We start from the raw sequence: 72,089 nt of genomic DNA, 5'->3' as shown, positions 1-72,089 counted from the left end.
AATTTTGCTATTATATATGATTATTCAGAGAGTGTTAAATACTATCTGTGGCGGAGGATGTGAAAACCGCCACAGAAGAAACGATATGTAATGACACAGACTGTACAAGAATTAGTTAAGATATAAATAGGCAATATATTGTAATAAGATCGCATGTCTTCTGCACGGACTTAATGGGAGAGGAACCCGTGACGTTGCATTAGGCTCTTACGTAATCTTCATTTGTCGTAAGTCGATGATCGACGCCATTTGTAGCTGGGATTGTAAAAGGTGTTTAAAGATTTTAATTGTTTCTGTTCAAGTATATTTATCTAGTAAAATCTTTTGTCACCATTACTGCAGAGTTCGCACCGGACATTACCCATTTTATTTAAGGAATTTCTGCATTTTATTGGATCTCGCTGGCGGTGCGGAGTTGCGCGGCGAGCGAGCAGTCTGCAGCAGCGGCAGATTTAAAAATACGATCGCAATAACGACCACATTCTAAAAAAGGATACAGGTAGAGGTGAACGAAAATAATAAAGTGTTTCTTTTCCAGCACTCCAGACGCAGAATCAAAAGAGATAGTAGATTTTATCTTGTGCATTCACATGTGGATACAAGCTGCAGCTTTCGTAAATTGTAAATTTCCATTCAAAAAAGTGATAAATTCTGAACATATCGTAAAGTGTATTTAAAAATGGATAATTGTCATGAGAGCTCAGCAATATATAAAAAAGAAAACATTTGCATATAGTAAAGATAGTCCTATGCTTCAAAGCTAGTCGGGGTATATTCAGTAAAACAAAAATCCACAGCAACGTGAAAATGTTTGCTAAATCCGATGGACAATAATATTTTCATTCTTGCACAAACAGCTTTAGTACTTGGATAAAAGAAAAACTTGAATAATTATTTTGGAATACTCAAAGAAATTCATTTTTATTAATCTGCAACAGAATATTTCATACGTAAAGTAATAATCACAGATGAAAAATTTATTGCAACCTTTCACTTCTCATGTCCATCCATGTATATGTTAAGTTCAATCTCAACGGTTTCCCAATCAGATGAAACATAAAAAGCAAAGAAACTTTAAAACCAAACGGTCAACTCCCGAATAATCAAAACAGACAGAATCGCATTAAAACGTGAATCCTATAATACGGCTGGTCTGACGCTTATGTACTCCTAACTATTATAATATATACGGAAAGAGAAAATAGGAGAGCGGAAGATGTACTGAACGAAGGTCAGTTCGAGGTCATGAGTGGAAAATTTAACATTTATGCCGGGGGTGGAGGGGGAACCCAGCATAATTTCTCAGAGGGTATGGAATAAGAAAACTTTTAAGAGCTTGGTGCTTAAGTACAGAGACAGGCGGATAATCTACAATATATCCAAAAATCAAGTGGGAGTAATGTAAAGTCGTGTGGCATGAATGGTTGGAAAACACCGAAAGGCTACTTCAGCCGCCTAATTAGATAGGTTTTCCCTATCCTCCGCGGCCGTTGGCACCTTTCCTTCGCAACCAATGTGAGCCGGGTGCGTAAGTGTGTTAAGTGTAGGTGACTGTAACGGGTGTCTTTGTGTTGACGGGTGAGGGGAAAGGGTAAAACCCCGTGCCGGCACATAACCTACCCCTTTCGAGGTGCACCAAAGACCACACGCGATCTTAACGTCTCCATCCACGGACGGATCACCGTCAGCAGGGTCGCATGCTCTAATTTCATGGGGCACTGTGGAGGACACTTGCGCAAAGATGGTGATCAAAGACTTTACGTCACCACCTGTACTGCCTCTCTGCCGTAAAGGCAAAGAGGAAATTGTCAACAGCGCGCGCCGTGCCCAGACGGACACCAATTCAAGTACTGACCACGTCCGGCGATGCTTAACTTTATCTCGGCATGGCTGTTGACTAGTTCAGAACAATGAGTGGCAAGTCAAGAAATACACGTTCGTGTTAAAAAGGGTGTGAACCAGGACTGCAGCTTATGACCACTGATGTTCAAATTTTACATCGAAGAAACGAGTGAAAGAAAATTCGGGAGCGGAACTGTGGCGTTCTTGGAGAAGGAAAAATCTCCTCTATAAAAATCAACACGGATTCCGCAAACAAAGTTCATGTGTAGCTCAGATCGATCTTTTCCTCCATGAGATCTACAGTGCCGTAGACAATGGCATTCGGTTGATGCCGTGTTCCTTGACTTCAGGAAGGCATTTGACAACGTCCCGCACTGCCGTTTAGCGAAAGGTACAAGCTTATCGAGTATCGGAGAAGATTTACTACTGGATTCAACACTTCCTTACTGACAGAACCGAACACTTCGCTCTTAACGGAACAAAATCGACGAATGTAATTTCCGGTGAACCACAAGAAAGTGTTACAGGACCGTTAATGTTTACCATAAATATAAATGATTTAGAAGAAAGTGTTTGATGCTTTCTAAGGCTGTTTGCAGATGATATGGCTGTCTATAACAAAGCAGTAACGCCAGAAGACAGTAACTATTTGCACAATGACCTTGTAAGAGGTCCGAGCAGATGTAATTTCGATGTATTGCTCATGCGCTGCCTGCGATATGCAAGGTCTCTGACCAGAGAACAGTGTTGACTGCAGTAGGAACTGTGTAGCTGTAGCAGTAAGTAGTTGCTAGTGTAGTCTGGAGTCTGCTCTGGTCTGGTCTGGTGTGTCGTGTTGGCTGACCGGTCGCGGTGCAGCGATGCCGGAGCCTGAGCATTATTGTATAAGGTAAAAAGCAGCCTCGCGCATATCTAGTGATGTTATCTCAAGTCCCATGTAAATGTTTTAAAACTCTTGTAATAATAATCTTCCTCATAAAAAGTAACTTTTAACAACCATTCATTTCAATTTAAAGAATTTACTAATTTCTCCCATCCATGATCATCCCGATTATTGCAATAGAAAAAATCAGTTGCTTCCTTTCATAAATGACAGATAGGTCGGCCAGCATTGCACAGAGCTGTGCCGGAAAAATTTATTGTAAGAGCAGATATATCCGGCGACTTCATTGAGGTAAGAATTTTTCCTTTCTTTATTGAGAATGATCTTTCAGGGCCATGACGCAGCACTGCTGTCGTCCAAAATTTCCCAGGTTAAATTCACAGTGAATTATAGAAAAGCCATAAGTGAGCGACAATTTAATTGAGAGGTTAGTTACATTGTTTTATTACCAGGTTACTGAATTTATTTTTTTTATTATTGCGACCTTACACTGAATGTGAACGACATAATTATAATTATTACTGTTGAGAGGTTTAGGAATTTTTCTGTTTTGCTCTTACGCTAAATGTGAATGAATTTTGAGCTTAGATTAAATCAGAAAGAATTTTGTGTGGAGGTTAACGTGAAAAGAATTTTGTAGGGAGGTCAAATGAGAAATAATTTTGTGGGGAGGTTACACTAAATTAGAATCATATTCATATTATTTATTTTTTTATTTTTGTGGGGAGGTTACAACCTTCAGAGAATTGATGAGTGGTGGAGGCTCTGGCAGGTGACCCTGAACGTAAATAAATGTAACATATAGCGCATACATAGCAAAAGAATGACATTTTCACTCTGCAGCGAAGTGTGCGCTGTTGTGAAACCTCTCTGGCCGATTAAAACCATTATCCATGTTTATTAAGTTATTGGTTAATATAATATCTATGACTAAAACAGAATCTTGAAACTAAGAGGTAAATGTCAAAATCTTTACATCACTGTTGCTTGTCGAATGACCCGTACGTGTACAATGTTCTACCACGGCTTACTTGTCTGGCTGTAGTAAGTGCGCCTATTTCTGTGTTCGACACACCTCTAAGAACGGTGTGTGTTGTCTGACCCATATATGGCGTACCACAATTCCCGTAATGAATGTCATACGGACCAGCGTTACGACGCAATAAGTCATTCTTCAGAGAACCGGGTGGAGCTGCACTCTTCGTAGGAGGCCGGCCAGAAAATCACCTTAACATGTTGTTTCTCGACAATACGGGTTATCTTCGAGGAAAGGGCAACCATATAAGGCAAAAATGCTCTTGATCTGTAGATATTACTTTCTTGTTCCGTACCATGTACTTGCATTCTAGGATTGAATGCTCTTTGAATTTGGTGCTGGGAACATCAATTCGATTTAAAGATGCTCTTGAGGTGTGTGAGCTCTTGTTGCAACCTATTATCGGATATACAGTGTGCCTGTGCACTAAGGTCTTATGGACATCTACGGTTTGTGAAGGGTGATAGCAGCAACTGGCATGTAAATATAGATTAGTACGCGTTGGCTTACGATGCACAGCATGTTCTAATACGCCATCAACTTTACGACAGACGAAAACATTCAAAAAAGGAAAGCATATATATTTTTCTATTTCTGCAGTAAGTCATCCTTCCCGTGAGGACAAACTACAAATCTGTCGTCCACGTACTTCGAGAAGGCCGTTGGTTTAAAACTTTCAGAGCCCAGTGCCCTGTTCTCGAAGCCTTCCACGAATAAATTAGCTACCAGAGGGGAGAGAGGGCTTCCCATAGCAAGCTAGTATTCTCAACCACCTACACCGACACAACAGCTACAGTAACAAAATTTCCCTCACGTTATAAGTTAAATTCGGAGAACATCCGTTCATTATAAAAAAATATTTTTGTTGTCTACCTCCTATCTTAAGTGGAACCAATAGTTTCGGAACACCTGTACAACTGGTTTTAAAAACATACAGAAACTTAACTGCCATAAAAACCTGTTACTGAAGAATTAACTATATCTTCAATTATCACAATTATACGGGAACTGTATGTGTGGATCTCAAAATATTTGCAAATTCGTCATATCTCACAATGACAAAACTGTAGAAAATGATGGAAGCTGCTTGTAGTGCTTTGTAGCACTCACTCTTTGATTTGCTTCGGTTACTACATTGAAGTGCCTACCAAGAAACAACCTTTATTCATAGATACACGATCCGCATGGTGCAACTCTCTCCCATAGTAAAAAGAAAAAGAAAAGAAAAGAATGACCAATATTTAGAAAGTGGTATTAGAGAAGATGGTTTGAGGTAAGGAACATATCAGAAGTAGACGGGCACAGATTTCTTCAATAAGTGGGGTCTATCGATGTCTGATATTCACACAAAATTGACGAAGAATTTCCTGAAGTGGGAGTGTGCTGACGGGGAACCTACACTAGTGGTCACTTGTGTTGTATCACAGTTTCATTACGTTTTCTCCTTGTTTCGATGGTGTTACCCAGGCTAAAAGACTTCCTTATAAGTTTAGGAAGACAGACATATCTGATGGTCTTATAGATCTGACACCGTTATAGAATAAACGAAAAAACTTTACGAACAAAGGCTGTTTTGACTTCCATAAAGTTCCTGAAACACAGCATTGAATGGCCGTGAAATAGTATAAACTGTGTACACTGAAGCGCCAAAGAAACTGGTATAATCATGCGTAACAGGTAGGATACGGCGCTGCGGTCGGCACCGCCTATATAAGACAACAAGTGTCTGGCGCAGTTATGACATAGGTTACTGCTGCTACAATGGCAGATTATTAAGATTTAAGTGAGTCTGACCGTGGTGTTATAGTCGGCGCACGAGCAATGGGACACAGCATCTCCGAGGTAGCGATGAAGTGGGGATTTTCCCGTTCGACCATTTCACGAGTGTACCAAGAACACCATGAATCCGGTAAAACAACAAATCTCCGACATCGTAGCGGCCGGAAAAAGATGCTGCAAGAACGGGATCAACGACGACTAAAGAGAATGGTTCAATGAGACAGAAGTGCATCCCTTCGGCAAGTTTCTGCAGATTTCAATGCTGGGCCATCAACAAGTGTCAGCGAGCGAACCATTCAACGAAACATCATCGATATGTACCCTTGATGACTTCACGACGGAAAGCCTTACGCCTCGCCTGGAACCGTCAACACCCGTTAGCACCGACATTCGACTGCTGATGCCTGGAAATACGTTGCCTGGTCGGACGAGTCACGTTTCAAATTGTATCGTGCGGATGGACGTGTACGGGTATGGAGACAATCTCATGAAAGCATGGGTCCTGCATGTCAGCACGGGACTGTTCAAGCTGATGGAGGCTCTGTAATGATGTGGGGCGTGTGCAGTTGGAGTGATATGGGACCCCCCATACGTCTAGATACGATTCTGACAGGTCACACGTACGTAACCATTCTGTCTGATCACCTGCAACCGATCGTGCCCATTCTGCATTCTGTCGGACTTGGGCAATTTCAGAAGGACAATGCGAGACACCAAAAGCCCAGAATTGCTACAGAGTGGCTCCAGGAATGCGTTTCTGGGTTTAAGCTCTTCCGCTGGCCACCAAATTTCCGAGACATGAACATTATTGAGCATATCTGGGATGCCTTGCAACGTGCTGTTCAGAAGAGGTCTCCACCCCCCTTGTACTCGTGCGGATTTATGGATAGCCGTGCAGGACCGATGGTGTCAATTCGATTCAGCACTTCTTCAGACATTAGGAGTCCATGCCACGTCTTGTTGCGGCAGTTCTGTATGCTCGCGGGAGCCCTACGCGATATTATGCGGGGAATTCTGGCGCACTTTGTTCGGATTTTGTGACGAAGCCATGTCGCCTATAACATCATCACTCGCGATAAGGAAACCAGACCCTGGCCACGGAAAATACCCCTATATCTAAACACCTCCTGCGTAATTTACTGTAGGAGCTACACAAGTTGGCATGTAACGTTGTCTAGGCATTCACCAAAGCCCAACCCTTCCATCGGACTGCTACACCGAATAGCGTGATTCATCATACCAAATAACTCGTTTTGAGTCATCCAGATTGTGCTATCCAGTGGCATCAATCCGTACACAATCTCAAGCGTCGCTTATGATTGGCTACAGATAAGCTAATGAGAAACTGCTCGACTACCGAACCCCTTTCTTCGAACTCATAACGCTCAGTTACTGTGTTTACTGGACTGCTGGAACTCATGAGTGATTCCCTCCGCAGACTTGATCCAGTCTGTTACGACCACCCTCTGCAGTGCTCAACATTGCCTATCCGCTAGTACGTGAGGTTTGCTGGATTTTGGTTTTGAAGTGGTTGTCCTTTCGCCTGTATGCTTCGCAGTCAAATCACCGACATCTTTTGGAAGGCTTGACTTTGCCGTACTAGATTAATTAGGAAATACTTAATGACCAGTCAATGTTGAAGGTCACTCAACTCTCTGACCGCCCATTCTGCAGTTACTGCTTCTGTACCGACAACGTAATACTGTCTGTCGCCTTTTAACGCTAGCGGGTCCGCTCCTCCTGGTACTTAGTGTTCAGTTCCTCACTACATAGGAGTGTCCGGATATTTTTCAACAGGATATTGTAGTAGACACGCAGCGTAGTGTCAAGATACAGGTAAATGGCTGAACTAACGCATAACATCATTATATTCCTTTCACTGGCTGTATTAGTTTAATGTCTAAGAAATTCCATTAAATGATCACGAGGATCGCACAGTATCTGTTGTGCTGTCGAATACGAGGACGATGCAGTATACAGAGAGTCTAGCGACCGCTAACATCAGCCACCAGAAAGTAGCCCTCTTGGATGTCAAAGCGGTGAAACATATGTTCCTGCACTGAGATATGGACAGGAAGCTCTGCGTCTTTAATTTACTACCAGCGAAGTTGGCAGCAATAGGGGACGACAGATAGCGGTGGAGACATGCAACACCTGCCGGAGTCCATCTTGAACAGATTTATCTTTGACCAGCGGCTGCCAGTCTAAGTAACAGATGTGGGTCGCTATTTCTGCCTCAGCAGTTAATCTTGCCAGTATTCAGGAAATTATCATTAAATCATTCCAGCCCTGATCTTTCAGGCTTTACCGACATGAGTGATTAATAGTGTTCAGCCAACTTTTTAATTCGAATTTTATACACAATATTTCTACGCCCGCCACATTTGTCTTCTTCAGTTGCTGCGATCTGTGTTTTGATGTGTACTCGCTGCGTGGCTTCCAAATAACCTGTGAAGTATTGTTGATGTTGCTTCGGTATTTACAGCGGAGTTCGACTCCTAGGTAACCGCTATGCCTCAAATATAATCATGAGATGCGTCGAGTATCCGGATACAAACGCTAACATCGTGTGAACGTGTAATTAATAAGTATACGGAAATAAAGATATCGGAAAAACTAATAAGTCGGCACCAATATTTCAATATAGATTACGCTTGGGTTTCAGCACTCAATTTATTAAACTCCTGCCGATCATCTTATTCATATGGGTGCCGTGATCATTAACATTAGTAGCTGCTTCTGCAGAAAATCTCTTAATGTAATTGTTTGGCGAAAGAACCTAATGTCGCGTCACTGCGGTTTAACCGATTATTATTTGAATTCAAGCCACTCACCGTACAACTTCAGTTTCTTTGTTCTTATTCATCTGTAATGAGTTTCACAATCACGTTTCGGCATGAATGAAACAAGGTTATTCATTTATGCCTAAGTTTTGTACTAGACAAAGAACATTGGTATGGAAGTGTCAACGTTCTTATAAGAAAAACACCTCTATAAGTAATTTACTAGTTGGAGCTCACAGTCATAAAAGGCTTTTTAAAGGCAACACGGTGGTTATCGACTGCTAAAACAATTTATTCAATATCCCTCTATTGCATTTTAACTATTTCCAAGTACAGTACAGAGAAAATTTTGTGCTTCAGCACACGCCAGTATTTAAAAAATATCTAAAAACTTCATATAAGCAGGTGATAATTTGTTTTCTAAAATTTTAATTGTACCGAAATATTGAATTTTCCCTGTATACCAAATGGAATTTGCTAGACGGACGATACTGCAATAGTGGGCTCTCTACATACATTATATTAACAGTGAAAGGCGTCGATAATATCTCGCATAAAGCAATACATTTGTTCTTTCTTGTGTTTTTCTTTAGGCTGAAAGAAGTTTATAAAGTTCTTTTAAGTACGTCTCAGTATAATGAAATTTTTTCCTTATTTATTGCTCTGTTATTCAGTCGTAAGTTCATAGAAAGGAAATAAAAACCAAAATTAGCGATAGCGGTCTGAACATCTGACGAAATCAGGCACAAAGAGTGTAGAATGTGGGACAATCGATCTGGATACTTACGTTGACCTCCGGACTGTCACTGATTATACACGCAAACTGTTCTATATTCGCCTCGTAAACATATCTTATATTACCTAGTGGTTGTTTCGTATAATGTTCCAATTCTGCAAATATGGTAGCGTAACACATGATGATCACAAAACGTGCTGGAATTTACGTGCCTACGGATTATTGTTTGATCTTCCTTCTCAACATCTTTACATCAACATCAGTTATTCCACATTCTTTGAATTTTTTGGTTTCTTGTAGAAACAACTGACCGTGACACGCTCTCAGACTGCAACAGATTAGAACTGACTAGTAGTCTATTCTTTAAGAAAGTGAATTTCCATGAATAAAACAGCTTCAAACATTCAATTACTTTAATGTATGAAATATGTGATGTTAAGTGTATAAACGACAAAAAGTTTAGAAATGCTTTAAAATTATGTTTAAAGTTTGTTGGAAGTTGTTAACTGCTCTCTTTATGAAACACTGGATGTGTCTACTCTGGGTAATTTTCCTTCCGTTTTAAGCAACAGCTGGTTTCTGAGCCATCTCAGACTTACGTCTCCTGATCTATATGTTGTACGATGTTACAATTTTGCAGCTACATTCAATGGTATATGTAGATACTGTCTGAAAATTTGCTGCGAACAGAGTAAGTAGAAAAAAATAGTACGTTAAAGTAGAACCTTTATTGCATGAACAACGAAAATATATCAAGCAATAAACCTTTTCCCTTCCAGAATTTTGGGCAGGGGGGAGGGGTATTCAGCGAAAAAGGGTTTCGTAATTTTTTGAAATTCTTGCAAAGTTTATTTACAGTCGCTATGTGTTTTCATTCTGAATTACTGTAGGAATGTAATGTGTTAAGGCTTTAACATAAGACTGTAGAAAACGACAGCATTTAAATTTTTAAATACGATCAATAATTATACGAACTAGCCAAAATCAAACTTAGGATGCCGCTGAAAACCTGCAACTAGTGCGGCACACCACGATTCCAAGTTCACGATTTCTCTCTTCAGCATTGTGTACTCCAATAAAGGGGACAGACAGTACATACATTAACACAAAATAGAATATGGAGCTATACAGATGTCCTCCACCATTTACGGTATCATATTGCTTTAAATGATGACATGTAATGAAAGAAAATGTATCTTGCGGTATTTTTATAAAGACATTGCTAAGATATTCAACAGCCTAGATCGCAAAAATATTTTTTTATTTAAGACAATCAGTTTCGACAGACTTTGCTGTAATCTTCAGGTCTAAAAAAACTCGTTTTGTTATGAAAAGTGTTTATTTTACGTTGTATCTCACGCCAAGTTGTCATGTGGATAAAAATCAGCACATCATGACGAACCTTTTAAAATGTGCTGATTTTTATCCACATGATAATTTGGCGTGAGCTTCAACGTAAAATGAACACTTTTCATAACAAAGACATATTTGAAGACCTGAACATAACAGCAAAGTCTGTTGAAACCAGGTGTCGTAACGTGGGATGTAGGCAACTGAAAGTTTATAAAAAAAAAAAAAAGGCTCCAAGCACTATGGGACTTAACATCTGAGGTCATCAGTCCCCTAGACTTAGAACTACTTAAACCTAACTACCCTAAGGACAGCACACACATCCATGCCCGAGGCAGGATTCGAACCTGCGATCGTAGCAGCAGCGCGGTTTCGGACTGAAGCGTCTAGAACCGCTCGGCCACAGCGGCTGGCTGAATGTTTATAGCAAGTAAACAGATCGCCCCTTCGGTCTTCTAATAATGAGAAAATGTTTCTACGTTATTCCTGTTTACTTAAAAGTAACATTTTTCACAATGATACAACCTGGCAAACAACACTATACCACAGATCGGGACTCGAACTAGGAACGTTTAGCAGGCAATTTTTCTGTCGACTGTACTATCCAGATACTCGCACATCCCACTGCAGACTGAAGTTTATTCTGGAAATTTTCACAATGTTTATTTGCATGCAGATCTGTCAGTTGACGGTCATTTATCGAAATTAGCCATAAAATGAAAATTGTTATCTGAAACTAGATCACTTCGAATAACTAGTGAACGACCTCCTGAAAAGCACCAAGTAGAGTTTATAATTAGATGCTATCATTTACCATAAAGTCGTTTATTGACAGTAATGAGATCGGCTCCAATGCAGTTCCCTAGGTTTTGGTTGAGACGCCCTGCTAAACCCACAGGACGGTACAAGTAGTAGGAATTGTGGAAGCGGGCCAGAATGAGCGGCTGTCAGCTACACTCCAAACATAACACTTTATTTAGTTGCCCAAACATTACAGTGCAACTTCTAGGCTTGACTATCGACAGAAAAGGTCCTTAATTCCAAAACGGCTGAAGGCCCATAGATTTAAAACAACATAACTACATTAACCTTTCAATAGGCAGAAGGCCCAAGCGGTATGGCCAATAAGAAACCTTACTTCAAAACGGCTGAAGGCCTAAAGCCTTTAACCTTAAATAGTATTTAAGCCCAAGTGATGTAAGACTTGATAAGTAAGAATCCAAAATTTTAAAGTAGCTGAAGGCCCATCATTTTAACAACAACACAACTATAATAAACTTTCAACAGGTAGAAGGTCCACAGCTTTACCTTCAGACAACGTAAGACTTGCAGCACAACCAAGAGACAGTCAGAGACCCACCGACAAGACGACTTGCTAACCACTGACCAGTATACGAGAATTCCAAAGCCAAAACGTTACAGACATAGCTGCCCACGACCAAAAATGCATTAAGCTGTCAAAAACTACACATCACGTTGGACAGCGACAACAGGTGAGGAAAGGACAGTGCCTGAATGTACGTCAGTGACCAGGGAAGGCAACCGGAACACTAAACGCCACAAGGCAGAAAATTTCGCTGGTGCACTTGAATTTCCAACCGACAAATATAGTTAATTCCTCCACTTATCGGCTAGATCTTCACCAACTCGAACTCTCGCTCCCAGGAATACCGCTAACAGTGAACCACCAACCAAGGGGACAACGTGAACAGACGTGGCTTCGGTAATTAATCACCACTCAACTTTCATGTCCTGGGTCGGTGATCCATGAACCTCGTAGCAGTCGGAACAGCCCCCACACGCTCTGACACTGCGTAGAGACTGCCAGCGGACGCAGCCGATGGCGCTGCGTCAAGACTTGCTTGCTGATGTTCCAACCTACCGACTGGCTGCACACCGCCAAGCCGGAACTATAAGCACCAGACCAAACATGGTATACGGTGCAAATATTGATACATACCGCTGTTGCCACATGCAGAAAGAGGAAGAACCATGGCATAACCGCAATAACCAAGGGAAACCAAATGCAGGGTAACAGCGAAGTCTTAAAGCAACTCATAAGCCGGGTCAGCACGGCTCAATGGTGAAAAGTTATACTAGTAAAATCTTTTGAGCGTTAGAGTGGTTAGATTAAACTTATATGATGTTTAAATATTTTCAAGAAGGGAATTCTGTGTCTGCTGCCACCCTGAAGTCGTTTGTTGTGTTCTGATTATAAATGTATGACTGTGTCACTATTAAATTACAAGCCTATGTTCAACATGCGTCTGTAAGGATACTCATTTCTCCCGATCATAGTTTTTGTCCTTGGTAACATCAGATACTACTGACAATTTGAGTAAACTACAGTCAGCTAATAACGCCGATATCCAGAGTGTTACAAATCTTTTGCAGAAAACATCTAGCAGTGGTAGATGACATTATGAGAAACAATTTTTGTTAAAGACCAAGTGATAGTTCACGCTTCTCGATGGTGCTAGACGCTACTTACTATGGGTTATGCCCCTGGGAGATGGCAGGACGTCGGCTTTCTGCGCCGTATGTATGCAGTGTGTGTCATGTATAATACACTCATCCCAGCAAAATTAAATTTTCTGTCTCATTTCTGAAATATATTTCTCTGCTTAGAGACACTAATTCTCAAGATTTTATTGTTGAACATCGCTCTGTCGCTTTAGTGGGGTATTCAGATGCAGCACAGCTAATGCAGGTAGTACGCTGAAATCTTGTCGTTCCAGGGCCGGCGAATTCAGTACAAAGACTCTTAGCGTCGCAGGGAAGCGTCAGTGAAAGTATTGCCTCTCACATATGTTATTCTCCGAGATTTTATTTGTCACCCGAAGACGTATGACTCAAAAAATTTGAAACAAGCCATGTTTACATCTCCATCTACATGGATACTCTGCAAACCACACTTTCATGCACGGCAGAGGGTTAATCGAACCACCTTCACAATAATTCTCTATTATTTCATTATCTAACAGCGGGCGGAAAAAGCAAACACCTATGTCTTCCTGTGCGAGATCTGATTTCCCTTATTTTAATACGATGATCGTTTCTCCCCATGTAGGTCGCCGTAAACAAAATATTTTCGCATTCGGAGGAGAAAGTTGCGGACTGAATTTTCCTAAGAAGATGTTGCAGCAACGAGATACACCTTTGTTTTAATGACGTCCACTCCAAATCCTGAAGCATGTCTCTGACACTCTCTTCCCTATTTCTCAATAGTATAAAACGTGCTGCCCTTCTTTGAACTCTCAATGTACTCCGTTAATCCTATATAGGTCAGTTTCCATGAGCTTGGAATCTATAATCGTTTTACCTTCATGACTTACCTTGTGTGTCAGAGTGTATCATAAACGAAATATTTAGTACCCATAAGAACGTTTCAACCATGTGACGTCACGATGAATCACTTACAAACAGTGATGAAGGCAACTGAAATACCAAGATTAATTTCTTCGCTTGAGAATTCCTTACTATTTTTTAGTATTTTAGTAACTATTAAAAATTTATAACTATTGAAATTCAGAAACTGAATCAAGCTCCTGTTATGTAAAGGGCGCAGTATTTCTTTAAGCAAAGAATAGTTTTCGTAGAATGGGCTGTAATATTTTACAGATGGTCACTTCATTGAAACTGCCACTTTCGGTCACACGTAAGACCATCCTGAGATATGTATACGCAAAGGATACAGTGGTTCAAGACGAAAACCAATCAGCTTCGTATGCATAAAACATATCCTGTGCTAAAAAATGTAATAATAATATTATTGCACAATAACACGTGTGTCCAATGATGACTGATTTATGGATATAAGATGATTGATTTTGGTGTTCGATGTGTGACCCGTGTACCTGTTTATTGTGTTTCCCACTGCACTAACTGCGGATAGTCCGTTGTTTGACAGAAACTGATGCCTTAATAAAGTGACTCACGGATGTTGTACCAAATCACTGTTTTAAAAGTATTTTAAAGCTGTAAAATTTCAAATTAATGTTATGTTGACATGGTTTACTAAATAGATTTACCGCACAATTATATTTAAGAAAAGTCAAAGAGACCATGCGATGTGATAAGTTTTCTTAATCGGGTGTCTTGTAAGGATTCTATTTACGGCATGTTCCGGAACTATTCATTCAATTTAACGCAGCAGTCAGAGAACATCACAACAAATATATTTCGTTATGGAAAATACGGTCTCTGAAGTCACTTTGTAATGTTAGGCAATATTTTGTTAGTGGTGCTGACTGGACCATGTGTTCCAGACATTCTTCCATTCCACCACAACAGACGGAAATATTGCATCTTAATGGAATATGTGTTGCCAGAACCGCTGGACGGTGTACCTTTGAAAATTAGGTGAAAGATGTACTTACAGAACGATGGGGCGCCAGGCTATTTCAGCGCTGCTGTCAGGAATCATCGGAAAGACACCTTCGGGAACTGGTGCGTCAGAAGAGGTGGCCGTGTGGTCTGACCACTCACGTCGCCTGAACCCATGTGTCTGGATTTCTTCCCCTGGGGGCATAAGAAGCAACTGGCGTATGAAACTGTTGTGATAACAGAAATAGAACTCGTTGCTACAGTTGCCATCGCTGCTGGTACTACTGCGGACGTCTACAACTACATCCACACGATTACTCTGCAATTAACATTTAAGTGCTTGGCAGAGGGTTCATCGAACCACAATCATACTATCTCCCTACCATTCCACTCCCGAACAGCGCGCGGGAAAAACGAACACCTAAAACTTTCTGTTCGAGCTCTGATTTCTCTTATTTTGTTTTGATGATCATTCCTACCCATGTAGGTTGGACACAAAAAAAATATTTTCGCATTCGGAAGAGAAAATTGGTGACTGAAATTTCGTAAATAGATCTCGCCTCGACGAAAAACGTCTTTGCTTTAATGACTTCCATCCCAACTCGCGTATCATATCTGCTACACTCTCTCCCCTATTACGTGATAATACAAAACGAGCTGCCCTTTTTTGCACCCTTTCGATGTCCTCGGTCAATCCCACCTGGCAAGGATCCCACACCGTGCAGCAATATTCTAACAGAGGACGAACGAGTGTAGTGTAAGCTGTCTCTTTAGTGGACTTGTTGCAACTTATAAGTGTCTTTCCAATGAAACGCAACCTTTGGCTCGCCTTCCCCACAATATTATCTATGTGGTGTTTCCAACTGAAGTTATTCGTAATTTTTACACCCAGGTACTTAGTTGAATTGACAGCCTTCAGAATTGTACTATCTATCGTGTAATCGAATTCCAACGGATTTCTTTTGGAACTCATGTTGATCACCTCACACCTTTCGTTATTTAGCGTCAACTGCCACCTGCCACACCATACAGCAATATCTTCTAAATCGCTTTGCAACTGATACTGGTCTTCGGATGACCTTAGTAGACGGTAAATTACAGCATCATCTGCGAAAAACCTAAGAGAACTGCTCAGATTGTCACCCAGGTCATTTATATAGATCAGAAACAGCAGAGGTCCCAGGACGCTTCCCTGGGGAACACCTGATATTACTTCAGTTTTACTCGATGATTTGCCGTCTATTACTACGAACTGCGACCTTCCTGACAAGAAATCACGAATCAAGTCCCACATCTGGGACGATACCCCATAGGCCCGCAGCTTGATTAGAAGTCGCTTGTGAGGAACGGTGTCAAAAGCCTTCCGAAAAACCAGAAACACGGAATCAACCTGAGATCCCCTGTCGATAGCGGCCATTACTTCGTGCGAATAAAGAGCTAGCTGTGTTACACAAGAACGATGTTTCCTGAAACCATGCTGATTACGTATCAATAGATCGTTCCCTTCGAGGTGATTCATAATGTTTGAATACAGTATATTCTCCAAAACCCTACTGCAAACCGACGTGACAGGAATCTTCGATCGGACACAACAACCAATGGTCCGACGACCAACTACATGCATACAGGCCAACTGGTCGCGCATACGACCAATTCCTGTGAATACTATTGCTGTAATTATAATGCTACACTACCTTCTGTATAAATCGTTCCTAGCATCAGATACTGCCGTTAGGGACCATGTGTACCATAACTAAATATCTTTCTTTCGATGTTGTCTACCTCGTTTATTAACTTGAACGAAAAGTATCGCAACACCCTCCTGTAACATTAGCTTTCCTCAACTGTAGTTGTCGATACCAGTATTATTTTTGGAATTTCGGACAAGTCAGTATTATCTCAGCTGCTTTTCCGAAAACTTTCATATAATTGTATACACAGTATGTTATACTTCAAGCTAAAATATATGAAAAGGAATTACTTTATTTTCGATATTGCAATCGATAAGTAGTAGCTCTGAATGTACAGTTATTAAAACTTTCTTAGGATTACGAATTATTTGCCACACTTAAAATTTCCATTATTAATTACGCAATCTAGTACTGTTTACTATGTTTATTTCTAGATTCATTTATGAAATAACAATCGAAATTAATAGAAATTAATTTGTCAAGAAAAACTGTAAACCCTTTGAAGTATGGTTATTGCGCAGAGTGAAGTAGTTGTACGTGTGCCTCTGATGTGATCGGACGTACACTACTGGCCATTAAAATTGCTACACCACAGGCGAAATTTAACCGACAGGAAGAAGATGTCGTGATATGCAAATGATTAGCTTTTCAGAGCATTAACACACGGTTGGCGCCGGTGGCGACACCTACAACGTGCTGACATAAGGAAAGTTTCCAACCGATTTCTCATACACAAACAGCAGTTGACCGGCGTTACCTGGTGAAACGTTGTTGTGATGCCTCGTGTAAGGAAGAGAAATGGGTTCCATTACGTTTTCGACTTTGATAAAGGTCGGATTGTAGCCTATCGAGATTGTGGTTTATCGCATCGCGACATTGCTGCTCGCGTTGGTCGAGATCCAATGACTGTTAGCAGAATATGGAATCGGTGGGTTCAGGAGGGTAATACGGAACGCCGTGCTGGATCCCAACGGCCTCGTATCACTAGCAGTCGAGAAGACAGGCATCTCATCCACATGTTCCTAACGGATCGTGCAGCCACGTCTTGATCCCTGAGTCAACAGATGGGGACGTTTGCAAGACAACAGCATCATGGACTATCAGCTCGGAGACCATGGCTGCGGTTACCCTTGACGCTGCATCACAGATTGAAGCGCCTGCGATGGTGTACTCAACGATGAACCTGGGTGCACGAATGGCAAAACGTCATTTTTTCGGGTGAATCCAGGTTCTGTTTACAGCATCATGATGGTCGCATTCGTGTTTGGCATCATCACGGTAAACGCATATTGGGAGCGTGTATTCGTCATCGCCATACTGGCGTATCAACAGGCGTGATGGTATGGGGTGCCATTGGTTACACGTCTCGGTCACCTCTTGTTCGCATTGACGGCACTTGGAACAGTGGACGTTACATTTCAGATGTGTTACGATCCGTGGCTCTACCCTTCATTCGATCCCTGCGAAAGCCTACATTTCAGCAGGATAATGCACGACCACATGTTGCAGGTCCTGTACGGGCCTGTCTGGATGCAGAAAATGTTCTACTGCTACCCTGGCCAGCACCTTCTCCCGATCTCTCACCAATTGAAAACGTCTGGTCAATGGTGGCCGACCAACTGGCTCTTCACAATGCGCCAGTCACTACTCTTGATGAACTGTGGTATGGTGTTGAGGCTGCATGGGGAGCTGTTTCTGTACACGCCATCCAAGCTCTGATTGACTGAATGCCCAGGCGTATCAAAGCCGTTATTACGGCCAGAGGTGGTTTTTCTGTGTACTGATTTCTCAGGATCTATGCACCCAAATTGCGTGAACATGTAATCACATGTCAGTTCTAGAATAATATATTTCTCCAATGAATATCCGTTTATCATCCGCATATCTTCTTGGTGTAGCAGTTGTAATGGCCAGTAGTGTATTTTTGCAGCATAATTTCGGCTTTGTTAATAAGAAAATTCAAAAGACTGTATGATATACTAAAATGTGACAAAACGTATTACCATAGCAACAAAAACTCTGTAACAACAATCTTCAGATTTATTTAGATCAATTCAATTAAGAGGGCCTAAAATGTGAGAATTTATGCTTCAAAATTCAGACCCCTAGACAAGAAGGTGCCAACTCTACACGAAAAGCTAAGTAAACTAGAAAGTTTATTGTAATCTCCGCTCATCTCAAATTTTTCAGAAAATAATTTGCTCATTGTGGACAATAACTGAAACTAAGAAGGAGGGGGGGGGAGGGAAGATTACACTGCATAACCTGTTTACTACACCCATTCCGTAACAACGTGTCAGAACCTGATACATGAGCAATTCTGAGCACTGTGGAATTTTGTGAGAAACAGTAAGTACGAAGAGGCGCATTTTTTTTAATCTTTGCCGAGTTGACGCACCTACCGTTGCAATAACAAACACATACACAGACTGCAGCTGTAGTGTACACGGCTTTATTACCTCCGTCCAAATTGGGATGACATCTCCCACTTATGCAAATACAGGTGTTCCTATCCCCTGTCCCTCTGATACTATTTGCAAGGCTATTGATTTCTAACTAGTATCAGCTTCACCTGCTCGGTGTTACCTGCCAGTAATTATATAGTTTGGTCTGTAATATTACTCGACAAGGTTATCATATTACCTGGCCATAGTGGGTAGTAATTTGGTCACGTGACTATGTGCACTCACGTTCCAGTTCAAAGTAGCGCACATGTTTCTTCACAGTGCGAGGACAGAAAGTCATCGTGAAAAGTGATCGTGGAAAATATCTTCATGGGAAACCTAGACAACTTGCTGTTAATGTTAATAGTTTTACTGACAGTGAGAACGAGATAGGTGGGGGGTGCAAGTTACAGAACGTGGGGCACGATACCGAATGGAACAGGATTCAGGTGTATGGCCCAATGCAAAATAAGTAAAAAGCAGACAATAAACGTTTCATTGAAAATATAGGCAAATGTTTCAGTGGTTCCTGCGTTATTATGAACAGTACAAGGAAATATCTTGTTTGCAAAAACTTCACAGCTTCTTTCACACAAGATACGAAGATATTCTGAAAACTGTTCCAACTGCACGACTGAAATTTAAAAGGTGTCATAATAACCGAATCAGTACGTGCGGACGAAAGACAGTTAGTTGCAAAAAGAGGATACTACATTAAGTTTTACAATAAAAAATGAAACAGCGCGTATAAAGCGGTCAGTGACTTTTTTATACGAACCGTGGATTAATCCTCACTACATTGTGAATAAATGTTGTCGAAGTGACTGTGTGCGAAGAATATTGTAAAACAACAATGCCAGGCAGTGTGATCGCGGTGTAGGTTTTTGTATCGTATTCACTCCTCTTCTCTTGACATTATATTTCACTTTCGTTATAAAAGAAGACTAGAAAGGTCACGTATTATGCGGAAAGAAGTGCATGATAATTGGAGAAGCGGTACATTGAAGAGGAGACTGAAAATACGGTAACATCAGTTGGCACTGGTTCCAAGTAAGAGCTGACATTATGATTCTCGACTGAAACAGCAGACGATGACTCAACATGCATGGATGTAGAAAAAGAGCGACGGCGCCAGGGAAGGTACTTTTACAAATACAGTTTGGTTTCAGAAGTGGCAAAAATACGGAGTCAGCCATAGTATAATTCACAAAAGTTGTTCATTATGGTCTTGATAAATATGAGTGTGTCACAGCCACATTTTTGGATCTTTCTAAGGCTTCTGATATAGTCGGTCACAAGATTCTGTCAAATAAATTAGAAGCCTTAGGATAAGAGGGGTAGGTAATGACTGGATCATACCTAGCAGATAGGGTACAAGGAGTAGAGATAACAGATACTTCAAATAGTTCCAAACATTTGGTAAAACACTTATCAGAGCCAAAATACACTAATATAGGGGTAGCAAGGTAGCATACTAGGACCAATACTATTCATGATATACGTAAATGACTTTCTCAGTAGTGTTACTCATGGTGAAAATTTTCTCTTCGCTGATGACAGCAATATTATAGTCACTGAGAAAACTAGAGAAATCCTTGCGCAGAAAGCAAATGAAACTCTCAAATAAGTTTATGATTGGTGTAATAAGCAATAATGTGACTTTAAACGAAAAGAAAACTAATGTAATGAATTTCAGTTTGAAGAGGAAAACTGAAAATTTTGAATTAAATGTAGATGACACCTCTATAGACTGCGTAACAGATACCATATTTCTAGCAATGAACATTGATTCTCAGTTGAAGTGGAGTGAACACGCAAAGGCACTTTCAAATAGAATGTCTTCAACATGTTATGTCCTTAGGATCCTTTCATCAGTGTGTAACACGCAGTGTCTTTTAGTTACATACTATTCATATGTACACTCAATTCTTTTTAGGGGAACAAATGCACAAAATATGAGCACAATTTTCAAACTCCAGAAAAGAGCCATAAAAATAATAACCAAAAATAGTAATGGAGCTCATTGTAAAGATCTGTTCAAAACACGGGATTTTAACTGCTCCAAGTGAATAAATTTACCAGTCAGTTGTGCATATCAAAAATAGCGTTGGTAATTACTGCACAAACAGCTTTGTCCTTGATCATGGAACAAGAGATAAAGACAACTTTCATTTATCAAGAAAAAATAAACTCAAAATAGCATTATCTACCAAGGAATAAACTGTACAATAAATTACCACAAAAGATTAAATAAATTGCAAAAATACACTTATTTAAAAAGGCAGCTAAAAAGTATTTGTTATCCAATACGTTTTATACATTGAACGATTACTTAAATAAAACGGAGTAGGGGTTTGGTAAAAAAAAGTTATACAAACGTATAATAATAATGATTATAAAACATCCAACATTCCACGTAACACCTTCACAGCAGGTTTTTTTCCTTCTTTTTTCCTGTTTTAGATATACTTACCCCCAAGCTGTGCATAGCACAATACTAACACTTCTTCCTCTTTCTGAGTTCAACATCTTACTCATTATAGAGGGACGCTGACTCAGTTTTTCAGGATAGCAAAGGGGAAGTTGCGGTACAGAAAATGACCCTGAGCTCACCATTATGTGTGCGTATATGTGTTGGTGTGTGTGTGTAGTGAGTAAAGTGTTATGGAACAATGTGTGCACAAAAAGCTTTGCTTCCGCCATTACCCCGTCTCCTACTTTCCAAACTTCACAGAACCTCTCCTGCGAACCTTGCAGAACTAGCACTCCTGGAAGAGAGGATATTGCGGAGACATGGCTTAGCCACAGCCTGGGGGATGTTTCCAGAATGACATTTTCACTCTGCAGGGGAGTGTGCGCTGATATGAAACTTCCTGGCAGATTAAAACTGTGTGCCGGACCGAGGGTCGAACTCGGGACCTGGGACTCGGTCACTTCCTTTCCTCTTCCACTTGCAAATAAAGCGTGGGAAAAACTGCTGTATGCCTTCGCGTAAGCCCTAATTTCTTGTATCTTAACTTCGTGGTCCTTACGCGCAGTGTATGTTGGCGGAGTAGAGTCGTTCGGCAGTCAGCTTCATATGCCGGTACTCTAAATTTTCTCATTAGTGTTTGCTGAAAGAACGTCGCTTCCAGTGATTTCCATTTGAATTCCCGAAGCATTTTCGTAACGTTTACGTGTAGTTCGAAACTACCGGTAACAAAATTAGCAGTCCACCTCTGAATTGCTTCGATGTCTTCCTTCAGTCCGATCTGGTACAGATCCCAAAAACTCAAGCAGCACTCAAATATAAGCTGTACTAGCTTCTGATACGTGGTCTCCTTTACAGATGAACCACTCTTTCCTAAAATTCTCCCAACAAACTGAAGTCGACGATTCGCCTTCCCTACCAAGGTTCTCATATTATCGTTGCGTTTCACATCGCTTTGCAACGATACGCCCAGATATTTGAACGACCAGACTCTGTCAGGCAGGACGCTAGTAATGTTGTGTCCGAACATTCCAGGTTTGTTCTTCCGACTCATCCGCATTAACTTACATTTTCCCCACATTTAGACCTGGCTGCTATTCGTCACATCAACGAAAAATTCTGTCTAAGTCGTTTTGTATCTTCCTACAGCCACTCAACTTCAACACCATACCGTATACCACGGCATCATCAGCAGACAACCGCATATTGCTGCCCATCCAGTCCGCTAAATCGTTTTTGTGCATAGAGGATAGCAGCGGTCCTATCACTCTTCCCTGTGGAACTCCTGACTATACCCTTGTCTCTGATGAACACTCGCCGTCGAGGAAAACATACTGGGTTCTATTACTTAAGAAGACTTCGAGCCACTCACATATCTGTGAACATATTCCATACGCTCGTATCTTCTTGAAAAGCCTGCTATGACGCATCGTGTCAAACGCATTCCGGGAATCTAAAATTATGGAATCTGCCTGTTGCCCTTCATCCATAGCTCTCAGTATATCACGTGAGAAAGCGCAAGCTGAGTTTCGAATGAGCTATACTTTCTAGAACCATACTGGTTCGTGAACATAAGCGTCAAAGTCTGAAGTAACTTTATTATATTCGAACTGAGAATTTGTTCAAGGATTCAGCAGCAAACAGAATTCAGGGAAATAGGTCTGTTATTTTGCGGGTCAATTCTTTGACCCTTCTGACATACAGGAGCCACTTGGCTCTTTTCTAGTCGCTTGGGACTTTGTGGTGGGCGAGAGATTCACGATAAATGCATGCGAGGTAAGAGGCTAATAAAGTAGAGTACACTTTGTAAAACCGAATTGAGATTCCGTACGGATCTAGTGATTTATTTGCTTTCAGATCTTTCAGATCATCAGAGATGCTTATTACTATGTAGCCTACATAGAGGTCTGCCCGTTGGTCAAATGACGTTGTGTTTCAAAGAGTCTACTGCGTTAACGATTTTTTGAAAGTGAAATTTTAAACTGGCTTTCGTTTTTCTATATTCAACTACCCCACAAGACTTGTCAACAACAGACATGATGGAAACCGGAGAACCGCCTAGCGATTTTACATAAGACCTGAATTTTCTCAGGTTCTCTGGCAGAACTTGTGCTAAGGTGTTACCGTGGTGTTTATTGTACGCTTTGCCCCTAGATCACTTACAGACGCACAATTCCCTACTAATCTTTTCATTTGCACGTTCACTTTGGAACCCAGAGAGCAGCAGCCTCTTCTTCCTCATCAACTTCCGAATTTCGTTACTAAACCATAGTGAATCTTTTCCATCGTCTATCCACTTACTTGGCACGTAACTGTCCAAGAAACGATATACCGTATGCTTAAACATTGCCCATAATTCCTCTACATCCCTCTTACTGGAGCTAATTCGCATCAGTTCACTGTCTAAGTGCAATGCTAACAACTGCTTAACTGCTCTACCCCACGGAAACACTCTCCTAGCCTCCTTGACTGATTTATCAACTTTTGTAGGCATAGTTGACATAATTACGTCGTGATCGCTAATCCCCGTTCCTATACAGACATTGACGATAAGGTCCGGCATATCTGTAACTAAAGATTCTAAAATACGAGGGTTGGAACTTAAAGAGTAGCAACTATGTATTCACAACCGATGGAAAAGTTACATGTTTGCACCTGTTACTGTCCTTCAAAGTAGTCACCAGCGTTGTGTAGAACCCGTTGTCAACGATGTGGAAGGCGTAGTATACCGTTAGCAGAGCCTGTTCTGTTGTTGGTGGGAATGGAGTGGTCTACTGCCTGTAGAATCTCTTAAATCGTTCTAAAGCGAATGCCACGAAGTGTTACCTTCATCTTCGAAATCAAATCGAAGTCACAAGGACGTGAGTCCGTGTAGTATGGTGGATGGTACAGTACTTCCCAGTCCCATCGACCGAACAGAGCAGCCACAGCTTGCGCTGTATGCGCCCGCGTAATGTCGTGCAAATTGATATGTGGGTTGCGCAGAAAGTGTCGCCGCTTCTTTGGCAAAGGTGGTCGCAGGTGAAGCTCCAAATACGAACAGTAATACTGTGCATTGACGGTCTTAGCGAAAGATGCGGCGGCACTTTCTGCGCAACCCACCCATCATTTCTCCCGACAATGCGCGGGCGCATACAGCGCAAGTTGTGGCTGCTCTGTTCGGTCGATGGGACTGCGAAGAACTGTATCATCGACCATACTGCCCGGACATAAGGCCTTGTGACTTTGATTTGATTCCGCAGATGAAGGAACCACTTCGTGGCATTCGCTTCAGAACTGTTCTAGAGATTCGACAGGCAGTAGACTGCTCCATTCGCGCCATCAACAGAACGGGCTCTGCTAACGGTATACTACGCCTTCCACATCGCTGGCAACGGGTTCTGCACAACGCTGGTGAGTACTTTGAAGAACAGTAACAGGTGCAAACATGTAATTCTTTTGTATCGGTTGTGAATAAATAATTGTAACTGTTTAAGTTCCAACTCTCGTATTTCCATTCCGTGGGGGCTGCCGAACTAGATGCTCAAAACAGGTTTCAGAAAACGTGTGCAAAAGTATTTCGCATTACTACCTGCCTCCCTGCTTCTCAGGTGTAAGACAGTGCTGCTACCCCGGGCAGGTTAACAGTGTGGTTTACTGGGTATTACATAAGAGTAAAGCCTGATTAAATTTTTATGTTAATTTTGCGATGTGATGAAGCCGATTCCATCTATTTTGTAATCGGTCGTCAATACCGACTGCCTTCTGCATTAGACGCAAGGTTCAATAAAAGTGTTATATAAAACGAAGTGTTCTATACTTAGTACGTTAGAATACCCACTTACTCAAGTCACAATGGACTCCGGAGCTACGAGACTGACGCCGCTCAGTATTTCTTTATTTATTTATGGACATTTATGATACCTTGAGCTTTTAAATTATTCCAGCTGGGGAGTGTAAAAGTAAGTACATCAAATTGCATGAGTATTGGCTACAGCACAGCGATTAACTACGCAGTAAAGTGAACAGCACTCTGTGCGTTACATCGGACTGTAAAATAAGCAGCGTATACAGGGTGTTACAAAAAGGTACGGCCAAACTTTCAGGAAACATTCCTCACACACAAATAATGGAAAAGATGTTATGTGGACATGTGTCCGGAAACGCTTAATTTCCATGTTAGAGCTCATTTTAGTTTCGTCAGTAGGTACTGCTCAATGGAGCACGTTATCATGATTTCATACGGGATACTCTACCTGTGCTGCTAGAACATGTGCCTTTTCAAGTACGACACAACATGTGGTTCATGCACGATGGAGCTCCTGCGCATTTCAGTCGAAGTGTTCGTACGCTTCTCAACAACAGATTCGGTGACCGATGGATTGGTAGAGGCGGACCAATTCCATGGCCTCCACGCTCTCCTGACCTCAACCCTCTTGACTTTCATTTATGGGGGCATTTGAAAGCTCTTGTCTACGCAACCCCGTAACCAAATGTAGAGACTCTTCGTGCTCGTATTGTGGACGGCTGTGATACAATACACCATTCTCCAGGGCTGTATCGGCGCATCAGGGATTCCATGCGACGGAGGGTGAATGCATGTATCCTCGCTAACGGAGGAAATTTTGAACATTTCCTATAACAAAGTGTTTGAAGTCACGCTGGTACGTTCTGTTGCTGTGTGTTTCCATTCCATGATTAATGTGATTTGAAGAGAAGTAATAAAATGAGCTCCAACACGGAAAGTAAGCGTTTCCGGACACATGTCCACATTACATATTTTCTTTCTTTGTGTGTGAGGAATGTTTTCTGAAAGTTTGGCTGTACCTTTTTGTAACACCCTGTATATAGACTTTAAGAAAATCCAGTAAAATGAACAATAAACTGTATAGTAAGATGAGAAGTTGAATGAACATGAAAATTAGCATCAGAAAGAACTTTATAATCAACGACAAAATAAGTAATAAAGGGAACAATAATAGTGAACAATAAACTTACACTATAAAGTTGAGTGTAATCTTGATGCATAAATATTAATGTCCAACCCTTCTATCCAAGAAACTGCAACGTCCTCTACTTCATATAGATGTGCTTTTGGTCCTGTGCCACTGAAAATACTGTCCATTGTCCTGTGCAGAGCACTGCAGTCGCACTGAGAGCTTGATGATTGGCCCCGATTTTGTAGAAAGTGCTGTCACACTCCGTGTGTGGTTCGGATCCTATTGTGAGCTTTCCATTGTCGTCGATTGCTCGTTTAAGACTATAAAGGTTTTCTTGTGCCTCAGCCTTCTCGGAAATGTCATGCACTGGAAATTCTGCTTCACTAACGGCCAAAGAAGCGCTATCTGGGTAGCCGTGGTGAGACAATGTGGCTCAGCAAGGGTAACCATAGCCCGCCCGGCTAGCCGCGCCGTCTGACGCGCTGCTTCCCGAGCGGGAAGGCCGGTCCCAGTCACGAAACCACCCGGAGGATTAGTGTCGAGGTCCGGTTTGTCGATGGTTTTTAAGCCGGTTTTCCACCTACCTCGGCGAATGTGGGCTGGTTCCCCTTATTTCACCTCTGTTACACTGTGTCGGCGATTGCTGCACAAACATCGTTTACACGTACACCAAACATTTGGGATTACACTCCGTCTTGTATGACACGTTCCCGGGGCGGGGCGTCAACTGGGGGTCGAACCGCACAATAACCCTGGGTTCAGTGTGGGGCGGTGGTGGGGTGGGTGGACTGCTGTGGCCTGTTGTGGGGTTGTTTACCACTGTGGGCCGTGGCGGGTCGAAGCCTCTCTCTCGTTTCTAGGTTCCTGGTTCAGTATAATACAAGACCATACAAAGGTAACCATTGTAGTGGTGTACTTTCGCTACATCTACTGATGACATGCATGATGTTGTGTTTTTTTAGCATCTAATTTCCTTTAATGGCTGCTATCCAGCCACTGTGATGAGTAGTTTTCCGCTACAGAGTATGCAAGTGGGTTACAAGCGACAGTGCAACGCTGCAGCTTCAGTGAAAAGTGTCAACAGTTAACTGAAATAATATAGATTGCCCTATTGTTCCATAAGTCGGTTGGTGGAGAATATGTAAACCAGTGTCGTTGATAGACAGCATGTAAGGTTCCTTGGTCTTAGGAACTTTACATGTGGCACTCTACACTAAAGCACCAAAGGAATTGGTATAGGCATGCGAATTGAAATACAGAGATACGTAAACAGGCAGAATACGACATAGCGATGAAGTGGACATTTGTTCGTACTACCATTTCGCGAGTTTACTGTTAATATCAGGAATCTGGTAAAACATCAAATCTCCAACACTGCTGCCACCGGAAAAATAACGTGCAAGAAGTGCAACCTTCCCGCAAATTGGTGTAGATAACAATGCTGGGCCATCAACGAGTGGGAACCATTCAACGAAGCACCATCGATGTGGGCCTTTCGAGCCGAAGGACCACTCGTGTACCGTTGATGACTGCATGACACAAAGCTTGGCACCTCGCCCGGGCCCATCAACACCGACACAGGACTGTTGATGTCTAGAAACATGTTCCCAAGTCGGAGGAGTTCCGTTGCAGATTGTATCGGATGCTCATGAACGGCTATGGAGTCAGCCTCGTGAATCGATGGACCCTGCATGTCAGTACGGGACTGTTCAAGCTGGTGGAGGCTCTGTAATGGTGTAGGACGCGTGCAGTGGAAGTGATATGGGACCCCTGGTACGTCTAGATACAACTCTGACAGGAGACACGAACGTAAGCAACCTGTCTTGTCACGCGCATCCATTCATGTCCATTGCTCATTCCGACGGACTTGGGGAATTCCAGTAGGACAATGCGACACCCCACACGTCCAGAATTGCTATTACAAATGATTGAAGTGATTTCACTGTAGCTCCATTCATTGACATATGGTCGCGACACACTACAGATACGTAGAAAAACTCATAAAGTTTTGTTCGACTGATGCCGCACTTCAGGTTTCTGCCGCCAGAGCGCTCGAGAGCGCTGTGAGACAAAATGGCGACAGGAGCCGAGAAAGCGTATGTCGTGCTTGAAATGCACTCACATCAGTCAGTCATAACAGTGCAACGACACTTCAGGACGAAGTTCAACAAAACTCCACCAACTGCTAACTCCATTCGGCGATGGTATGCGCAGTTTAAAGCTTCTGGATGCCTCTGTAAGGGGAAATGAACGGGTCGGCGTGCTGTGAGCGAAGAAATGGTTGAACGCGTGCGGGAAAGTTTCACGCGTAGCCCGCGGAAGTCGACGAATAAAGCAAGGACGGAGCTAAACGTACCACAGCCGACGGTTTGGAAGACTTACGGAAAAGTCTAAAGCAAAAGCCTTACCGTTTATAATTGCTACAAGCCCTGACACCCGATGACAAAGTCAAACGCTTTGAATTTTCGGCGCGGTTGCAACAGCTCATGGAAGAGGATGCGTTCCGTGCGATACTTGTTTTCAGTGATGAAACAACATTTTTTCTTAATGGTGAAGTGAACAGACACAATGTGCGAATCTCGGCGGTAGAGAATCCTCACGCATTCGTGCAGAAATTTCGCAATTCACCAAAAGTTAACGTGTTTTGTGCAATCTCACGGTCTAAAGTTTACGGCCTCTTTTTCTTCTGCGAAAAAAAATGTTACAGGACACGTGTATCTGGACATGCTGGAAAATTGGCTCATGCCACAACTGGAGACCGACAGCGCCGACTTCATCTTTCAACAGGATGGTGTTCCACCGCACTTCCATCATGATGTTCGGCATTTCTTAAACAAGAGATTGGAAAACCGATGGATCGGTCGTGGTGGAGATCATGATCAGCAATTCATGTCATAGTCTCCACGCTCTCCTGACTTAACCCCATGCGATTTCTTTCTGTGGGGTTATGTGAAAGATTCAGTGTTTAAACCTCCTCTACCAAGAAACGTGCCAGAACAGCGAGCTTGCATCAACGATGCTTTCGAACTCATTGATGGGGACATGCTGCGCCGAGTGTGGGAGAAACATGATTATCGGCTTGATGGCTCCCGAATCACTAAAGGGGCACATCTCGAACATTTGTGAATGCCGAAAAAAACTTTTTGAGTTTTTGTATGTGTGTGCAAAGCATTGTGAAAATGTCTCAAATAATAAAGTTATTGTAGAGCTGTGAAATCGCTTCAATCATTTGTAATAACCCTGTCTAGTGCTCCAGGAACACTTGTATGAGTTTAAACACTTCCACTGGCCATAAAACTCCCCAGACATGAACATCATTGAGGATAACTGTGATGTCTTGTAACGTGCTGTTGAGAAGAGATCTCCACCCCTTCGTACTCTTACGGACTTATGGACAGCCCTGCAAGATTCATAGCATCAGTTCCCTCCAGCACTACTTCAGACATTAATTGAGTCCATGCGACGTCGTGTTGCAACATTTCTCCATGCTCGCGGGGGCCCTGTACGATATTAGGCAGGTGTACCAGTTTCTTTGGCTCTTTAGTGTATAAGCAGGGGTGGATTAATACTGCGTCTACATGTGAATAGTTCACAGCTAGATGGACTGCTACAGGTAACCAGCAGTCGTGCTTCCTGGTTAATTCAGGTCACTACAACGACGAACTCAGACAGTGTCTACCAGCAGGTCAAATACCACAAGGCCGTCGGCCGTGGGTCAGTGGTCCGGTGACCTCAGCGCTTGGCAGAAATTTCGGAACGTTGTGAGCGGCGTATATTGCGTACCGCAGGGGGCGCAGCTGACACGAGACACGGGACACAGCGACAGCCTCCAGCGCCACGCTGCGGTGTACGGTGTAATTAACCCGCCGTGCCAGGCTGGCAGCCAACTGCCCCCACCTCCTTCTGTTCGACGTGAACCAATGACCTCCCGCCACCGCCAGCGGCCGACCTGTCTGACTCCGGTGAGGCTACCAACAGCTCTCTCCCTCCTCCCTCCCCTCTCTCTCTCCCATCCATTCTGATTTCCTTTTCCTCTAGCCGTATCCATTTCCTATTTATCTGACATGACAAAAAATGCATAATGACATGCTGGGGACACACAACGATCTCAGGGTATTTTAAAATAATTATTGACGCTTTGTAAATACAGTCTGTTTCCTTTTTTTCTGCTTCAGGCTCTGTAAAACTTTTCTCTTTATTATACAACTAGCGAACTAGGTAACGCTTCGCAATTGATAAATATTTATGGGAACTGGATACATGTTCCAATCTCCTTTTCTCCCCTCTCTGTGTCCCCCCTCCCACCCTTTGTCCATCTCCTCGTCCTATCCTGTGTCAATCACATTGGCCCCCGAAACTGTACATCTCTCAATGCCACTCTCCCTCGTCTCTCTGACCATATTCTCCTTGCTCTCGTTTATATCGATTTCCTCCTTGTTTCTCTGTCCCTCTCCTCCAAAACTACCCCCACCCCTCCCTCTTCAAATCTTATTTATTGTTACTGCAAACGGAGCCTTATTTGGGATGAATGGCTGCTTTAATGACAGTATTTATAATGGTTTTAATCTACGAACAGATAGCATCAAAAAGTTAGCCATGAACACAGCTCTCCGGTTTTCTGTCAGAAATGACTGCGAGAAGGAAAATTGCACAATTTCACAACACAGCTTTTTTTTCTTTTTTTTTTTGTGGTCATCGGTCTACAGGAATTCCTTTCCTGTGCTAACATCTTCATCTCAGAGTAGCACTTGCAGCCTACGTCCTCAATTATTTGCTTGACGTATTCCAATCCCTGTCTTCCTCTACAGTTTTTGCCCTCTACAGCTCCCTCTAGTACCACGGAAATCATTCCCTCATGTCTTAGCAGATGTCCTATCATCCTGTCCCTTCTCCTTATCAGTGTTTTCCACATATTCCTTTCCTCTCCGATTCTGCGTAGAACCTCCTCATTCCTTACCTTATCAGTCCACCTAGTTTTCAACATTCGTCTATAGCACCACATCTCAAATGCTTCGATTCTCTTCTGTTCCGGTTTTCCCACAGTCTATGTTTCACTACCATACAATGCTGTACTCCAGACGTACATCCTCAGAAATTTCTTCCTCAAATTAAGGCCGGTATTTGATATTAGTAGACTTCTCTTGGCCAGAAATGCCATCTTTGCCATAGCGAGTCTGCTTTTGATGTCCTCCTTGCTCCATCCGCCATTGGTTATTTTACTGCCCTAACTTCATTGACTTCGTGACCATCAATCCTGATGTTAAGTTTCTCGCTGTTCTCATTTCTACTACTTCTCATTACCTTCGTCTTTCTCCGATTTACTCTCAAACCATACTGTGTACTCATTAGACTGTTCATTCCGTTCAGCAGATCATTTAATTCTTCTTCACTTTCACTCAGGATAGCCATGTCATCAGCGAATCGTATCATTGATATCCTTTCACCTTGTATTTTAATTCCGCTCCTGAACCTTTCTTTTATTTCCATCATTGCTTCCTCGATGTACAGATTGAAGAGTAGGGGCGAAAGGCTACAGCCTTGTCTTACACCCTTCTTAATACGAGCACTTCGTTCTTGATCGTCCACTCTTATTATTCCCTCTTGGTTGTTGTATATATTTTATATGACCCGTCTTTCGCTATAGCTTACCCCTACTTTTTTCAGGATCTCGAACAGCTTGCACCATTTTATATTGTAGAAAGCTTTTTCCAGGTCGACAAATCCTATGAAAGTGTCTTGATTTTTCTTTAGCCTTGCTTCCATTTTTAGCCGTAACGTCAGAATTGCCTCTCTCGTCCCTTTACTTTTGCTAAAGCCAAACTGATCGTCACCTAGCGCATTCTCAATTTTATCTTCCATTCTTCTGTATATCATTCTTGTAAGTAGCTTCGATGCATGAGCTGTTAAGCTGATTGTGCGATTATTCTCGCACTTGTTAGCTCTTGCCGTCTTCGGAATTGTGTGGATGATTCTGTTCCGAAAGTCAGATGGTATATCGCCAGACTCATGTATTCTACACACCAACGTGAATAGTCGTTTTGTTGCCACTTCCCCCAATGATTTTTGAAATTCGTGTGGAATGTTATCTATCCCTTCTGCCTTATTTGACCGTAAGTCCTCCAAAGCTCTTTTAAATTCCGATTCTAATACTGGATCCCCTATCTCTTCTAAATCGACTCCTGTTTCTTCTTCTATCACATCAGACAAATCTTCACCCTCATAGAGGCTTTCAATGTATTCTTTCCACCTATCTGCTCTCTCCTCCGCATTTAACAGTGGAATTCCCGTTGCGCTCTTAATGTTATCACCGTTGTTTTTAATGTCGCCAAAGGTTGTTTTGACTTTCCTGTATGCTGAGTCTGTCCTTCCGACAATCATATCTTTTTCGATGTCTTCACATTTTTCCTGCAGCCATTTCGTCTTAGCTTCCCTGCTTTTCCTATTTATTTCATTCCTCAGCGAATTGTATTTCTGTATTCCTGATTTTCCCGGAACATGTTTGTACTTCCTCCTTTTATCAATCAACTGAAGTATCTTCTCTTAGCCATGGTTTCTTCGCAGCTACCTTCTTTGTACCTGTGTTTTCCTTCCCAACTTCTGTGATGACCCTTTTTAGAGATGTCCATTCCTCTTCAACTGTACTGCCTACTTCGCTATTCCTTATTGCTGTATCTAAAGCGTTAGAGAACTTCAAACGTATCTCGTCATTCCTTAGTACTTCCGTACCACACTTCTTTGCGTACTGATTCTTCCTGACTAATGTCTTGAACTTCAGCCTACTCTTCATCACTACTATATTGTGATCTGAGTCTATATCTGCTCCTGGGTACGCCTCACAATCCAGTATCTGATTTCGGAATCTCTGTCTGTCCATGATGTAATATAATTGAAATCTTCCCGTATCTCCCGGCCTTTTCCAAGTATACCTCCTCCCCTTGTGATTCTTGTAACAGAACTCAATTAGTCTTTCTCCTCTTTCATTCCTTGTTCCAAGCCCATATTCTCCTGTAACCTTTTCTTCTACTCCTTTCCCTACAACTGCATTCCAGTCGCCTATGACTATTAGATTTTCGTCCCCCTTTACATACTGCATTACCCTTTCAATATCCTCATACACTTTCTCTATCTGTTCATCTTCAGCTTGCGACGTCGGCATTTACACCTGAACAATCGTTGTCGGTGTTGGTCTGCTGTCGATTCTGATTAGAACAACCCGGTCACTGAACCGTTCACAGTAACACACCCTCTGCCCTACCTTCCTATTCATAACGAATCCTACACCTGTTATACCATTTTCTGCTGCTTTTGATATTACCCGATACTCATCTGAGCAGAAATCCTTGTCTTCCTTCCACTCCACTTTACTGACCCCTACTATATCTAGATTGAGCCTTTGCATTCCCCTTTTCAAATTTTCTAGTTTCCCTACCACGTTCAAGCTTCTGACATTCCACGCCCCGACTCGTAGAACGTTATCCTTTCGTTGATTATTCAATCTTTTTCTCATGGTAACCTCCCCCTTAACAGTCCCCTCCCGGAGATCCGAATGGGGGACTATTCCGGAATCTTTTGCCAATGGAGAGATCATCATGACACTTCTTCAGATACAGAGCACATGTCCTGTGGATACACGTTACGTGTCTCTAATGCTGTGGTTTCCATTGCCTTCTGCATCCTCATGTTCTTTCTCGCAGAACGTGTTTATTCTGTAATTCTTATTGGATTAGGCTCCTGATGCTTTCTGCGTTCTTCGTCAGTCTCATTGACTCGACGATCATGTAGCTGCTTTGCGTTATGCGTACGCCGACGCCTCACTGGTAGCACGACCTGGAATCAGTTGAATGTTTGCGACACACCAAATTACCAAGGACTCACTGCAGTTCAGTCTCCACAACACAACAGAGATATGATCATCACCAATAAAACCATGAAATATCTCTTCCAGTTGCATTTTTAGAAAAAAAATCAATGTACAATGCCGAATTTGTTATTGTTATGAAAATAAGCGACATCAGAACCGTTAAACTGAACGTCACTTTTTTTTTTACATAAGTATCTGACAGCAGAACTGCACCCCGATTGTCACGTTTCTGTCATTCAGATTTTAATACAAAAATACCAGCCAAATATCCGACTTTTCCATTGGATTTTCCAGAAGTTTCGTTTCATCAAACCTTCAATTGACAATTACGAACACAACAAAAAAGGGCCAGCCAAATTGGTAGAGCCGTTATCAAGTTATGATCTTTCATGCGTGCAACAACTTATGTTTATTTATATACACTGAAAAAACTGCCTAATGTCGTGTAGGGCCCCTCGAGCAGGCAGAAATGCGGCAACACGACTTGACATGGACTCGACTAATGTCCGAAGTAGAGATGCAGGTAACTGACGCCATGAATCCTGCAGGGCCGTCCGTAAATCCGTAAGAGTACTAGGAGGTGGAGACTTCTGAACAGCACGTTGCAAGGCATCCCCGAATGCTCAATAATGTTCTTATATAGGGAGTTTGGTGGCCAGCGGAAGTGTTTAAATTCATAAGACTGTTCCTGGAGCTACTCCGTAGCAATTCTGGACGTGTGGGGTGACGCATTGCCGTGATGGAACTACAAAATGGACATGAATGGATGCAAGTGATCAGACAGGATGCTTACGTACGTGTCACGTGTCAGAGTCGTATCTAGACTTACCAGGGGTGTCATATGAATCCAACTGCACGCGCCGCACATCATTACAGAGCCTACATCGGCTTGAACAGTTACCTGCTGACATGTACGGCCCATTGATTCATGAGGTTGTCTCCGAACCCGTATACGTCCATCCGCTCGATACAATTTGAGACTTGTCCGACCAGCCAACATGTTTCTAGTCATCAACAGTCCAATGTCTGTGTTGACAGGGCCATGCGAGGCGTAGAGCTTCTGGTCATGCAGGTCTCAAGGGTTTACGAGTGGGCCTTCGGCTCCGATAGCCCATATCGATGTTTCGTTGAATAGTCCGCATGCTGACACTTGTTGATGACCCAACACTGAAATCTGCATCAGTCTGCGGAAGGGTTGCACTTCTGTCACGCTAAACAATTCTCTTCATTCGTCGTTGGTCCAGCTCTAGCAGGATCTTTTCCCGGTCGCGCACAGTACACTCACGAATTAAGGGTACGGTAAAATCCCCACTTTATGACTACCTCGGAAATGCTGTGTCCAGTCGCTCGTGCGCCGACTATAGCACCTCATTCAAACTCAGTTACATGTTGAAAACGTACCACAGTAGCAACCGTAACCGATCTAACAATTGCGCCAGAGACTGATTGTGTTATATCGGCGCCGCGGTCTGCCTGTTCACATATGTCTGTACTTGAATGCCTGTACCGGTTTCTTTGGCGCTTCGGTGTACGTTACTGTTCCTACACTACACATCAAAGTTTCAGGATTGTTTTTTCAATGTTAATTCAGAAAAATTAAAAATATAGAATATAGTTTAAAAACTACAAACGCTCTAGGATCGCATCCAAGCAGTTAAAATTTTAAATTTATTAATCAAATGGCTCTGAGCACTATGGGACTCAACTGCCGTGGTCATCAGTCTCCTAGAACTTAGAACTACTTAAAACTAACTAACCTAAGGACATCACACACATCCATGCCCGAGGCAGGATTCGAACCTGCGACCGTAGCAGTCGCACGCTTCCGGACTGCGCGCCTAGAACCGCGAGACCACCGCGGCCGGCATAAGTTTATTAATCACGTGACGGGTTTTGATCGTGGTACGATCGTCATCAGAATGGTCTGATGATGGTAGTTCCACGATCGTAAAGGTCACCCCATTAATAAATTTAACTGCTTACATGCAATACTAGAGGGTCATACTTAATCACCTTTTGACCGGTATTTCACAGGAAATGTGCTCCGAAACGTAATAAAACTGAAGAGATATAAAACTGCGTTCGAGTTCGCTCTGTGTACAACACATCAACGATTACCAAATTAAGTGACATACATATTAACCCACCAATGCCGTGATGGCCTCGCATAAGCTGTGTTCCGTAAACGACGTTTGGCATTTCTAGAAACCCCTTTTTTATAATCATTTATTCGTGTATGCAAAACTGGAAAACTGGTGACATACAATGAGATTAATCAATATTAGGCCTGAGGTCGTGGAGCAAATAATTAGTCGCTCCCAGGAAACATATCGCTAATGCAGTGTAAGATTGGTTCTATCGTAAGCATTGTTTGGGCGAGAGAGTGCAAAAGTTTCATCAGGAATGACATATTTAACCGAAGTCACTCAATGATGATCAGATTCTGTAGAGACACCAATTTTCGGGGACGTTCATTATACGCTTCACCCGATGTTCTATATACGCCCAGACACTTTCTGTAGGATTAAGTTAAAGTGTACTCGGGGGGGTTGGGGAGGGGGACGAAGTGTGGTGTCAGTGTGTTACTCAAGCCAGCAATGTGTACGTATAGCCCTACGAATAAGAGAAATCTCAGTCTGAATATAGGGAGGGTACACAGCATCCTCATCATGAAGATGACAAAGGGCAACACTTTGTCACATTCTTGAAATAAGAAAAGAATGCCGGAATGAGATTTTCACTCTGCAGCGGAGTGCGCGCTGATATGAAACTTCCTGGCAGATTAAAACTGTGTGCCCGACCGAGACTCGAACTTGGGACCTTTGCTTTTCGCGGGCAAGTGCTCTACCATCTGAGCTACCGAAGCGCGACTCACGTCCGGTACTCACAGCTTTACTTCTGCCAGTATCTCGTCCCGAGTTGAGTCTCGGTCGGGCACACAGTTTTAATCTGCCAGGAAGTTTCAAGAAAAGAATGGTTCATGGTTACTGTAAGCTGAGGAGCTTATTACACAAAATCACGCCCAAAACGTCTGCAACACATTTCGGCCTGAGCAACACCTTCACACACTGTGGGCTAGACGACGCATTTGGCCTTAATTGCAGTCGACACCTTGCATTATTTGAAAAGGTCTCTTAGACCACACTACAATCCTCAGTCAGGTGCAGCCAATGTTGTTTGGCTAAATGGGAACGTGTATGTTTATATGCTTCATTGAGTGATGGTCATTTCCGAAGTGCGTCTATATCTACATCTACAATGACGGTGTGTGGCGGAGGGTACCTTGAGTACCTCTATCGGTTCTCCCTTCTATTCCAGTCTCGTATTGTTTGTGGAAAGAAAGATTGTCGGTATGCCTTAGTGTGTGCTCTAATCTCTCTCATTTTATCCTCATGGTCTCCACGCGAGATATACGTAGGAGGGAGCAATATACTGCTTTACTCCTCGGTGAAGGTATGTTCTCGAAACTTCAACAAAACCCCGTAACGAGCTACTGAGCGTCTCTCTTGCAGAGTCTTCCACTGGAGTCTATCCATCATCCCCGTAATGCTTTCGGGGTTACTAAATGATCCTTTAACGAAGCGCGCTGCTCTCCATTGGATCTTCTGTATCTCTTCTATCAGCCCTATCTCCTACGGATCCCACACCGGTGAGCAGTATTCAAGCAGTGGTCGAACAAGTGTACTGTAACCTACTTCCTTTGTTTTCGGATTGCATTCCCTTAGGTTTCTTCCAATGAATCTCAGTCTGCCATCTGCTTTACCGACGATCAACTTTATACGATCATTCCATTTTAAATCACTCCTAATGCCTACTCCCAGATACTTTATGGAATTAACTTCTTCCACTTCTGACCTGCTATATTGCAGCTAAATGATATAGGATCTTTCTTTCCATGTATTCGCAGCACGTTACACTTGTCTACATTGAGATTCAATTGCCGTTCCCTGCACCATACGTGAATTCGTTGCAGATCCTCTGCATTTCAGTACAATTTTCCATTGTTACAACCTCTCGATATACTACGGCATCATCCGCAAAATGCCTCAGTGAAATTCCGATTTATCCACAAGGTCATTTATATATATTGTGAATAACAACGTTCCTGTGACACTCCCCTGCGGCGCATGTGATAACGGTCTTACTTCGGAAGACTTCTCTCCATTGCGAACGACATGCTGCGTTCTGTTATCTAGGAACTCTTCAGTCCAATCACACAATTGCTCTGATAGTCCATATGCTCTTACTTTGTTCATTAAACGAGTGTGGGGAACTGTATCAGACGCCTTGCGGAAGTCTAGAAACACGGCATCTACACGGGAACCCGTGTCTATGGCCCTCTGAGTCTCATGGACGATTAGCGCATGCTAGGTTTCACACGATCGTCTTTTTCGAAAGCCATGATAATTCCTACAGAGTAGATTTGTAGTCTCCAGAAAAGTCTTTATGCTCGAACGTAATACGTGTTCCAAAATTCTACAACTGATTGACGTTAGAGATATAGGTCTATAGTTCTCTACATCTGTTCCACGTCCTTTTTTGAAAACGGGGATAACCTGTGCCCTTTTCCAATCTTTTGGAACGCTGAGCTCTTCTAGAGGTGCAAGAGGGGGGCAAGTTCCTTCACGTACTCTGTGTAAAACCGAAGTGGTATCCCATCAGGTCCAGCGGCCTTTCTTCTTTTGAGCGATTTTAATTGTTTCCCTATCCTTCTGTCATCTATTTTGATATCTACCATTTTGTAACCTTAGCGTCAATCTAGAGAAGGAACGACAGTGCAGTCTTCCTCTGTGAAACAGCTTTGGAAAAAGACTTTTAGTATTTCGGCCTTTAGTCTGTCATCCTCTGCTTCAGTACCAGTTTGGTCACAGAGTGTCTGGACATTTTGTTTTGATCCACCTACCGCTTTGACATAAGACCAAAATTTCTTAGGATTTTCTGCCATGTCAGTACAGAGAACTTTACTTTCGAATTCGTTGTACGCCTCTCTCATAGCCCTCCTCACACTAAATTTCGCTTCGCGTTACTGGTCATTAGGAGTGATTTAAAATGGAATGACCATCTAAAATTAATCATCGGTAAAGCAGATGCCAGACTGAGACTCATTGGAAAAATCCGAAGGGAATGCAATCCGAAAACAAAGGAAGTAGGTTACAGTACACTTGTTCGACCACTGCTTGAATACTGCTCATCGGTGTGGGATCTGTACCAGATAGGGTTGATAGAAGAGATAGACAAGATCCAATGGAGAGCAGCACGCTTCGTTAAAGGATCATTTAGTAACCCCGAAACCGTTACGGGGATGACAGATAGACTCCAGTGGAAGACTCTGCAAGAGAGATGCTCAGTAGCTCATTACGGGCTTTTGTTGAAGTTTCGAGAACATACGTTCACCGAGGAGTCAACCAGTATATTGCTCCCTCCTACGTATATGGTCGGTTAGAGATGGTTTGTGATGGAGCTGCCGGCCGTAGTGGCCGTGCGGTTCTAGGCGCTACAGTTTGGAGCTGAGTGACGGCGACAGTCGCAGGTTCGAATCCTGCCTCGGGCATGGATGTGTGTGATGTCCTTAGGTTGGATAGGTTTAATTAGTTCTAAGTTCTAGGCGACTGATGACCTCAGAAGTTAAGTCGCATAGTGCTCAGAGCCATTTTGATGGAGCTGCATTCACTAAGCGTGGTAACTTCTGTCGGCTCGGAAACAGATTGTCACTGACAAAGCGCTTCTGGACCCTCCGTATTAAAATATTCTATGACTAGTTCCGCCGACGTATTGCATGGCTACGAGTGGTATACGAACTCTGCAGTCCATTTTCGTACATCAAAAAATTCATACAAGTTGTAATCCTGACACAAGACCTACATTCTATCATTCTGCTCCTTTGTCACATCGATCCAACTTACTGTACACTATCCATCCATACAACCGAGTGGAACACATGCACCATTTCATTATTTTCTTCATTGGATTTCGATTACGCCCCTCCTCTCTGCAGCCTACAGAAAAGTTAAAAAAAGAATTAGGAGATATCATAATAATAAAAGCAGGCGATAAAACGGTGACGGTTAGAAACTGAAACATGGCGAAAAAGTAGCGAAGAAAATATTCATATAAAAAGAAAGGGTCGGTGATGCTGATTAAAACACATAGTAAATAGGCACAATTAAAACACGCGCGACAGTCTGGTTTCTGTTCGCAACAGTTAAAAACACATCTAGCGGCAATATGGTGGCTGTTCGCAGCACTTAAAAAAGGGGATGCACAACACTGAACACTCACAGAACCACTGCAATAGAGAGTATGAAGGCATATGGGGGGGGGGGGGAGGGGTGGGACCAGACAGATGATGGGGAAAAAAGGCGGAGGAGAGGAAAAGCAAAAACGGTGGCGAGCAGATGGAGGGAGAGGACACAGAAAGGGTGGGGTAGGCAGGGCAGACATGAGAAGTAGCGGGGAAGGCAGTGGAGGGGAAATATAAGGACTTGGGGGAGAGAAAGGAGTCAAAGAGAGTGTAGGCGGGATAAAAACAGAATGGAATGGGGATGGACACGGGGGATGGGGGAGGTGAGGATCTGAGTTGATAGGAGGGATAAATGGAGAGAGAGAGGGCAGCATCTGAGAGGGGGAGTTGACGGAAGCCACCCTGGGAAAGGAGATGAAGGGTGTAAAGGTGAAGGGTAGGGGGGACTCAACGGTGAAGGCGCGGCAGCGGGCGGGGGTTGGAGAGGAAAGGAGCAACCAGGGGATGGGGGGGGGAATCAAGTCGGTGGGAGGTGAGGAGCAATTGGATATGTTCGAGGAAAAGGAACAGATGGGGAAACGGAATTAGATCATAGAGGAGCCACATGGGGTACAGGAGGCATATATGAAAGGCGAGGTGGAGTGCATGGCACTCGAGGATCTGACGCACCATTTCACTGTCATGGCTAATATAAAGGATCACATGAATCAGGTTTAGCAGTTCTACAACTAGCGAACTACGTAACGCTTCGCAATTGATAAATATTTATGGAAACTGCATACACGTTCCAACCTCCTTTTCTCCCCTCTCTGTGTCCCCCCTCCCACCCTTTGTCCATCTCCTCGTGCTATCCTCTGTCCATCACCTTGACCCCTGAAACTGTACATCTCTCAATGCCACTCTCCCTCGTCTCTCTGTCCATATTCTCCTTGCTCTTGTTTACATCGATTATGAATTTCTTTTTTCCTTGCTCAAACAGTCCATGGGTGTACTGCCGGTCCAATAGTGTCCAACGGGCACAATATTTCGCCGATCAGACATGTCGCCTTCGCCAGGTGCTCTGACGAAATGAGGTCCTGAGGGCAGGTGGTCGTTTTAAATCCCCTCCCCGGGAGAAACTGAAGAATCACAGTCTTTTTCTTTTTTTTTTTTTTTTTTCAACAACGAGAATCTAAGTAACACGTCAGGCATTCAATAAGTAATGCAATACCTTTTTTTCTCCTCGTCAAATTTCAACTGCCTCAAGTCGAATGAGCATGCTGTTGCCTCACGAGAGCGATATACAGTCCAGTGACGTCATAATGATAAGCTTATCTGGGCGTGGCAGGAAGTAAGCCCGCTCAGTAGCGCAATGGCGGCGCCGGAAGTCAAGCAATTCTGCGGATCGCGCTCAGTTAAAACTTAGCGCGATCCGCTGAGGCCTAGCGGCGGCTGAGCGAAACTCGTTCAAGGTCACCCGCCAAGATGGCGGCGCACACAGCCATGATGTTGCGGGACATCGCGGTATATTTCCGCTTCAGCTCCAGCAGTTTCACGAAGCTCCAATAGATGGCGATCCTATACACAGTGCTCAAAACGGCGCCTTTAACAATGGTGGCGGAAAGCGAGAGCATCGCAGATATTCATAAGCGCTTGCGGAATGTATACTGAGACCTGGAACTGAACAAAAGCAGATTGAGGCGTCTGGCAACATCGCAACAAGTTCCCGCAAACCTGTCTGACCGCACAAACCTGTGCCTCCTGCAATGTTCGAACATCGGTCGACGGATCCCAGTCAAACTCCTCGCTGCACACTGGACGACACTGTTAGCAGTGCTGACACACTCGTCCACCAGCTGGGGTACTCAAAAGAGTGTGCCCGCTGGAGTACTCGTAGCCTAACAGATAATCATAGAGCAACGAATGACCATCTGTGTGGAATTGCTTACTTGTTACGAGGCTGATCAAGACAGAATTTTTGTCGCGTATTGACAAAATCTAAGAAACATTGGTTCGAACCGGAAACAAAACGGTATCAATGGAGTGGCATCACACCAGCTTTCCGCGGAAGAAACAGTTGAAAGCCGCATTCTCAGTCTGTGACTAAAGGAGTTATTATGGTTGATGTCCTCCCTCATGATGCAACGATCAGTTCTGGAGTGTAAAGTGCTTCCCTGTGGAAAATGAAGAAACGGCTTCAACGTGTTCATCGCCACAAAAGTGTAAACGAGATTCTCCTTGTCCTCGACAAGGCAAGGCCTCACACATGTCTGCGCAACCGAGAGACCCTCACGAAACTTCATTGGACTGTCCTTCCTCGTCCAGCATACAAATCGGATTTCGCATCTTCCGACCTCCATCTGTTTGGCGCAAAGAAGGATGCATTTCACAGGAAGAAATTCATGAATAACGGAGAGATCATTGAGGCAGTAAGACGGTGTCTGCGACGTCGACTAGTACAGTGATACCATGCTTGCATACATGCCCCAACAGTAAGATTGCTTAAGGCCGTCGCACTGAACGGAGGGTGTGTCGTAAAATGGGGCTACAAAGAAAAAGAGACTGAACTAAAATGAAAAGTAATACATGTCAGCAATATGTTAAGGTAATAATCACTCTTATTATCACGATTGGAGGAATTAAATAAATCTGCATATATTATGATCACGAATGCTGTATGTATATGTAATATACACCACTGGACATTAAAATTGCTGCACCACGATGATGACGTGCTACAGACGGCAAATTTAACCGAAAGGAAGAAGATGCTGTGATATGCAAATGATTAGCTTTTCAGAGCATTCACGCAAGGTTGGCGCTGGTGGCGACACCTACAACGTGCTGACATGAGGAAAGTTTCCAATCGATTTCTCATACACAAACACCAGTTAACCGGCGTTGCCTCGTGAAACGTTGTTGTGAATGTAAAATTAGAGAGATTAGAGCGCGCACGGAGGCTTTCAGACAGTCGTTTTTCCCGCGAACCATACGCGACTGGAACAGGAAACGGAGGTAATGACAGTGGCACGTAAAGTGCCCTCCGCCACACACCGTTGGGTGACTTGCGGAGTATCAATGTAGGTGTAGATGTAGATGCCTCGTGTAAGGAGGAGAAATGCGTACCATCACGTTTCGACTCTGATAAAGGTCGGATTGTAGCCTATCGCGATTGCGGTTTATCGCATCGCGACATTGCTGCTCACGTTGGTCGAGATCCAATGACTGTTAGCAGAATATGGAATCGGTGAGTTCAGGAGGGTAATACGGAATGCCGTGCTAGATCCCAATGGCCTCGTATCACTAGCAGTCGAGATTACAGGCATCTTATCCGCATGGCTATAACGGATCGTGCAGCCACGTCTCGATCCCTGAGTCAACAGATGGGGACGTTTGTAAGACAACAACCATCTGCACGAGCAGTTCGACCACGTTTGCAGCAGCATGGACTATCAGCTCGGAGTCCATGGCTGCGGTTACCCTTGAAGCTGCATCACAGGCAGGAGCGCCTGTGGTGGTGTATTCAACGACGAACCTCGGTGCACGAATGGCAAAACGTCATTTTTTCGGATGAATCCTGGTCCCGTTTACAGCATCATGATGGTCGCATCCGTGTTTGGCGATATAACGGTGAACGCAGATTGGAAGCGTGTATTCGTCATCGCCATACTGACGTGTCACCCGACGTGATGGTATGGGGTGCCATTGGTTACACGTCTCGGTCACCTCTTGTTCGCATTGACGTCACTTTGAACAGTGGACGTTACATTTGAGATGTGTTACGACCCATGGCTCTACCCTTCATTCGATCCCTGCGAAACCCTACATTTCGGCAGGATAATGCACGAACGTGTACGGGCCTTTCTTGATACAGGAAATGTTCGACTGCTGCCCTCGCCAGTATATACTCCGGATCTCTCACCAAATGAAAACTTCTGGTTAATGGTGGCCGAGCAACTGGCTCGTCACAATACGCTAGTCACTACTCTTGATGAACCGTGGTATCGTGTTGAAGCTGCATGGGCAGCTGTACCTGTACACCCCATCCAAGCTGTGTTTGCGTGAAAATATAATCACATGTCAGTTCTAGTATAATAAATTTGTCCGATGAATACCCGTTTATCATCTTCATTTTTTCTTGGTGTAGCAATTTTAATGGCCTATAGTGTAGTTGCATTATGAACCTTGTGATTTTAGCTCCAGTTTTTTGGTGACGGGACCGCCAGTCGATATTAGTGCATATGTTTCTTCTTACTATCTCATACTTACAACTGAACCGTGGCACCGAACAACTCTCTCACAAAATAGAAAATTAATTTCAAATAAAACGTCGGTATTACATCCAGTGATGTGCATTTGATAAGGGGATAATGAGAAACATCGCGCGGAGGGGGCTCCCGTCTTGGGAATATGTGGGTGGCAACCACACGGGCCTTTAGCTAAGCCTGGCACTAGTTCCACTTCCTATCCGGCCCCCCTCGGCCAACTCTTGGTTTCTTCGACCCCAACCGTATTAGGTTTCCGAGGCCCAAGGGTGTCTTTCACTTTCCTCTCTAGTATCTATTATCTACCCTTCGACCCAACGGCGAAGCGAGCGGAAGAAGAATCTTATATCCCAGGTTCTCAACGATCGTGGAGGCGGAAGAGGTCATGCCAGACGAACTGGCTGTAAAGGCGCCGCTCAGCCATCATTGAGCTCGCGGCAGTTCGTTGTAGTTCTGGTACCGGAAGTAACATGTCACATACATATGTGCCATGATGAATTGTTCCAGAATCATAGTGTGTGGCTCACTTCCTCGCAAGCTGTAATCCACCTTAAACAAATTCACGCAAATGGCAATTTCTCCTGTCATTTTTTCTAAAGACCAGTGGCGATGGGATAAGGACGATGGTAGCAGGCTCCTAGTGAGGCTGGAAGCTACTAGTCTGGACCTGCACATTGGCGGCAGGTGTGTGATGGTCGCCTTCCTGAGAACCAGTGTGACTACTCGGGAACCCGGTCCTGCATCTGTGACTGGGCAGGCCTATTTAGGATGACCGCTGCCCACCCTGAATGGGGAAGGCCCTAGAAAGTGTGGGCTAAAGATCGGAAGTCACACATGAACCGTGCTGGGAATCCGCACCCAGCAGGTCACTCCTTAAACTGCGGACATAAACAAAAGAAGAATGAAATGATTATGACAATAGGGACATGGAATGGCGGGACCCTCTTGAACGTGAACAATTACAGGCCAGAGAGAAGAACCGCTCTTATCACCCAAGAACTAGCCCGGCTAGATATAGACATAGCTGCCTTGAGTGAGACAAGACTCTCAGGTGAGGGACACATTAGTGAGATACGTTCAGGGTACACCATCTTCTGGAAGGGAAAGGATGCAGGAGAACCGCACATCCATGGTGCAGGATTTGCCGTAAAAACGAAAATAGTGAAAGATCTTCGACTTACACCTATCTCAATTAATGAAAGACCGATGACTCTTAGAGTACCCATTGGTTCAGACAGATTCATCACCTTCGTCTCTGCATATGCTCCTACTTTAGCCAGTGATGAAGACACAAAGAATCAGTTCTACCACCAAGTGAACAGTACTCTCTCTAAAATACCCATTCAAGATAAATTAATTTTACTTGGTGATTTCAATGCCAGAGTGGGAAGGGACAATCGTTTTTGGAGAGAGGTCATGGGTAAACAAGGGGTGGGAAACTGCAATGCAAATGGGTTGTTACTTCTTGATCTATGTGCTGAGCAAGAGCTTATCATCTCCAATACCCAATTCCGTTTGCGTAACCGCTATAAGACCACCTGGATGCACCCACGCTCCAAACATTTGCATCTTATAGACTACGTCATTACGCGACAGCGTGACAAGAAAGACATTCTCATCACAAAAGCAGCACTAAACACCGATGAGTGCTGGACTGACCATAGACTTTTAGTCAGCCGTTTGAGAGTACCAAAGCATCGCAAGCCACGATCCCACTTTTCAAACCCACCACGCAGAAAATTCAACATAAGCAACCTGAACAACAAAAACGTTCGCTCACACTTCCAACACATACTGTCTGAACAACTTAACAAAGCTACAGCAACCACAGATGACGTCGAACAAGAACGGACCACATTAAAGAACATCATCAAAGAAACTGCTGAGAATGTTGTTGGTATTGGTGCACGTAAAAGAAGTGACTGGATTGATGACAACCATGGAGAAATCCAAGCCATCATCAATGCAAAGCGGGATGCTTACCTATCCCTTGCTCAAGATCCGTCCTGCGCAGAAAAGAAAGCACACTTTCAAGAACTCAAGCAGAAATGTCAAAGTGAAATACGAGTAATCAAGAACAAATGGTGGCAACAGAAAGCCACAGAACTCCAAAATCTTTCCGATGCAAGGAACCTGCGTGGCTTCTACGCTGGTATTAAAGAGCTGTATGGACCTATCCGCTCCTTATCAGGAACACTGAAAGCTGCTGACAACTCCTCCATTCTTACTGAAAGTCAGGACATCTTAAATCGTTGGAAAGAGCACTTCAGCTCATTGTTAAACTGCCCTTCTACTGCCGCTAGAGATTTTCTCAAAAATGTCCCACAGCACCCTCCAAAACCCTGGATGGCTGATCCTCCAACTTTTCAAGAATTCTGCAAGGCATTCAAGAGTGTGAAACCTGGGAAGGCTCCTGGACCTGACAGCATTCCGATGGAGCTTATTGAGGGTGGCGGCTTGCCTCTAAAAAGTAGACTCTTCTCACTCATTCTATTAATGTGGGAAACCGTCAAGGTACCAGCTGACTTGAAGAACTCCACAATTGTCACCATCTTCAAGAAGGGCGACAGAAACGTCTGTGGTAACTAGCGGGAATATCTTTACTCCCGGTCACTGGCAAAATTTTTGCAAGAATCCTTTTAAATCGCCTCCAGACGCTTTCAGAGACTAAACTACCTGGGTCTCAATACGGGTTTCGACCTTGAAGAGGGACAATTGACATGATTTTCTGTGCACGACAACTACAGGAGAAGGGCAGAGTACAGAAAAAGCCTTTACTATTTGTTTTCTACGATCTAGAAAAGGCCTTTGATACAGTTCCCAGAGAAGCCATGTGGATGGTCTTAAAACACTTCGGCTGCCCTGAACATTTTGTTGACCTGACTGAAGCTCTCCACGATGATACGACTGGACAGGTCCTCTGCCAGAATGAAACTACTGGTGAATTCCCAATAACAAGTGGGCTTAAACAGGCATGCGTTCTTGCACGAACATTATTTGCATTGTATCTGGCAGCTATGCTTTACGAGACAACCGTGAACAATGCAGGAATAGAACTAAAGTACAGGTTTGATGGAGGATTATTCAACCAGTCCAGACTCCATTCAAAAAGGTTCACCAGTACCACTCGTGTGACAGAGCTGCAGTATGCTGATGACAATGCTTCTCCAGCTCATTCACCTGCAGAGTTGCAGCTGTCAGTTGATTCCTTCAGCAGGGCGTACGAACGATTTGGTCTCTCCATCAATATTCCAAAGACAAAGGTGATGGCGCAGCCAACTCCTGGCTCCTCCGTTCCTGACTTCAGCATATCCATTTATGATACACCGTTGGAACAAGTGGACCATTTCCTCTACCTGGGAAGCATACTGTCATCTAACTGCTCATCTGGAAAAGATGTGGAGAATAGATTACGTGCTGCCCATGTAGTATTTGGACGTCTTACAAAGCGTGTCTTCCTGAATAAAGACCTAACACTGTACACCAAACTGATGGTGTACAAAGCTGTAATCATTTCCACCCTGCTATATGGTTGCGAAACCTGGACGTTATATTGCTGTGATCTGAAGAAACTAGAACGCTTCAACCAACAGAAACTAAGATATATCATCAACATGAAATGGGATGACTTCATATCCAACACGGCTGTTCTTGAGAAAGCAAAAATGTATAGAATGGAAGCTCTTATCAATGGGCATCAACTCAGATGGGTCGGACATGTCCAGCGGATGAAAAATGACAGACTTCCACGCCAAATGCTATACAGCGAAGTGAGCACAGGTAAAAGGCCACGAGGTTCCCCTCTCAAACGTTATAAGGATCAGTACAAGAAAAATCTGAAAAACTTGAACATCGATCCGAGTAACTGGTCCACAATAGCAAAAGACCGAAGTCGCTAGCGCTCAGTTACCTCAAATGCTCTTCAAAACTTTGAGCTGGAACGTCGAAGAATGGAGGATGACAAACGGTGGAGACGTAAACTCCTCCAGGCTCAGCCACGTCCTCCACCATCCATCAGCTGTAATGTCTGTGACCGCCTGTTCCACGCTAGGATTGGATTGCTAAGCCATCAACGACACTTCAACGCCTGAACTGTGAGAAAGGAAATCTCAGGAGAGGAATGAAAACTCGGATACGAGTATCAGCCGACGACGACGAATGAGAAACATCTGATGTTCACTAATATTATTCATTAGTATCGTAGACCCATCAGATATTTGGAACTGCATTTCAGGCAAAGAAATAAGCACAATGACGTAATTCTGTCAGAGAGTGCAATGAAATCTTAAGTTCGGGTGAACGGAAGGATGGGGTGTTGTAAAGAGATTTTAAGATGTACATTAATATTAACAAAATAAAAGTGAGAAAATATAATGCTATTAAGTGAACTGAGAGCTTGGATTAGGAAATGCGGCGCTGACAGAAGTACTGTGTTATGCTATTTGTGGAGACTAATATCTGGTGCTGTTAGAAATAGAAAGAATATAAAATACATTCTTCCAAGAGTAAGAAAATCTTTTGTGGTAAAGGAGTAATATGTTGAACGAAATAAAAATTAAAGTGTTAGGAAGCCTTCTCAGATGTTATTTCTGTCAAGTGAAGACATATTTGTAGAGGAAACATGGACGATAAACAGTGCAGACAAGAACAGAAGTTTTTGATATGTGGTACTACTGAGGAACTCTGTACATCTGGTGGGTGCATATGATAACAGATGTTGTGGTACTGATTCGAATCGGGAGGAAAGAAACTTTCAGCACTACTTGGACGCTGGCACAGGCGTGGAGACATGCACCAAACCAGTCTTCAGAGAGAAGTCCACACCAAGAACAGAATACATTATTTTGCAAATTGGAATGTTATGTGCTCCGTTTCTCGAATGTTATTTTTAGAAATGGTCATTCAATGACTGTCGAATTGGTTTGTTTTCATCGCACTTGTTGCCACGCGTACCATATATATTTTTCTTTTTTACTCGATCTCAAACAATTACACCTAGCGAGAAAAGCGTATACCGCTGAGGAATGGTCCATATTCGGAGTTATGACAGCAACCATCATTTGTCACCATTTCTGTCTCTAAGCTGGTGGTAGGTTGTGTTCCAGAAACGATCAGCATAGAGACAGAAGTGATGAAACTTTCTGCAGTACCTGACCATCATTTTGCTGCACAATGCTCAAGCACGTACAGTGCAAGCCGTTAGTGATTTGTTTGACTGATGGGGCAGCTAAATGTTACACCACCTACTGCACTCCCCTGACTTAAGCCCTCGTAATTTCGATTTCTAAACTGAAGGAAACACTTCACGTCATTCGCTTTAGAACTGGTACAAATTCGTCGGGCAATAGAGCGCGCAGCTGGAACTGTCAACACAGCTGGCACTGCTAAGAGTGTCCTACGACTTCCACATCGCTGACAGCGGGTTATAAACAATGCTGGTGACTACTCTGATGGCCAGTAAAACTTTGAAACACGTATCTATTTTGTGCGAGTTGCCACTATTAAAGTTCCATCCCTCGTACATTAAATGTGTTCTATCTCGGAAACCATTCCGAATAGGAGATATGTGTGTATGAAGTATTTTGCTTCAAATGATTGTTGCTGTCATATCCTTGAATGTTTACCACTCTCCCTGGGATACCTGTATTAACAGATTCGCGGTTTAAAGACAAAAAAAAGAAAATTCAGTGAGCAAATACTAAACAAAAGCAACAAATCATAGAAGGTTGAGGAACATCGTAAAGGAAAGTTAACTGGACATGCAACTCTACGTAACGTTTTCATATAGAATATCGCTGAAGGAAAAGTGTAGACTGTGGCAGTCTTAGAACATTTGTACTTCGAAGTGTGATGAACAAAATGAACTATTACGATTACAATAGAATCGCTGGGATGGGAGACGGTAAGGAAAGATGGCTAAGCCAAGGAACCGTGTACACAAGTGAGTGCTGATGGACAACGCTCAGTTAAACGCAGCAGAACTTCCACTTCGACGAAATACGTCTCAGTAAATGTTTCACATGGTATCCAAACTGCCGCTCGTAACGTGCTAGCATGACTAACAAACCGGAGTATAAAAGATCGTGAGCACAAGTCGGTCACCTAGACAGAGCGCAAGGTAGATCATATTCATGTGACAGTTACCTGCGCATGTCTCGTCCACGTCAGTTACTACTAGTGTAATCGTTGTTTTTACTGTCGTATTCAACGGTATATCAGCTTGTATGTCGGCAAAACAGCTGAAATGGGACGTATCTCAACTTTTCGTAATGATTTGCAACTTTTCATTTTATGACCATGGTTTTTTTCTTTCTTTCAGGTAAATGGATTCGAGAATGATTGTTCAAGTACAAGAGTGTGAAACCATCTCTGCAGCAAATGTCCGTGAGTAATAAAGACCTGCATTTGAGAACTTGATGTAGCAATGGTGTGTCACCGGACTGTGTACATGTACTTGCCGTGCAGAAATAATCCTTTGATAAACTGTTGTTCCGAACGAAACCAGTGAAACAGGAATGAGATTTTGACTGTTTGCTGTTTCGTAGTATATTTCACTGTTGGTACTGCTGAGGAGCATGTCTTCCAAGACTGTTATTTTATTTTCGTTAAAGAAAGAAAAGATGTATCACGAGGAACTCGTTACGTGCATTTCTGTCATTATTTTTTCTTGAAAGACTGTTCGCTCCACTGCTGTCCGTAATTCCTTATTGGCTACAGCAATAATTTCGGAATTTGCGCTAATGTTAATATCGAACAATATTATTTCTGTAAGTAGCAGGTTTGATTACACGTCACATACAGGGTGTTTCAAAAATGACCGGTATATTTGAAACGGCAATAAAAACTAAACGAGCAGCGATAGAAATACACCGTTTGTTGCAATATGCTTGGGACAATAGTACATTTTCAGGCAGACAAACTTTCGAAATTACAGTAGTTACAATTTTCAACAACAGATGGCGCTGCGGCCTGGGAAACTCTATAGTACGATATTTTCCACATACCCACCATGCGTAGCAATAATATGGCGTAGTCTCTGAATGAAATTACCCGAAACCTTTGACAACGTGTCTGGCGGAATGGCTTCACATGCAGATGAGATGTACTGCTTCAGCTGTTCAATTGTTTCTGGATTCTGGCAGTACACCTGGTCTTTCAAGTGTCCGCACAGAAAGAACTCACAGGGGTTCACGTCTGGCGAATAGGGAGGCCAATCCACGCCGCCTCCTGTATGTTTCGGATAGCCCAAAGCAATCACACGATCATCGAAATATTCATTCGGGTAATTAAAGACGTCGGCCGTGCGATGTGGCCGGGCACCATCTTGCATAAACCACGAGGTGTTCGCAGTGTTGTCTAAGGCAGTTTGTACCGCTACAAATTCACGAAGAATGTCCAGATAGCGTGATGCAGTAATCGTTTCGGATCTGAAAAACGGACCAATGATTCCTTTGGAAGAAATGGCGGCCCAGACCAGTACTTTTTGAGGATGCAGCGACGATGGGACTGCAACATGGGGCTTTTCGTTTCCCCATATGCGCCAGTTCTGTTTATTGACGAAGCCGTCCAGGTAAAAATAAGCTTCGTCAGTAAACCAAATGCTGCCCACATGCATATCGCCGTCATCAATCCTGTGCACTATATCGTTAGCGAATGTCTCTCGTGCAGCAATGGTAGCGGCGCTGAGGGGTTGCCGCATTTGAATTTTGTATGGATAGAGGTGTAAACTCTGGCGCATGAGACGATACGTGGACGTTGCCGTCATTTGGACCGCAGCTGCAACACGGCGAACGGAAACCTGAGGCCGCTGTAGGATCACCTGCTGCACTAGCTGCGCGTTGCCCTCTGTGGTTGCTGTACGCGGTCGCCCTACCTTTCCAGCACGTTCTTCCGTCACGTTCCCAGTCCGTTGAAATTTTTCAAACAGATCCTTTATTGTATCGCTTTTCGGTTCTTTGGTTACATTAAACCTCCATTGAAAACTTCGTCTTGTTGCAACAACACTGTGTTCTAGGCAGTGGAATTCCAACAGAAAATCCTCTGTTCTAAGGAGTAAACCATGTTGTCTACAGCACACTTGCACGTTGTGAACAGCACACGCTTACAGCAGAAAGACGACGTACAGAATGGCGCACCCACAGACTGTGTTGTCTTCTATATCTTTCACATCACTTGCAGCGCCATCTGTTGTTGAAAATTGTAACTACTGTAATTTCGAAAATTTGTCCGCCTGAAAATGTACTGTTGTCCCAAGCATATTGCAACAAACGGTGTATTTCTATCGCTGCTCGTTTAGTTTTTATTGCCGTTTCAAATATACCGGTCATTTTTGAAACACCCTGTACTTTGCCTACAGTTTAGATTGTTATGTGCACTTCATTGGAAGAAAAATCACTATTGCGAACATCTTCTCTCCTTCGCGATAGTATTTGAAAACGTGCCATTTTGATCAAGAACTAATTCTGTTAATACGGATTATCATACACAAGCGCAATCAGCCCTTTCGAGAACTATTGACATATGGAAACTGAATGGAATTGACCAAGTGACTAAAAGGATTCCATTTTCAACTTCTATTAGTTGCTTTTATCTCACACGTCTAATAACAGTATACGGTTACTGCGTCCATTCAGAATGATACAGCGTAGTCACAAGATTTAGAAAATATTCCATCGGCAATTATTGGTGTTAAAACTGAGTTACTACATGTATATTTAATATTCAATTCCACATAGGAGCCTTGCAATCTACACCTTTCATTTGCAACAAACGCAACAGCGTATTGCAGTATTACAGTAATAATGAGTTTCAGATATACTGTAGAATTTTATTGATGAAAGAATTGTAACACATGTCATACAGAGCGCATTCTAATTTGGCCCTAAGCAATTCGCTTCTCTTGTCGTTTCGCAGCACAATTTCTCCGTGTAAAACGGACTTACAAAACATTTCATACCGTGTACTTCAGAAGTTAAAGATAAAATGATGTATAATACTTCTATAAGTTTTACAACGGTGTTGTTTTTTTTATTTTATTTATTTACTTACATGTTTTTCTTTCGCAACTGCATTATATCAAGGTGATCATATTGTGGCAACTGTTGTGAGATCAGTACTGAACATGAGTCTGAAACAGGTATTACCTTTCGAGTGACATTAGGCGGATGTTTTTCGTATACGGATTGGTATTTATCGTACCGTATTATTTGATGAAAAGACAGCAATGCTTCGTATCTTGGATATTTGACAAAGAAAATCGCAAAAATGTCACTAAACAGTAATTTAAAAGACTTATTATTCCATCTAATGCAGTATGTAACGTTTTTACAGATAATCATATTTTACTGGTGCGTTTTGAATGATACAAGAAAGGAAAAGCGATTACACACTGTACTGTTATTGATTCAACTACAGGATTTAATTATAGCTTTTAACATGAGCAGTTCACTTTGGCATGTAAGTTACACAATGACACCGATGTCACAGAACATTTATCTACATAGATAATTAATGTTTACTTACACCAAAACATTCTGATTCCTATCTTCAAATGAACCTGTGAGATCACAAATATTTTACATGTTCCATTGGATTCACGCGAGTAAAAAATCTTTGCAGGCGGAGAACAGTGTCATATAAGGAAGGGTATCTGTTTCGTGGAAAAATCAAGTAAGAATTAATTTAAAGCACGAGACGAATTACAAATAAAATATAACAAACAGATAGACTGTGTAATCAAGAAAGACTTGAGTATTAGAAAGGATATGAAAACGAAGAAATGTAAAAAACAATTTTGGGTACAGTAGCCTATTCGAAAACTTTTAGAGTGAATATATTCAGGACAGGAGAAAATGTAAAACTATTTACATAAATACGATAACATGAAAAATTTTGAACGAGAAAGATACGTGTCAGAAAAGGCATCTGACCTATTGGCATCCGTTACCAGTCACAATATTGCATTAACTTCAGATACTTGCATCGCTGGATAGCTCGAATATTCACTCTATAGCGTCTTTGTTAGTACTGATTGATGTGGTATGACTACAGTTAACAGCAAAGTGCACGGATGTTCTTTGCTTGATACACCGAAATGCGCAACAGACTGCCATTAGGCTTCACCTTTCATAGGACACAAGAGGTATGAATGAATCACTTATTCCTGAGTCCCTATACTGAATCCTGCCGTAGTTAATAAGTCATTGGGAAAGGTTTATAACGTCAAATACTATTGTTACGGAATTATGGTAGGTTTAAGACGTAAAAGTGTACGTAATACACATACTTTGCAAACCATTTGAAATGACAAGGTGTAAAGAGCGTCGGGAGGATGACGTAGATGCTACGCAGAAGAAGTAATCTTCCTAATGACAATGTCGGCCGCCAGTGTCAGTCGAAAGCAAACTATGAAGGTCCTGCAATACCTAATATAACAATCTAAGCTGTTGCGAGATGAACTTTTCCTCTACTGTCAGCAGTACCCTACGCTATAAAATGTGTTTGTATACTTCCACATTTTGCGTTTTCTTAAGCGCAATAAGCGGATCTTACCTGAATCAAGAACAACTTTACCATACCGTAATAGCATCTCCTCCGTTTGCTGAGTGTATGAAGACAGGTAACGTTCACCAGGTATTCGCCACACCTAAGCCCTTGCATCGGATTGCCACAGAGCATAGCTTGATTCATCACTCGAAATAACTGGTTTCCAGCCATCCAGTATCCTATGGCCACTTCAAGCATCGCTTAGCATCGACTACAGAAATGTGCGTCGTATGAAGAAGTGCTCTACTATTGTACCTCCCATTGTTTTTGATACCCTCTGCACAATCACTGCGCTAGCAGTCACTGTGCCATCTGGACTGTTGGTAGTACTTTGGAACACACTAGAGATTCCCGCCTCAGTGTTCGACAGCCCCTGTTCTTCCGAAGATGAGGTCTACGTGGTCTCGATTTAGCCGTGGTTGCTCCTTCGCGTTTCCATCTCAGAATCACATTACCAGCTGTCGACGTGCGCATCTGTAGAAGGGTTAATATATACTGGATGGGTTAGTTATTTTTGGTGACACCCAATGACTAACGCACCTTCGAAGCCACAGAGGTCTCCTGACAGATGTTGTTTGCTGTTACTGGATTTCTATTGGTAACAAAATACTCCTCCTCTTCTTTGATAATCGTAATTGTAGGTCCGCCTCTAATCACATCTAGTTGGCAATTCCGTATTACGGGGACTGTCAGGGTGCATGTGATCAGACAGTGTGTGACATGCGGAACCGAAAAATTTTGCTGGAGAGTATAAAATTCACCAAAATGTCTCCTACCTTCAAATTTCTCTTTACTTTCCGGTTTGTATCTCTATTTAAGAGTTCATTTTTAATAAAAACAGTTGTCAAACTCCCGTCTACGGCGACTTCATTAAAGAAAGAACTGGAACTCAGGTTGAGTCGGATTGGGGAAAGATAATGGAACTGTCCCTTTCGGAGAAACTATCCCATTGTTTGCTTTAAGTTCACTGCAAACCAATTCGTTTGCAAAAAGCGAGTTTTTTGAAGAGACAAGTAGTCAACGAGCTACGCTAGACGTTATGGGCTGTTTAAGAGCTACCTTAAAAATCTGACATCACGCAGCCTCGCTCATATTTCATCAAATGTTTATACAGAACCTGCATTCAGAAAAAAAACTGTACGTACATATTTTGGGAGATGACAGTCGCCTTAGAAGATACGCCTAGAGACTCTATTAAATATTCCCCAATGTAATCCTGTATTCGGAGCGTTACCTTTATTTACAAACTTACGCTTGGTTAGAGCTTTTCTTAACTCGGTACTTTCGACAGTTGAAATGTCTGGAAACAAGTTTTATGCTTCTGGAAGGCGTAAAGCGAAAATAAACGGTCTGTTTCGCCAGAAATTGGAGATACAGTTTAAAGGTGTGAAACTCAGGTATTTCGAGACATAAACAGACATATTCAATGCAGTGTCACTGAATAATTGAAGTCGTCGTCAGAAGATGGTGCCAAACCACAAAATGGTTTTTTAAGATGTTGTACATTACATGCTTCAATTAATTCGTAGACAAAACCATAGATTAGATACCATAAGACAGATCATTTTTTGTAGTAAGCAGTGCATCCCAACGTTGCGTATTGAAGTATTTACTACCAGAATATCGTGCTTTGGAATATACGACAGATAATGTGAACCCTGTAATCTTTCGTAAGTTGAGACTTTAAAGCTTCTTCCACTGACCCGTTTAGTAGTTGAAATATACACTTTGGTTGGACGTCTAAAGAATATTGCTCTGTATGGAGAGAAGTGCTGTAAAATTGTACACGATTCTGAAGACGGCGGTATTTTGTTATTTCTGTTGGGTTCTAAAAATTGGGTACCATCTAGTTTCGAGGAAACTACTTCATAAATGAAGCTTTTGGTATTTAGTTTGATTGTGGAGCATGCCGAAGGATAGAATAACTGGTCAAACATTCATTCTGTCTTCGGTGTACCACCATCAGAAATACAAGCGCACATTACTGGTCTAGTGATTGCTGACAATGAGGGAAGCAATGTTAGATGAGTGTATGTACACTTAATGACAAAATACTGAAGCAGTATAGAATATTAACTCCCAAGCTCACATCCGACACTTCCAAGATAGTCTCATGCACGATACTGTAAGGAAACAGGTCATTGCTATATATATTTTTTTTTTTTTTTGCAGTAAAACGTTTTTATGATTCTGTCATTTAAATAAGAATTTCTCTTTACTGTCGCGCAATGTACGACTCTTAAGTTGACCAGTGGTAGTAGGGCAATAAACATGGTAAGAAATCTCGTACCAGTAGCTTGGACCGTAACGTCTCATTGCACTGAATTCGGCAGTGTAATAAAAGTGCCCAGAATACTTCAATGAAATTCTTTATCAGAAACCGATGTCCGATGAAGGCTATACAATAGATATGGGGTGTCTCCATTGTCTTTCACTCGTGGGAGAATTTGATGAAGCCAAATGCACTGGACTGCCTTTAATTCTATAAGCACCGATCAAAAGTTTCTGCTCGATGGCCATACAGTCCAGAATCAGTAAGCCAATCAGGGAAAATCACGTGAGCACCGGTTGAAGATACCTGTTTGGTAAAACACGGTTCCTGCTGCGTAAAGTGGTCCGTAAGTATATGCTGACCTTGCAAGTGCGACCGGAATTATCGACCCTTCAAGGGCTCTTTTAAGGGACTAAATGTATGCAAATCGTCTGGGAAGAGATCATAACAATCGGACGGTTGCTCGAGTATCTTGTTGTTGTTAACAATAGACGAGGTCGGCCTCACAGATGGACCGGTGTCTCTCGGAACTTAGTGCACCATTCCACAACGATGGCTTTCGACAGACTTGCTGCCCCATATACGTTCTTCATTCTCCTGTGGATAGCCACCAGGGTTAATTCTTCAGCAGTCAGGCAAAGAATAACAGCACGTTGGACATTTCTGGACGCATTTGGCAATAACGTCGCCATAGTTCACGTTTCTCCATTTACCGCACGCACGTCGTAAAGTCTCGAATGCTACACTAATCCGTTGCCTACGTGTCGATACTTATATACCAGCATCGGATTCACGATAAGTTGCATTCACTCTGTAGCGACGTCTTCGAACCGAAACTTTTGGATCGCCCCTTACAATAGTAAATATATGTTTCGATACGTACTTTTGTTGTACCCCGTAGTCAGTCATGTCGTACAAATGCAATGGCTGACCGCATAAAATGGGACGATCACGAAAGTTCAGTTTTAGTTATGAATGAAGCTAATGGCAGGGTTTGATTCAACAGGCAATAGGGGGTAAGAAGGGGGGAGAGTAGCAGAGTGTAGATCACAGGAAAGTCAGAAATAAAGGGTGTATCAAAAAGAATCATCCGATTTTGCACATCTATATTTCTGAAAATAATATACAATCAATTTCGTTTTTTGATGAACGAGAAAATCAAAAAGTTCTTTTTTCATAGCTTTTCATAGATGTTCAATATGCCACCCTTGAGATTCACGGCATATGTCAATGCGGTATCCAAACTGTTCCCACACTGCAGCGAGCATGTCTTGGGTTATAACTTCCACAGCTGCTGTTATGCGATGTCTCAATTCATTCACTGTTGCTGGTAACGGAGATGCATAAACAGAGTCTTTTATAAACGCTGACAAGAAATAATCACATACAGTCACGTATGGTGACCTTGGTGGCTAGTAATGTAAGTCATGGCCTGCACCTGAGTAGAAGGGGGAAGGATAGATTAAATGTTCAAATGTGTGTGAAATCTTGTGGGACTTAACTGCTAACGTCATCAGTCCCTAAGCTTACACACTACTTAACCGAAAGTATCTTAAGGACAGACAGACAGACACACACACACACCCATGCCCGAGGGAGGATTCGAACCTCCGCTGGGACCAGCCGCAGAGTCCACGACTGCAGCGCCTTAGACCAATCGGCTAATCCCGTGCAGCGAAGGATAAATTAGTTGATCATCTTGCAGAAAATGTAAGGGGGGCCACATGCACACAAGGCAAAATACCTGTGATTACCGGAGTCAGAAGGACACACTTTTAAGGTTAGAGTCAGGTTACAGACAGAGAGTATTGAAAGAGAGTAAAACAGAACAGTGCCATAATGTCTGTAGCAGTATCCAAAGAAATAAAATTTGTGTTTTTCATCAGGACACTAGAGGATTGATAGATAATACAGAAGCGATTCTTCTATGCCTAGAAAATGGGGTAAATTCTGAAGGTATAGATGTTTTGTGTCTCCCTGAACACCATGTAACTGCGGGAATGGAGAAGTTAAATTTAAGGGATTACATATTAAAATCTTATTCATGTAGAGTCAACATGGAAAAAGGGGGAGTTGCTACTTAAAACTGGACACAATGTCCAAAATACTGAAATAAATAGTTTTTGTGTAGATCTGACCTTAGACGCATGGGCATGTGAGTTGCTACTGCAATATACAGCTATAGTAATTACAACAATCTACAGATCCCCTCAAGGTAACTTTCAGCTATTCATGAAAAATCTAGAGGCATTATTGAGCTACCTGTCAGACAAAAAGAAGCATTTACTGGTTTGTGGTGATTTTAATGTAGATTTCTCAAAAGATACAGATAGGTAAAATGAGCTAGAATTTTTGTTTGGTTGTTTCAGTCTAGTATCTGCTGTAAAGTTTCCATCTCGTGTGTGGCAGGATAGTAGGTCATTTCGCTATTAGGAATAGGGCAGTCATCATACCGACCGGTGTTAGGCGGACAGTGGTAGTTTCATCTGGTGACTAAAGTTTTATACTTCATGGAAAGGACGACCATTAGAGCAGTTTTTTATTATTTTTTATTGGTTGTGACAATGATTTTTATCAGATGGTCTGCTGCATGTGTCATGATGCCCATATGGTTTTATAAATGTTAATCCACGTATCAGAACCGATGGTGGCACCTTCAGAGTGCTGAAACCGGTCATCTAGTAAAGGATATTGAAGGGATTGTGGCTTTTCAATTATTTATAAAAATAGGGTTAAAGAGTTCAGTTGAAGGAGCAAAAATATGTTAAAATGTTATTCCACAGAAATTTAGGCATTTAGAAATAGCACCAAAATCCCCCACGGAAAATGACGGAATTATAAATAAAGAAGAGCTCATGTGGTGCTGATGGAGTCTCTAACAGAAATTTGAAGTGTTGTTCAAATTTAAAAAGTGGAGTCCTCAGTGATATATGTAATGCTTCACTGGCACAGGGAATTTTTCCAGACAGATTGAAATACGCAACAGCCAAACCTCTTGATAAGAAAGGGGACGCCGGTCGGCATGGATGTGTGTGATGTTCTTAGTTTAGTTAGCTTTAAGTAGTTCTAAGTTCTAGGGGACTGATGACCTCAGCTGTCCCATTGTGCTCAGAGCCATTAGAACCATTTGAAGAAAGGCCACAACAGTGACTTAAATAATTATAGACCAATGTCATTGCTGACTTTATTTTCTAAAATGTTCGAAAAAGTTGTCTATTTAAGAGTAGTCTCACGTTTAAGTGAAACTAATTTACTCCACATGTCACAGGTCGGATTCGAGAAGGGTTACTCGACTGAGAATGCTATCTACACATTTACCCATCAAATTGTGCAAGCCATAAGTAACAAATTTTCGCCAGTTGGTATTTTTTGTGTTCTTTCCAAGGCATTTGTCTGTGTGGATCATGTCACGCTCTTAGAAAAACTCAGGTTTTATGGAATTGAAGGCTATACACACAGCAGATTTGAATCATACTTAACAAACAGAAAGCAAAAAGTTGTGCTGAATAACACAAATAATGTTGGAAGGGTGGTAAGTTCTCCCCTAGTGAATGGGGAGTTATCACAAAGGGAGTCCCACAGGGTTCAATTTTGAGTCCTTTGCTGTTCCTTATTCATGTGAATGACCTCTCACTTAACGTTCGGCAAGCAGAACTAGTAGATTTTCCAGATGACACGAGTGGTATAATAAATCCCAGTCCAGAAAAAGCAGCTCAAGATATAGTTAACAATGTCTTTCAAAGAATTATTAAGTGGTTCTCAGAAAATTGACTCTCCCTTAATTTTGAAAAAACTCAATATATCCAGTTCTGTACACCGAATAGAGTCATACCGACAGTTGATGTAGCATATGAACAGGGCTCAGTTAACAGGGTAGATTTTTCCAAATTTTTGGGTGCTCACATTCATGAAAACTTGAACTGGAAGAAGCATATAACTGATATTCTCAATCAATTAATGTCAGCTTCTTTCGCTCTACATATAATCGCTAGTCATGGTAATAAACAGATCAGTCTCCTAACGTACGTTCCCTATTTCCACTCAATAATGTCTTATGGAATAGTTTTTTGGCGTAACTCACTACCTAGACATAAAGTATTGATTGCAAAAAAGAGAGCAGTGAGAATAATTAGTGGTGTTCAGCCAAGGACGTCATGTAAACACTTATTCAACGAGTTAGGTATTTTAACTGCATCATCAGAGTACATATATTCGCTAACGAAAGTCGTTATAAATAATCCATCTCAATTCGCGAAGAACAGTGATGTTCATACATACAACACTACAGGGAAATATATATATATATATATATATATATATATATATATATATATATAAATAATGTACTCCTTTTTGAGCAACTGACGGCTTCAATAACGGATAGGAAAGGTCATTTTTCCCTGTAGTGTTGTATGTATGAACATCACTGTTCTTCGCGAATTGAGATGGATTATTTATAACGACTTTCATTAGCGAATATATGTACTCTGATGGTGCAGTTAAAATACCTAACTTGTTGAATAAGTGTTTACATGGCGTCCTTGGCTGAACACCACTAATTATTCTCCCTGCTCTCTTTTTTGCAGTCACTACTTTATGTCTAGGTAGTGAGTTACCCCATATATATATATATATATATATATATATATAGTCGTTGTCTTCCCCACCAAGATTGCGTACGCTCTTTTACGTATATACACATTCAATTCTTTTATTAAGTAATAGAATATATATACAATACATCAACTGAAGTCTACTACTTTCCTATGAGTACATTTAATAGGTACATGAGAAACCTCTTTTTTTCCATTGTTGACGAGAATTTTTTTTTATTGCGGATGCGGTCAAATGCTTTTTGATAGTCGTTAAAACCTAGGTTTGTTGTCCGAGACGAAATTAAAAAAAAAAGTGTGCATTTATGTAATGTGCAGGCTTTGTTCTATGCATTAGTATTTTAAAGTACAGTTCATACGTAGCTTTATTGCTGGCCAACTTATTCCGACTGTCGACGAAGCTCTACCGTTAAAATGAACAGCAAGGTAACAAGATTGGCATATAGAGACGTCGATGCTCCAGAGAGTGACATTTTTCCACAGGTAATTTTCTCTTTGTATTCCTAATTCTAGACTTCGAAGAAAAGTCGGCGCTTTATGGGAAAGGTGAGGCAAAAGCTGAAATTCGGCCGTTTTTAAGAGCTGGGTTGCGTAACTGGCTTAGGAGCCCAGAGCGAAACGACGCACAGAGACAGCTCTTAATGAACCCAGCTCCGTGTTTCTGCTGCAGACAACAGTAGGAAAATATGAAGAAAATTGTCCTACGCACTCAGAACGCTTACAGCATTTTCCAGGTAAACGCGCGGTGAAGCCGAGGCGTTCCACGTACTTCGTATCAACGGAAAATTTGGCTTGAAGGGAAAAACAGGTAGAAAACAGATGCGCACCGCTAGGAGACTACATAAGCCTCCTTTATTTACAAGGTAAACAAAGACGTTGTGTGTTTATACGAGATACCGGGCAAGTAAACGTTTAATTAGCCATGCGCTGTCACAACTGACAGGTAATTGGGGTTGGAAGCGCGTTGTCGTGGCAGGTCCCACTGTAGCCCGCGGCCTGACCCGTCACATTCTGCCACTAACCCCCCACCACTCCGTCCCTCTCTGCCTCCATCCCCAGGCAGCTACCTTATCAGTCTTTTACCTGTACGGGTACACGGGCGCTGTGAATTTCTAGCGGGACGTCGTTTTCGGAGGTAGATGGTTGTTTTATAAACACCTAATCTCACGATTAGGTAATTTTACTACGCTGGGCGTTTTAAATCTACAGTAAGAACAGTAACGTATTCAGGGTGAATCACCTGAAACATGCACCGCAAATATTGTTGAAAAAGGAAAATGCTATTTATGTGTGGTTTTCACAAAATGGATTGGTAGTTGGGGGCTCATATTGTTAACCAATAAACAAATTGCTGTAATACTTAGAACGTGTATTTTTTGTGCAAACGTACACGGTTTTAAATGGAAGAGTGCCTATTAACATAAACAAACTAAAATAAGGGTAAATTAGAATGTCAGTAGTGTTTGTTAAAGGGTTGTAGTGCGAGTCGTTTACAAGATATCGTATTTTGAAAAGTTTCCACACCGACACTCTTTTTGTGCCATTCAGCCCGATTAGTTGCTTCGTATTACGTTCTTACGTTTTCTTAGAGTCTGCTAGTGTGTACCATTGAGACTCTCTGATCGGTTAGTATGTGACAGTTCAAGCAGTAGGTCGCGAGTGGATGGTACCAATTCCAACTGACAAGCGAAACCTCTGTTAACACGTATCATTGTTTTAAATAGCTTACTGTAAACACAAACCATGCTTATGTCGTAACAAAGCGTATGATTTAGCCTGCTCGGAGCCGGCTGGTGTGACCGAGCGGTTCTAGGCGCTTCAGTCTGGAACCGCGGGACCGCTACGGTCGCCGGTTCGAATCCTGCCTCGGGCATGATGTGTGTGTTGTCCTTAGGTTAGTTAGCTTTAAGTAGTTCTAAGGTCTAGGAGACTGGTGACCTCAGATGTTAAGTCCCATAGTGCTCAGAGCCATTTGAACCATTTTTTGAACTATGTAACATCACCATCACCATAAACATATCAAATGTGTGCGTTAGGTAACAAGGCCGATGGAGAATTATAGGAGTGCAATAATCGAGGAAAAATGTATTAATTTATTTGTCTGGGGATTGAAAGCATCTTAACTGGAATGGAAACTTCCGTATGTAATGCAACACATTTCCGTGCTCGGACAATTTTGGTAGCAAAAATGTGGTATTTGTTGTGGGACGCCTTGGAATATTCTCAAATCAATCCCTACAGTTTCATGGAGCTCTGACTGATGGCTACGCGATGTGTAACCTTCAAAATGCCATACATAACGAATGTTCGTTCCAAGAAGAGACCTGACATTGAGTTTCTTTTGGGAAGAAACTAGAGCATTGCAGATATTAATTGCTACTTGCAGAATGTGTATGGAGATGTGGTAGTGACCAAAAGCACGGTGAATCGTTGGGAAAAGCGACTGCCATCATCGCAACAAGGTCGCGCAAACCTGTAAGGTCTTCCGCGCGCCGGCCTGACGCACACAGATATGACTCCTACAATGTTGGAACGTGCAAACACTGTCATTGGCAGTGATCGACGGATCACAATCAAACACCTCGCTGCTCAAGTGGACGTCTCTGATGGTAGTGCAGACACACTCGTCCACCAGTTGCAGTACGCAAATGTGTATACTGTCTGGGGTCCTTGCTACCTTACACAAGACGACAAAGAGCAACGAAGGACCAGATGTGCAACCTACCAGGCACATTACGATGCTAATCGTGACTATTTTTGTTCTAGTTATTCTGAAAAATGTTATGTTTTTTAGGGCGGGAAATCCAAATATGATTCTTAAAAAACTGTATCACCCACCATTACTTCACATTTTACAGTTAAATTTATTAAATTACGAGGCTAATCGTGACTATTTTTGTTTTTGCCGAACATCCTCACAGGCGATGAAACATGGGCTTTTCTCTTCGAACCAGAAACATAGTAGCAATACGTGAGATGGCGTTACACCACCTCTCGTCCAAAGAAAATGTTCAAAGCCGCACTATCAGCCGGCAAAGGCATGATGACGGCCTTCTGGGACTCGGAAGGGTTTCCTCTGTGTGATGTCCTCCCTCATGGTTCAAACCTCAGGACATTTAAGTAACATGTTCGTCGCCACAAAAATGCAAACGAAGTACTCTTTCTCCATGACAACGCAAGGCATCGCGAATGTCTGCGCACCTGAGAGGCGCTCACAATATTTCATTGGACTGATCTTCCTCAGCCATCATCCCACAGCTCGTGTCTCGCCTCTTGCGAATTCCGTCTGTTTGGCTAAATGAAGGATGCACTCCACGGGAAGCAGTACGTGGATCATGGGTAGATTACATAGGCCAACGATGGAATTCTGAGAAATGTTATGTTTTTAGGGTGGGAAATCCAACTATAATACTTAAAAAACTGTATCACCCACAATTACTTCATATTTTACAGTTAATTTTTTTGAATTACACGATTTTTTAAAGAATTTAACAGCTTTCATTTGGTTAAAATAATTTAAAAACGAGGTGTAATGAATGTAGATGAAGTTGGTAGCACTGCTGAAAAACATTTGCTGGCAAAAAAGGGGCGATTCTATTTTTGTGTTAATAGATGGTGTTTTGTTTACTGTCAACCTAACCTCACTTTTCCGTTTCCTGTACATCTGCTCAGTACAATGTCTAATCGTGGCTGTGAAAACTCTGCTGACAGTTTTTGTTATATTTTAGGTGAATTTGTGATTAAAAAACACCAAAGAAACGTTACAGACTTTGTGAAAATGGTTTATCTATCATAGTGTGGATCTAAACTTGGTGATCAAGATAAATCTTGGGTGCCGCATAAGGTATGTTATGTATGTGTTGAAGATCAGAGAAAATGGTCGAAAAAGGAGAAAAAAAGCCTTTAGATTTGCTGTTCCTATGATATGGAGAGAGTCAAGGAATCATTCCGGTGATTGTAACTTTTGCAGTGTTGATATTACTGGTCATAATTCGAAAACACAATAAGGCGATAAGCTACCCTAACCTTACGTTCACCGTACGACCAGTAGGGCATGGTGTAGATTTGCCAATACCTGGACCACCAGATGATTTAAATTCTATTCCAACAGAAGTATTTTCTGATGTACAATGTGATTTAGATGAACAAGATGATGATGAATTTCATTGTAATGCAGAAAGGCTAGAGCCCAAATTATTTACTCAGACAGAGTTTAACGATTAGGTTATGGCTCAGGGCTTAACGAAAGAAAAAGCTGAATTGCTTGGCTCTAGAGTAAAAGAAAAAAAAACTTATTGACAGTTGGCACCAGCATATACATGTATAGAAAGAGAGAGCAACAATTTTCCTAGTTTTTTCAACAAGAAGATGGTTTAGTGTGCTTCTCAGGCATTCCTGGTCTGATGAATCAGTTTGGTATTAAATACAAAAGTGAAGGCTGGTGGCTGTTTATTGATTCACCCAAAACTAGTTTAAAGGCTGTTTTATTACACAATGGTAACATATATGCATCTATACCTGTGAGGTATTCTGTACATATAAAAGAAAGCTATGAAAACCTAAAAATACTGCTAAATAAAATAGGCTGTTCTAGCTCATGGCTGGATGATACGTGGCGATCTAAAAGTAACGTGCATGCTCCTTGGTCAGCAAGGTGGCTTTACCAAATTTCCATGTTTCTTGTGTCAATGGGACAGTAGGGCAACGGATCAACACTGGTGCAGAAAGAACCCGGCCTGTGTGGGAGTCTTTAAAACCTGGAGAGAAGAACATTCTGCGCAAAAACCTTGTAGATCAAAGAAACTTACTCCTACCACCTCTACGTATAAAGTTAGGTCTAATGAAACAGTTTGTAAAGGCTTTGCCTAAAGATGGACCGTGTTTTAAGTATCTCTGCCAAACGTGTCTACACCTTTCAGAACCTGGAGTAAAAGAAGGCGTCTTTGTCGGACCTGACAATACAAAATTAATGTTCGACGTTAACTTTGGATCCACAATGACCTTAAATGAGACAGAAGTATGTGTATCATTCAAGCAAGTCGTTACAAAGTTTTTAGGACATGAGAAAAACATAGAATTTGTTTCTATTATAGTTACAATGTCAAAGAAGTTTAAAACTATAGGATGTTTCGTGAGCCTGAAAGTTCACTTTTTGAACTGTCACCTTGATTACTTCCCGGATAATATGGGAGATGTTAGTGAGGAGCAAGGAGAGCGTTTTCACCAGGACATTAAAGTGATGGAAAAACTCTACCAAGGCCGCTGGAACACCAACATGATGGGGACTACAGTTGGTCACTCCACCGAGAAGTTCAGCAAGCGACCCATCGTAGGAGAAGCTGCAAAAGAAGCTTCAAAGAAGAAACAGAAAGAAAATAAAAACCAATTCCTACTGACAAGTGAAACCTCTGTTAACACGTATCATTGTTTTAAATAGCTTACTGTAAATACAAACAATGCTTATGTTGTACAAAGCGTTTCAGTAATATTCCCGTTTATATTATAGCATAGGATTTTTATCCCCCCCCATGAACCATGGACCTTGCCGTTGGTGGGGAGGCTTGCCTGCCTCAGCGATACAGATAGCCGTACCGTAGGTGCAACCACAACGGAGGGGTATCTGTTGAGAGGCCAGACAAACGTGTGGTTCCTGAAGAGGGGCAGCAGCCTTTTCAGTAGTTGCAAGGGCAACAGTCTGGAAGATTGACTGATCTGGCCTTGTAACAATAACCAAAACGGCCTTGCTGTGCTGGTACTGCGAACGGCTGAAAGCAAGGGGAAACTACAGCCGTAATTTTTCCCGAGGGCATGCAGCTTTACTGTATGATTACATGATGATGGCGTCCTCTTGGGTAAAATATTCCGGAGGTAAAATAGTCCCCCATTCGGATCTCCGGGCGGGGACTACTCAAGAGGATGTCGTTATCAGGAGAAAGAAAACTGGCGTTCGACGGATCGGAGCGTGGAATGTCAGATCCCTTAATCGGGCAGGTAGGTTAGAAAATTTAAAAAGGGAAATAGATAGGTTGAAGTTAGATATAGTGGGAATTAGTGAAGTTCGGTGGGAGGAGGAACAGGACTTCTGGTAAGGTGACTACAGGGTTATAAACACAAAATCAAATAGGGGTAATGCAGGAGTAGGTTTAATAATGAATAGGAAAATAGGAATGCGGGTAAGCTACTACAAACAGCATAGTGAACGCATTATTGTGGCCAAGATAGATACGAAGCCCACACCTACTACAGTAGTACAAGTTTATATGCCAACTAGCTCTGCAGATGACGAAGAAATTGAAGAAATGTATGATGAAATAAAAGAAATTATTCAGATTGTGAAGGGAGACGAAAATTTAATAGTCATGGGTGACTGGAATTCGAGTGTAGGAAAAGGGAGAGAAGGAAACATAGTAGGTGAATATGGATTGGGGGACAGAAATGCAAGAGGAAGCCGCCTGGTAGAATTTTGCACAGAGCACAACATAATCATAACTAACACTTGGTTTAAGAATCATGAAAGAAGGTTGTATACATGGAAGAACCCTGGAGATACTAAAGGGTATCAGATAGATTATATAATGGTAAGACAGAGATTTAGGAACCAGGTTTTAAATTGTAAGACATTTCCAGGGGCAGATGTGGACTCTGACCACAATCTATTGGTTATGACCTGCAGATTAAAACTGAAGAAACTGCAAAAAGGTGGGAATTTAAGGAGATGGGACCTGGATAAACTAAAAGAACCAGAGGTTGTACAGAGATTCAGGGAGAGCATAAGGGAGCACTTGAGAGGAATGGGGGAAATAAATACAGTAGAAGAAGAATGGGTAGCTTTAAGGGATGAAGTAGTGAAGGCAGCAGAGGATCAAGTAGGTAAAAAGACGAGGGCTAGTAGAAATCCTTGGGTAACAGAAGAAATATCGAATTTAATTGATGAAAGGAGAAAATATAAAAATGCAGTAAGTGAAACAGGCAAAAAGGAATACAAACGTCTCAAAAATGAGATCGACAGGAAGTGCAAAATGGCTAAGCAGGGATGGCTAGAGGACAAATGTAAGGATGTAGAGGCCTATCTCACTAGGGGTAAGATAGATACCGCCTACAGGAAAATTAAAGAGACCTTTGGAGATAAGAGAACAACTTGTATGAATATCAAGAGCTCAGATGGAAACCCAGTTCTAAGCAAAGAAGGGAAAGCAGAAAGGTGGAAGGAGTATATAGAGGGTCTATACAAGGGCGATGTACTTGAGGACAATATTATGGAAATGGAAGAGGATGTAGATGAAGATGAAATGGGAGATATGATACTGCGTGAAGAGTTTGACAGAGCACTGAAAGACCTGAGTCGAAACAAGGCCCCCGGAGTAGACAATATTCCATTGGAACTACTGACGGCCGTGGGAGAGCCAGTCCTGGCAAAACTCTACCATCTGGTGAGCAAGATGTATGAAACAGGCGAAATACCCTCAGACTTCAAGAAGAATATAATAATTATAATCCCAAAGAAAGCAGGTGTTGACAGATGTGAAAATTACCGAACTATCAGCTTAATAAGTCACAGCTGCAAAATACTAACACGAATTCTTTACAGACGAATGGAAAAACTAGTAGAAGCCAACCTCGGGGAAGATCAGTTTGGATTCCGTAGAAACACTGGAACACGTGAGGCAATACTGACCTTACGACTTATCTTAGAAGAAAGATTAAGGAAAGGCAAACCTACGTTTCTAGCATTTGTAGACTTAGAGAAAGCTTTTGACAATGTTGACTGGAATACTCTCTTTCAAATTCTAAAGGGGGCAGGGGTAAAATACAGGGAGCGAAAGGCTATTTACAATTTGTACAGAAACCAGATGGCAGTTATAAGAGTCGAGGGACATGAAAGGGAAGCAGTGGTTGGGAAGGGAGTAAGACAGGGTTGTAGCCTCTCCCCGATGTTGTTCAATCTGTATATTGAGCAAGCAGTAAAGGAAACAAAAGAAAAATTCGGAGTAGGTATTAAAATTCATGGAGAAGAAATAAAAACTTTGAGGTTCGCCGATGACATTGTAATTCTGTCAGAGACAGCAAAGGACTTGCACGAGCAGTTGAATGGAATGGACAGTGTCTTGAAAGGAGGATATAAGATGAACATCAACAAAAACAAAACAAGGATAATGGAATGTAGTCTAATTAAGTCGGGTGATGCTGAGGGAATTAGATTAGGAAATAAGGCACTTTAAGTAGTAAAGGAGTTTTGCTATTTGGGGAGCAAAATAACTGATGATGGTCGAAGTAGAGAGGATATAAAATGTAGGCTGGCAATGGCAAGGAAAGCGTTTCTGAAGAAGAGAAATTTGTTAACATCGAGTATAGATTTAAGTGTCAGGAAGTCATTTCTGAAAGTATTCGTATGGAGTGTAGCCATGTATGGAAGTGAAACATGGACGATAAATAGTTTGGACAAGAAGAGAATAGAAGCTTTCGAAATGTGGTGCTACAGAAGAATGCTGAAGATTAGATGGGTAGATCACATAACTAATGAGGAAGTATTGAATAGGATTGGGGAGAAGAGAAGTTTGTGGCACAATTTGACCAGAAGAAGGGATCGGTTGGTAGGACATGTTCTGAGGCATCAAGGGATCACCAATTTAGTATTGGAGGGCAGCGTGGAGGGTAAAAATCGTAGAGGGAGACCAAGAGATGAATACACTAAGCAGATTCAGAAGGATGTAGGTTGCAGTAGGTACTGGGAGATGAAAAAGCTTGCACAGGATAGAGTAGCATGGAGAGCTGCATCAAACCAGTCTCAGGACTGAAGACCACAACAACAACAACAGGATTTTTATACTATATAATAAAAAGAATATTGCTCGAAAACTATGGGTGATACAAAAGAACTAAGGCTAGATTTGGATTCACCTCATAAAAATCTTTAAGAGTCAGCTATCAAACTAAACAAAGTTTAAAAAAAAATTCGTTGGCTTGTTTTATTGATGCGGCAAGGGATTCGCTACGACGTGGGCCAGTAGAGTGGCACCATGCTTGCTTACAGGCCCTCCTAGGTGGGGTAAGACAGTCGCATTGAACTGAAATTTTTTGAAGAATACGGGTTTGTAGCGACAGGAGTGGATAATTATATGGTGTATTGGAATCCTGAATAAAACCAACCTGGTTTCAGAACAAAATGTGTTGCGTTGCTTATTTAACCCCCTTCGTACATGCACGGTATATTCTTGTTAACGTGCGCATCACAAAGAGGAAAAGTCCGATTAAGTATTTCATTTCTTGTATGATAATCGATGTTTTTAAAATGCTAGCGAATGCGTCATTAATTCTTTAAATGTAAATGCGCTGGCGCAATGATTTACGTTTGCATTGTATGTGATGATTGCGTACCCTTTTCAAATGTAAATAGTAGCTCTCGAAAACGGGAATAAATTACCGAAACGCGCCGTGCTATGCATGAGGAAACGTAAATGGTGAAATGGTTCATTATTTAAATCAACAATTAACGTCATTGACATTCGTGGAAATTGTAACGCATACAAAGAATAGCAGGGATATAGCCAAAGAACGATACAGACGACATGTTTGCTCATGAGTAAATTCTGTAGTGTTGTAACGACACAGGAGCCTCAGTAATATTACTTACACTATATATGAACACTAGGAATCACATCGAAGGAAACGATCTATTGATATATCACGGATCCAGAAACTATCGTTCTTCTGAAATACAACTAACTCTTTACTAAGATGAGGTAAGAGGTGCGATCGATACTGGATCTCAAATTGGTCCCCTATTTCTAGATTTCTGGAAGGCTTTTGACATCGTTTCTCAGAAGAAGCATTTAATCCTATTGCATACGTGTGGCATATCGTCCCAGTCGAGGGACAGGATTCGGGTCTTCCTGTTAGAAAGTTCACAGATCCTAGTAACTGAGGAAAAGTCATCGAGTACAGTAGAAGTGATATTTGCTGTTGCCAAAGGAAGTGTTATAGGCTCCCAGCATTATCAATGTAAACGGTTTTGGAGAGACCCTGAGCAGCCCTCTAAGATATTTTTCAGCTTATT

The 72,089-nt window shown here is 42.2% G+C and overlaps 1 protein-coding gene across 1 annotated transcript; it reads left to right on the top strand.

Moving 5' to 3' along the window:
• Positions 1 to 45,811: 45,811 nt before the first annotated feature.
• On the top strand, positions 45,812 to 50,966 carry LOC124789223. Its single transcript, XM_047256516.1, has 2 exons — positions 45,812 to 47,119; positions 50,925 to 50,966. The coding sequence occupies exons 1-2, from the start codon at positions 45,812 to 45,814 to the stop codon at positions 50,964 to 50,966; spliced, it is 1,350 nt and encodes a 449-aa protein (XP_047112472.1).
• Positions 50,967 to 72,089: the final 21,123 nt, after the last annotated feature.

Source organism: Schistocerca piceifrons, chromosome 3 (assembly GCF_021461385.2).
Source record: "Schistocerca piceifrons isolate TAMUIC-IGC-003096 chromosome 3, iqSchPice1.1, whole genome shotgun sequence".
In the NCBI taxonomy this organism is placed as follows: Eukaryota; Metazoa; Arthropoda; class Insecta; order Orthoptera; family Acrididae; genus Schistocerca; species Schistocerca piceifrons.
This window is presented reverse-complemented; position numbering and strand designations above follow the sequence as displayed.

Coding starts and splice junctions, on each gene's coding strand:
- LOC124789223 (XM_047256516.1), top strand. CDS start 45,812: ATGACTCTTAGAGTACCCATTGGTTCAGACAGATTCATCACCTTCGTC. Junction 47,120..50,924: donor TAATGTGGGAAACCGTCAAG/GTACCAGCTGAC, acceptor TCTTTCTTTCAG/GTAAATGGATTCGAGAATGA.